Source organism: Lepidochelys kempii, chromosome 2 (genome assembly GCF_965140285.1).
Source record: "Lepidochelys kempii isolate rLepKem1 chromosome 2, rLepKem1.hap1, whole genome shotgun sequence".
Taxonomy (NCBI): Eukaryota; Metazoa; Chordata; order Testudines; family Cheloniidae; genus Lepidochelys; species Lepidochelys kempii.
Genome location: NC_136381.1, coordinates 149,533,687 through 149,605,775, shown reverse-complemented (window position 1 = coordinate 149,605,775; position 72,089 = coordinate 149,533,687). Strand labels below are relative to the sequence as shown.

The 72,089-nt window shown below is 44.1% G+C and overlaps 2 protein-coding genes across 2 annotated transcripts; one reads left to right on the top strand and one right to left on the bottom strand.

The window, feature by feature from the left end:
• Positions 1–21,673: 21,673 nt before the first annotated feature.
• Positions 21,674–49,311, bottom strand: NDUFS6 (NADH:ubiquinone oxidoreductase subunit S6). The gene is made up of 4 exons (XM_073332459.2): positions 48,578–49,311; positions 41,526–41,579; positions 24,391–24,513; positions 21,674–21,826 (listed from the first exon to the last, which is right to left on the bottom strand). The coding sequence occupies exons 1-4, from the start codon at positions 48,716–48,718 to the stop codon at positions 21,758–21,760; spliced, it is 387 nt and encodes a 128-aa protein (XP_073188560.1). The 5' UTR covers positions 48,719–49,311; the 3' UTR covers positions 21,674–21,757.
• A 13-nt stretch (positions 49,312–49,324) lies between these two features.
• MRPL36 (mitochondrial ribosomal protein L36) lies at positions 49,325–49,654 on the top strand. Its single transcript, XM_073329644.1, has one exon. It carries the CDS (start codon positions 49,325–49,327, stop codon positions 49,652–49,654), a length of 330 nt encoding a protein of 109 aa, XP_073185745.1.
• Positions 49,655–72,089: the final 22,435 nt, after the last annotated feature.

The window sequence follows — 72,089 nt, the reverse complement described above, 5'->3', positions numbered from 1 at the left end:
TTCTCATTGATACCTAGAACATTCCTTGAAATTGTGGAATTGGAAGGATGTAGTTTTCAAAAGTTATTTTGTTATATGCAGACAGACAAACAAACGGAGAAATGCCACTGAGTAGAGTGTAGGGCTTCACTTCACTCACCCAATTATTGCCTTTTGTTGTTAGTTTTTATAGTCTACAAATATTTGGGTTTTTTGGTCTGTTATAAAGTGTCACCCTCTTTTTGTCTTTTAATAAGCACTCTCCTTCCCTTTAGTAATTATTGTTACTCTTGCCTGAACAATTTGTCTGTCTGGTAGTGTATTGTGCAGAACTGAACACTTTATTCTAGATGTAGTCAAACCAGAGCTATATGGAATCACGAATAGCTCCTTGTCTATGATATGATTTCCCTGATTATGGAACCCAAAACAACATTGTCCTTGGACTCGTGACAGTTACAGATATTATACCTTACTGAAATCTAACCAAGAGAGATTTTCTTAAGGAAAATTTTATCTGTGTCAAATGTTCACTTTGACTGTTTTAAATCATATTCCCAAGAAAGATTTCACGCAAGTTACATGCTGTTTTCTGATGGATTGTTGACAGGTTATGGTACAGCTTCCTTCTACCTTTTTTCAGTAGGTAAGGACACACATCTATTCTGAAAAGTAGGAACTGGGTCTGAAGACTGCTTTAGATTGTTCCTCTTTATGATTTTCTATGAAAGATTGTAAATGTCTCTTCTATGGATATCACCCAGGTAGGATTGTTGTATATCAATTTGAAACACATTTCATTTTTTCCTATGAATATCTGGTATTTAGTGTTTTCTAAAACTTTGGCCATATGACAGATATTATATATTTTCTGTAATCTAGGAAAACCTGAGTAAAATCAATTAAAATAACCTAGTGTGAATACCATTAACCCCTCAATATATTTGATTTGGTGATATGTGTAATTTTTTATTTCCAATACCATCCATGGCTCTTGGCAGTCAAGAACTGCTAAAAATTGACTCCATGTTGCCAATTTGTAGAGTTTAATAGCTATTGAACAGAAAGTAACTCAGGAATTTTAGTGAGAATTTAGTACATACTTTTCTCAATGGAATTTGTATGGAGGGAAGAAGTGAGTGACTTTTGCCTGGAAGTGTGTATGTATATAAATCCAACATATATACTGTGGCATGTAAACAGAATGTATTTGGGGTTTTTTCACATTTTATATTAAAAAATAATAAACTGTGGACAGAAAATATTTCATAGGTGATCTGCTGCCAAGCAAGAAGAATTTGAATGATTTTTGGGCATTTTGATTTATGAGGTCTCAGAATAAAAGAATAGAACATTAAGAATAAACTATTAAGTCAGTTACCCTAATAGTCCTGGAGGAACACACTGCTAGAGTGAACCACATTTTCATGTTGTCCTACCTGCTATAATGAATGATACATGAAACACTTTAGATGGTATCATGGGGTGCATAGTGATGAACTGACAATGTGAGTTTCCTTGGCTTCACTGGCAAACCATCCAAATATTTTATTAAACAATTTTAATCTAATTTTGTATACATTCACAGATAAGGTCCATAACTGTTTTTAAATTATATCTTTTTAAAAGACAGAACATCTACTTCTCCACTCCACATGAACAAATATAACACATATAAAAATAATAACTGATGTTTTGTATGTAAGACAAAATTTACTAACATGGAAAAGTATACATATACCTTGCACATTACCACCTACGATAGTGCTCCTTTCATAAATATGATTGAGAGACGATCACATGAAAGTAAGAAGAAATGAAGATGAATAACCCCAAATATCTCTGAGAATACAATGATCTTAAATTCACATAGTATCTACTAGCTAATTTATTTGTAGTTTCATCCACTCTGGTTCCACACTTTCACTGATCTGAAATAACCAGAAGGGAAAAGTAAAAGGAAAGATGCTATATATTCACCTTGGCACAAGACTTTACTTAGGAAGTTAATGTCATGCACCATCACTGAATTGGCCTATGCTAGAATCCATCTTTCCACTACTTGTTATAGTACTTTTAAAAATATCATTTTATTGCTATTAACCAGTAAGGAAAGCAAAAAAATGTATTTCCCATTGCACACACTACCAAATATAACTTGTCAAACAGTGCACTTTTCTCTAAATACTGTATGATCTGTGACTATATGTTACAGCTTCTAACAGGAAGTCCTGCAGTCGTACTACACCCCACCCCAGGAAAGAAGTAGCAAATATGAGTCTTCCAGGCCCACAGAGAGAGGTTGCACAGAAGTAGCCAATCACAGCTGAGCAGGCCCAGATAAAAGCAGCTGCAGGAACCTTAGCAATGCAGTTCCTGCCTGGCACCAGAGAGGCATGGATACATGTTCCTCCTGCCTTCTCTGGCCAAAGACACTTGAGGAATAACTAGAGTTTGGTTCTGGCTGCATTTGCTGAAACTGGAAGAGAGAAGACCTGAGAACTTAAACCCAGAGGTAAGGGGAGAAGATAAAGAGGCCTGGTGAGAAGAGGTCCAGGGAAATAGCAGCAATGAACTGAAGTCTACAGTATGTGGCTAATGTTTATAGGGTCCCTGGGTTAGAACCTGGAATAATGGGCAGGCCTGGGTTCCACCACTGGCAAAGTGGAGAAAATCATGAGAAATGAGAGGGGGACAAGTCTTATTTGGAAGCCTGAGCAAAGGGCTTAATTTAAAAGGCCCAGAACCAGGGCAGAAGATGCTGGTGAGGGCAGATAGCAAAAGTCTAACAAAACTGCCTACCCTAGAAGGGATTCATTTTTGTTGTATGATCCAGCTGGAGGGCTGAGCCACTGAAGACCTGCCAAGTGAGGTTGATAACCTACTGGGGGTACATTAGTAGGGGGTGCATTAGTAGGAGCATTGCCAGCAGATCGAGGGAAGTGATTATTCCACTCTATTCGGCACTGGTGAGGCCATTCTGGAGTATTGCGTCCAGTTTTGGGCCTCCCAGTACAGAAATGATGTGGACAAATTGGAGAGTCCAGCAGAGGGCAATGAAAATGATCAGGGGGCTGGGGCACCTGACTTATGAGGAGAGGCTGAGGGAACTGGGCTTGTTTAGTCAGCAAAAGAGAAGAGTGAGGGGGGATTTGATAGCAGCCTTCAACTATCTTAAGGTGGCTTCCAAAGAGGATATGGAGCTAGGCTGTTCTCAGTGGTGGCAGATGACAGAACAAGGCGTAATGGTCTCAAATTGCAGTGGGAGAGGTCTAGGTTGGATATTTGGAAACACTATTTCACTAGGAGGTTGATGAATCACTGGAATGGGTTACCTAGGGAGGTGGTGGAATCTCCATCCTTAAAGGTTTTTAAGGCCCGACTTGCCAAAGCCCTGGCTGTCATGATTAGTTGGTGTTGGTCCTGCTTTGAGCAGGGGGTTGGACTAGATGACCTCATGAGGTCTCTTCCAACCCTAAGCTTCTATGATTCTATACATTAAGTGGGAAAAGGCCTGCAATACTACAGGCAGCAGCAGGAGGTGCTCAAGAGATGAGTGCCTGCTGTTATAAGATCAAAAGAATGAGTGTCTTTAAGTGTACTCATTGTCCCAAACTACTTCCCTTTCCTCAAAAAAATAATCAAACATTAATAATAATTTTCTTAAGATGCTCGCCAGAACCTTAGCTTATGTAAAACTGACTTCAGTGAAACTATGCTGATTTTCACCAGATAACTATCTGGCCCTCTCTGCCCATCCTGTCTTCTGAGAGGGTCCGAAATCTCCCTCTAAACTCCTATAATTTTGCTGTGGGCTATATCCCTGAAACTTCTGTCTCTTGAATTCACTCAGATGGAGAGTTCAGAATGGTTTCCAGTCCTTATATCAAGTGTCAATTTTATGTCATTTTGCTGTTTTTTTCTTCCCTGGAGATGATTTGCAGAAATGCTGATTTCCAAGGAGATAAAGTGGATTGGGTTACATTCTGTACTCCAAAAGTGACCTATCTGAGAAGCTCCTGACAAAAACATTCCCACACCCCTCTGACCTGAGGTCTAACAAAAGTTCCTATTCTAATTAATAATTTGTTTATGGGAGATATCCAATCTTTACAGGAATCTGGGTGTTCAGAATGGATTCCAGGAGTGAAAGACATAGACCAATACCTGTTTCACATTTTTGTGATTCTATGAAGCATCTGAACTGAAGTTAAGTAAGAAAATGGGATCTGGGTAGCACCTCTATTTTCTTTAATTCTGTAAAAGAGTACAGCCCTTTGAGACCATATGTATCAGCCAGATATATAATATCAGCTTTTCTCTAAGCCCTGAATATTGACTTCACCAAGCTAGATGGGAAAAGAAACAGGATTTAATGGAGATAGAAATGGAAATGTACCAATCCTGAAGCAGACTATATACATGCTGCCTACCAAGTAACTATCAGAGAATAGAGTATTCTGATTTGGGGATCTGAGAATCCAATAAGAAGGTTAGTTGCCATATTGAAAGAAGCAAGCACAAAACTTCTTTGGTCTTGACTGGATAAGTTCTTTGGCAATCAGCAAATTGAAAATGCTGCACTCCTAACAAGGTGAATTCAGTTTCAGGACAGAAGTTTGATACACCCCTCCCTTTCATTGACAAATGTGCAGGCCTATCATGGTGGGGTTTTGGTTCACATTTTTTTTTAAACAACTTGTGCTGTTCCAAAATGACAGACCTGAAAATCAGCTAAGATTGTTAATTATATAATGTACAAGACATAATTTTCACTATAAAAACTAATTCTCAAAAAATTAAATGGAAAGTGGCAGCCACCTTGACAAGTCAACCCTAATTCTGTTAATCCAGGCAGGGTTGTTACTAGAACTGGTAAAAACATTTTCTTTAAAAAAAAAACTTTCAGCAAAAAATGATTTTTTGACTAAATATTTTTTGCAAAAATTTCTTTTTTCATCTACATTTTTCAAGCTTCATCAAAAACATTCTCAGTTATATACAACACTTTTTATTGTTGCTTTCACATCTGTTCTTAACCAGGATTACCTCTTATTTAAACTGACAAAGCCACCTTTTGTGATCCTAGTAAAGGTGGTAGGCAGCATAAAACAACCATGAGCAAAATTGATTGAGATGAAATTTACATATGTACACATACACCTCCCAATTATTTATGTTCTGTTTAATTTTCTTCATCCCAATCAGTTTTGCTCATAATTATGTTCAGCTTCAGGAATTTGGCCACTTTCAAGCACTGAAAAAATATATTACTGTTTGGGATGATATTCTGTTTGCACATAAATATAACTAGATCATGATGACTTTCACCTAGGCAACACTCATTTTAGTGAAGTGATCATTTTGTCTTTAATTGAAAACAAAGATTACCTTTGGGAATTAGACCAACCTCAAAGTGGGAATTCAGGATCTCAGGATTTAAGAATAGATATGGGGCTTTCCCTTGTTCAATTCCTATCCTCAGTGCAGTGCTATATAGATATTTGTGTAACTTGTCTCTATAACCTCCTCTTCCAGGTACAAGGCAATCTGTAACATATGGACATGCTTCTGTACTAGTTAGTGATACAAAGTAACTTGCATGACATACTTTATACCATCCAAAAAAAGATGACCACCTCTCCATAATATTGGCCCAGAGAATAAAAATCAGTATTGTTTCCAAAATTTGAGAACTCCAGAAAATCAGGTGGAATTGCTCAGTGATAAGGTGGTGAATTGGCTATTGCTGTAAACCTTTGGTTTGTCATCCAGAAACATAATCAATCTAATGGCAACTGACTTTAAGTAAAGGCTGTCCCACTTCATTTTTAGCAAACTACATATGTCATATATTACATGTACAGATTTAAGAAAAACACTTGTGAAAGTAGCTTTTATTGTTACAAAGGACATATTCAGAATTTTCCAGAACACTCTAGCCACTTTGCACTTCTACAGCAACATAAAGCATCCATAAATGTGGCATACCTGTTCTAAACTGCTGGTGGTAAGGATATTCCAGCCACAGTCTCTCCTGTCCCAGCCTCCTCCAATATACCCATTACACAGAAAGGAACAAGCAGTGTAGAGCTGAAGATGCCAGCTTTATGCTGTATAGAGGTACAGTGGAGTCACATCTTACACGGGTGTTAGGTTCTAAAGTCAGCGCGTAAGGCAAAAATCGCATATAGTCAAAATTACCCTTGAAAGTCCTGTAAATTGCCCATAAAGTACAGTATACTGTACATGGTTTTGTGTATACTGTACAACCCTGTACAGTAATATGTTTAAATGTATACAGTAATGTACAGTATATAATAAAGAGAACATATCCAAAATATAATTTTATAGTATTTTTAATTACATAAAAGAGAGCAAGAGAACGAACAACGAAAGAATAAAAAAGGAAAATAGTAAACCTAACCACTCACCATTCATCCTGGATATTCTTGCTAGTCTACGACGACTATGACAATGGTGAAGTGGCTGGCTCTGGTTCAGCTCGAGAAGTTGATTACATAGGCTCATCTGCTGCTGGTTGTTTTTCCTTGAAAAACATGGTGATCAGCAAATGTTGCTGTTGTCTCTTGAGCTGCACAAACTTTTCTTGATACGGTCTCAAATAGTCCGTAATACTACATGTGATTTTGAGGCTCCGTTCCATAGAGGGATCGTATTCAGAAATTAAATCATTCAAGTGTTTCGCTGCTTGGAACACTTCAGCAAATTTCTGAAGATTCCAACTTGCTGGCTCTTCCTGTTCATTGTCAACATCTTCGTCTTCTGTAGATGATTTTATCAGTTCCTCTAACTCTTCATTAGTCAATGTTTCTCTATGGCCCTCAATTAATTCTTCATTTGCTTCCTTGAGGAAGCAATCACCACCCACTTGCCTGGCCACCTGAACAATGTGTTTCACTTCTTTGTCAATGGTCAGGAGACCCTTAAAATAGGTTTCGCCAACATGCATTGACTGTTTCAGGCTTGATTGAATGCATTGCCTGTTTATATAAGTGATGCAATCGGCAATGTTAAAGGACTTCCAGCACTCCATCACATTAAGATTGGGATCAGCATCCATAGCACTACGTATCCATGAGAATGTAAGCCTCATGTACGTGGCCTTGAAACAGCGAATCACGCCTTGGTCGAGAGGATGGAGGTGGTATTGAGGGGGAGAAAGACAATTTCAACGTCTTTATGTGCAAACCGGAGTGCCTCGGGTGGCCAGGAGCATTGTCTACAATCAGCAACACTTTAAAGTCAAGTCCTTTCTCTTCGAGGTACCGCTTGATCTCCAGAATTGGAACCAATCCAGAAATAATGCTGCCGTCACCCAAGCCTTTTTATTTGATTGCCAGAACACAGACAGGAGATTTTTGTTCTTGTCTTTTAGGGCACAGGGATTTGCAGTCCTGTAGAGCAAGCCTGGCTTTATTAAATGCCCAGCCACATTGCCACAAAACAACAGTCACATGGTCTTTAGCTGCTTTGAAGCCAGGGGCTGGTCTTTCTGATTTTGAAATGTAAGTGCGGTTGGGCATTTTTTTTCAGAAGAGCCCAGTCTCATCAGCATTTAAAAACTTGTTCCGGAAGATAGCCCTTTTCTTCTATGATTTTCTTCAATTGTTTGGGGTAGGCTTTTGCTGCCTCTTCTTTGGCAAATGCAGCTTCATCAGTAGTCTGCACGTTTTTGAGGTTGAAGCGGTTCCTAAAACTGTTAAGCCAACCTTGCCTGGCTTTGAATTCCTTTTCATCAGAAAGCTGTCCCTCTTTGGCAGGAGGTTTGAACAGCGCGTAGAGGCTAAGAGCCTTTTCTTGCAACATGTTGCCATCGATAGGCAGACGTTTACAGTTCATGTCTTCCCGCCATAAGTTTAATGCCTTTTCAGTCTTCACTGAAGTCTTACACACCTGGCTCATCACCTTAGCAGTTACTGGAGCACTTTATGCCATGGCTTGATGAATTTCTCTCTCTCTAATCTTGATGGCACAGATGCTAGATTTGTTGTGGCCATATTTATGCACCACGTTGGACACTGACATACCGTCTCTCAATAATCCAACACAGCCAGTTTTTCCTCCACCATTGGAACAAATCACTGTTTCTTCAGTTGAGCACCAGATGAAGTAGTTGGCTTGCATTTAGGGGCCATGTTAAATGAAAAATACAGTAAGTATCTTTAAACACTAGAATCACACTCAGCGTGGCAAGATGCTCACACTATGAGAGGCATGTGGGAACTAAGACCGACTGAGGAAACAGCAAATTCATGTCTCCCATCTCAAGCTCACTCTAGGGCATACACTCCATTGAGTGGAATAGTGGGCAGAATCGCCCGCGCTACAGTATTTAAATTGTTGTTTTTCTTTTTTTTTTTTTTTGCCGAGTGCATATAGTTTAGTTACTATAGTATAGTGCGAATTTGCGTAAGTTAAATGTGCGTATGATGTGACTCCACTGTATCACTTTACTGGGAAAATCCCCAGCTGCTTCATTAGGGTAGACTTCCAAATACTTTGCACTCCCTGAACTGCACAAAGCAGTTGGAATGGGGTCATGGAACAAAGCTAACTACCAGCCCTTGGAATTTATTTCTTTGCTCAATATAGATTTCTGAACTTAAAACTTCAAGAAGTTAGAGTTACAGTTTTAAAGATCAATGATTTCACTGAGGACTAGGTGCTCAGCAAATTTGGGCCTCAATCCTTAATTTGTTCATATAATGTAAAAAATCATCAATCATCATCTTGGGAAACTTTATTCATTATTAGGATCCCCTCAATAACTTTTGAGCTCTTTTGGTTTTGGTTATTTTCACTATCCAAAGTGACTATGAACACTTTGCTGTGGTAAGTCAGCACTTGATTTTAAATTTGAGTTCTGTTCATTGATTGTGATTGGTCAGATAAGGTTCTGTTCCCTGAGGGGGTGAGCACAACTTATTCATATGCAATAACTTCCTTAACTCTATATTAGTTACCTTTTTCCATAACTGGTGTTCTTCGAGATGTGTTGCTCATGTCTATTCCACAGTAGGTGTGCATGCTCGCCGTGTGCACCGGTGCCGGAAATTTTTCCCCTAGCAGTACCCGTAGGGAGAGCACAGCTGTGTCCCTTGAAGTGGTGCCTCCATGGCACAGTATAAGGGGAGCTGCATGCCCTCGATTCCTTCTTGCTGGACAACTCCAACAGAGGGGCAGGATGTGGAATAGACATGAGCACATCTCGAAGAACACCAGTTATGCAAAAAGGTAACTGTCTTTTCTTCTTCGCGTGATTGCTTATGCGTATTCCACAGTAGGTGATTCCAAGCTATATCTGTTGGAGGTGGGAAGGAGTTCACAGATTCCTGGGACGGAGTACAGCCCTACTAAACCCAGCGTCGTCTCTGGTTTGAGAGACAATCGCATAGTGCGACGTGAACGTGTGAACACAGGACCAGGCAGCGGCCCTACAGATGTCCTGAATTGGGATGTGGGCCACGAAGGCAGCTGACAAGGCCTGTACTCGCGTTGAGTGTGCCTTCACAATCGGTGGCGGAGGAACTCCTGCCAGATCGTAACAGGTGCGGATGCACGAGGTGATCCAGAGAGAGGTGCTGGGTGGAGATCAACCGCCCCTTCATGTACTCAGCCAAAGCAATAAACAGTTGCGAAGACTGAACAGCTTAGTCCATTGCAGATAGAAAGCTAGTGCCCTATGCACATATGGAGGACGAGTTCCTCATTGGATGCATGAGGCTTGGGGAAGAGGACAGGCAGGAAGATGTCCTGGCCCATGTGAAAGGCAGAGACCACATTAGGGAGGAACGTGGGGTGTGGGCAGAGCTGGACCTTATCCTTGTGAAAAACCATGTATGGGGGTCCAGAGGTCAGAGCCCTGAGCTCCGATACCTGTCTGGTTGATGTGATGGCCACCAGGAAGGCCACCTTCCATGAAAGATGAGACCAGGAGCATGTGGCCAGAGGTTCAAAGGGGGGTCCCGTGAGACGGGACAACACAAGTTCAGATCCCACTGTGGGATAGGGGACCTAGCATATGGGAAAAGATGGTCCAATCCCTTGAGGAACCGTCCGGTCAAAGTATGGGAGAACACCGTACAATCCTGCACCGGCAGATGGAAGGCCGATATGGCCGCCAGGTGCATCTTGACCGAGGAGGGGGCCAGGCCCTGGGTCCTTAGGTGGAGGAGGTAATCCAGGATAAGCTGAATCAGGGTGGCCACTGGGAAAACACCCTGCTCAACAGCCCACCTGGAGAACCTGGACCACTTTGCTAATTAGGCTCAGCGTGTAGATGGCCGCCGACTTTCCAGAAGGACATACTGGACCCCTCCTGAACATGCCCGCTCCTCCCCACCTAGCCATTGAGCAGCCACACCATGAGGCGGAGAGCCTCTAAGTTGGGGTGGAGGAGATGGCCTCGGTTCTGGGAGAGCAAGTCTGTGCGGAGAGGCAACGGCCGCGGCGGGGGCCACCACTAGGCTCATGAAGGTCCTGTACCAATGCTGCCAAGGCCAAGCCGGGGTGATTAAAATGACCTGTGCCTTGTCTAACTTCACCTTCTCTTGCTGATCAGGGGGAATGGGGAGAAAGCATAGAGAAGCTGGCCTGACCATGGCAGGAGGAAGGCATCTGAGATAGCATCCCGTCCCAAACCCACCCTGGAGCAGAACCCAGGGCAACGCCTATTCTGCCTCATCAAGAACAGGTCCACCTGGGGAATTCCCCACGCTCAGAAGGTCTGGTGAGCCACCTCCAAGTGGAGAGACCACTCATGCTGGGAGGAGAAATCCCTGCTCAAACAATCGGCCCACATGTTGCGGGCTCCCAGCAGGTGGAAGGCCCTCAGGGAGATGTCATGGGCTAGACAGAAGTCCCACAGCCTGAGGGCTTCTTGGCAGAGGGCCAAGGACTGGGTCCCGCCTTGCCTGTTGATCGAGGCTGTAAAACATTGATGTAAAGCAAGGAAGCAAGTAAAGATGAGGATGTAAAACATCGAGGCCGTGTTGTCCGTGAGGACCCTGATTATCTTGCCCTGTAAGCATGAGCGGAAAGCCACACATGCCAGGCGTACCAACTTGAGCTCCCTGACATTCACATGAAGGGACAACTCCATGGTTGACCACAGCCTTTGGGTCTGAATTGTCCCCATATGGGCCCCCCAACCCAGGTCCAAAGCATCTCGCACTAGCTATAGTGATGAGGCTAAGTCCCGGAAGGGGACCCCTTGGAGCATGTTGCCTGGGGAGGACCACCACCGTAGGGAGGCGATCACTGGGTCAGGGACAGAGAGGACTTTGTCCATACTGTCCCAGGCCAGGGAAAACTGTGAGGCCAATCAAAGTTGGAGGGGCCTCATCCGGAGTCTGGCGTAGCATACTATGTACGTGCACGCCAACATGTGACCAAGGAGCTGTAGACATGCCGTGGCCATTGTCACAGGAAATTTCAAGACCGAGCCGATTAGCCCTTTCAGGGTCTCAAACCTGCCCGGAGGGAGGCTGTAGCAGTTGAGGCATCCAGGAACTCTATGCGCTGGACTGGAATTAATGTTGACTTGGCCTTGTTTACCAACAGATCCAAGTTGGCGCAAGTGGACAGAAGGAGTACCACGTGGTCCTGCATCTTGACCAGCCAGTCATCCAGGTAGGGGAAGATCTGGGCCCCCTGGCGCCTGAGGTAGGTCGCCATCACTGACATACACTTCGTGAACACCCTGGGGGCAGTGGATAGGCCAAACGGGAAGAACTTGAACCGATAGTGGTTCTGCCCTACTAGGAACCAGAGGAAGCGCCTGTGCCCCTCGAATATATGAATATGGAAATATGCATCCTCCAGGGCCGCATACCAATCCCCGGGGTCTAAGGAGGGTACGACAGAGGCCAGGGAGACCATGCGGAACTTGAGCTTGACCATGAACTCGTTCGGGTCCCGCAGATCCAGGCTAGGCCTGAGACCCCCTTTCGCCTTGGGGATAAGGAAATAATGGGAGTAAAACCCCTTGCCCTTGAACTCCCCGGGCACCATTTCCACAGCTCCCAAACTGAGGAGCCAACCCACCTCATGCTCTAACAGGCCCACATGTGATGGGACCCCCAGACCAGCGAGGGATGGGGGGCAGTTGGGCGGGGGTGAGACAAACTGCAGCGTGTTGAGGACCCATTGGTCCGAGGTTAGTAGTGACCATTTCAAGAGGAAAGCACATAAGCGATTGTGGAAGGGAAGTCCACTCGGGAGTTGCCTGGGTACCTCCCGGTGCCCCATCAAAAACACCTTTTTCCCGCCTGCTTGCTCTTAGCAGGCCCAGGTTGAGGGGCAGGACGCGACGCCATTGAGGGCGCCCCTTCCGGTCCTTAAACCTGTTATAGGCAGGCTTATATCTAGGCTGAGAAGCTTAGGCAGGGCTGTGGCTTGAACTTGGCTTTGGCCAGCAGTACATAAAGGCCCAGGGTCTGCAAGGTCATGCGGGAATCCTTCATGCCCAGAATGATTGTGTCCCATTGATTGTCCTCACTCCATCAGGTTTCGGTGATGCCTATTATATCAATATCCTCCTTTAACATGAGGCACTCTAGTTCACCCATCTTATTATTTAGACTTCTAGCATTTATGTACAAGCCCTTTAAAAACTTGTCACTGTTTATTTGTCTGCCCCTTTCTGATGTGTCAGATTCTTTGTGAATGTTTCTCGTCTGATCTGTCCCATAACTCTTCCATCCTCTCCTCCTGACTAAAACCTAGAGAATCTCTATCAATAGACTTTCCTCTAAGACAAATCTCTGTCCGACCCACGTGCACCTCTGCAGCAATCGGCTTTCCCCCATCTTAGTTTAAAAACTGCTCTGTAAACTTTTTAATGTTAAGTGCCAGCAGTCTGGATCCACTTTGGTTTAGGTGGAGCCCATCCTTCCTGTATAGGCTCCTCTTATCCCAAAAGTTTCCCCAGTTCCTAATAAATCTAAATCCCTATGAGACTAGAATTAAAGTTGTATGGTTATATTCTATGGGGAAAGTAAAATTAATTCTGCATTTCCCAGGTTTCTCATGGTTTTTAAGCTTCCTTTGGGGACTGATCCTCTGATCTTCAAGAAGGGCACAAGCAGCATGAGGAGCACTGTTGTGTAGCTACAACCTTGATATCCATGTACATTTTTTTTATTTGAATCTTTTTCATGCTTACATCATCATTTTTTCTCAGAACAAGAGAGATTAATTCTGTGGCCTCTGCAACCTTAATTCTGTGTATCTGCATTGCAATGCCAGAGAGTTCTTTCAAAAGTGCGTGACTTAGGAGCCTAAATACCATTTTCCTTAGACTTGGCCACTGAGAATTGTAGAGTCTCCAAGAAAGTCAATGGGATTTAGGCTTTTATGTCACACAGACACTTTTGAAAATGGGTCTTGAGCATCTAAGTCACTTAAATTTTAAAGGTATTTAGGCACCTAAAGGTGCAGATAGGTTCTGAGAAGCAGCTTTCAAAAGCACCTAGACATTCTGATACTCTGAGATACTATGGTGAACTACTGATTTCAGTATCTGGTGTGCACTCACCTTAAGACACCAAGGGCCTAATATTTGAGGTGTTGAGCACCCACAGATGCCATTGACTTCACTGGATGTGGTGAGCGTTCACCACTTCTAAAAGTCAGGTTCTAGGTGTCACAAGACAAGCATCCATAAAATAAAGTCAGTGACCACCTCTGATTTCAATGCATTCCCAGCAGTACAAAGGAAGCCTGTCACAGAGCTTGGCACCAAACCCCAGTTCTCCTGAATTTTAGAAAACTGCCTTAAACACAGGACCATCCTTTCTCTTCCTGTAGACTCCTGCCTCATTTAATCCACAGAAATTGCACAATATGCAATTATTCATTAACCAGCAATAGAACACTGCATATAAAGATTTCTGGGTTCTCTTCTTGACTCTGGGAATAGCACGTGGTTTAGTAGAGAACTGACTGCCTGATGCTTGGGTGCTATTTTCTACTATGATTTACATAATATTCATCTGTAGGTCTCAAATGTTTTGTAAATGTGACTAGATAGCAGTAGCCTCAGTCTGCAAACATAGTCAGACTGCCTCTCAAAAAGGATATATTACATCTAGGTGCTTGGCTAAGTGGATGAAACTTGGGTCTCCTATGTTAGAATTCAAAATAGAAATCAAGTCTCCGTCAGAAGTGTTCTTATGCAAACTTTTTGGGCCTGAGTTACTGAATGTGAGATAGGAATCTCATAGCTGCCTCCATCTAGGGTAGGGATATGAAGTTTCATTCATTAATGGTTGTGAAATACAGAAGTATTAATGCCATTTAGTGAGAGGATGCATTGTCTCCTAGTTTCCAACCCACTGTTTCTTATCCTAGGCCAAATGGTGTATTGATGAAGAAAATCAGCAGTAGCTAGACAGTCATCTTACCTATGCCCTGAATTGCTGAAAGCCTGACACCTCCATCAGAACAAGGAGCATGGGCTCATCTATTAAATGACTTAGGAATTCAGTTTCCCCAGAAATGGACCTGCTATGAATGACAAGCAGGAAATGCTGGACTGGCAAGCCAGAGAAAACTAGTATGCAGGCAATCTGAAAGTGGCTTGCCAGAACTGCCATTCCAGAACAGAACCCTACAGCTATCGTAGCCTTGGGGGGGATCCTAAATCTAATGGAATACTACTAAGTGCCCAGTGACTTGCATATCTGTATCCCTGAAGCTTGTGGATAGCGAGACAACAAAAAGTCATTAGAATGTGTGAAGTAGAAGCATCCAACCAATTCTTAGAGATAAGTAGTACCAGAATTCTATCAGAGAAATTCAGTCTTGGGCCCAGCTCTGCCATAGCACTTTTCAGACCTATTGTTTTTATTTGTACATGTCAAAGGAAGGTGAAAATTAGAGCTTATAATAGGAAAAGGGTTGCAACTTTGAAGTTGAGGTTGGGTGCTACCACCTTCATAATAATCAAGAGGAGAAAATGAAGATGCCTGTGGAACCTTAAAGCTGAATGAGGTAGATTATAGAGAGATGTAGCAGTTAAATAGGGAGTAGAAATTGCAAACCTTTTACTTGCTGCAGCTAAGGTATTAGGCTAATGTAAGGTTTATTATCTGGGTATAGTGTTTAAATTATCTCTAATTACATTCACAAATTATTTCTGTATGTAGCTCAGTTGTGAAAAGTGATACCAGATTTCAGGCACTCTAATTGATTCTGTGTCAGGGTTGTAGTGGGAGGAGGGTGGTGTGATATCCTTTGTCAAACTGTATTCTACCCCAAATAAAATCACTGCAGGTGCATGCAAGTTTAAAATGCATTATCCATAAGTACTCTAAATCTGCAAGTTTGAAATGTGTTGTCAGCACTCGTTTATGCCCCTCAAGCACAGTCACTTAAATATTTGAGGAAAGCTAACACAAGGGACATACATGATTACAGCTGAAACAAGTTCATTTTTAAATTAGTGAATACTCAGAGATTTTGCAAAAAGAAAAGGCGTACCTGTGGCACCTTAGACTAACCAATTTATTTGAGCATAAGCTTTCGTGAGCTACAGCTCACTTCATCGGATGCATACTGTGGAAAGTGTAGAAGATCTTTTTATACACAAAGCATGAAAAAATACCTCGCTCCACCCAACTCTCCTGCTGGTAATAGCTTATCTAAAGTGATCACTCTCCTTACAATGTGTATGATAATCAAGTTGAGCCATTTCCAGCACAAATCCAGTTGGGGGAGGTATTTTTTCATGCTTTGTGTGTATAAAAAGATCTTCTACACTTTCCACAGTATGCATCCAATGAAGTGAGCTGTAGCTCACGAAAGCTTATGCTCAAATAAATTGGTTAGTCTCTAAGGTGCCACAAGTACTCCTTTTCTTTTTGCGAATACAGACTAACATCGCTGCTACTCTGAAACCAGAGATTTTGCAGTATTTGCCCAGCTCACTTCACCAAAACTTCATTTTAGAGCTCTATTGCCTAACATCTTTCCTCCACATTTGTAATTTCTCTATTGATAAAAGGCCTTTCCCCCCTCAATTATATGAGAAAATACAGGTTTGACTTCTTATTGCACACAAGTTTTAACCATTCTAGCCACATATCTGGCTGCTTCAAAATCACTTTAAGTAGCCCATAAGAGGTCACTTTAGATCACTTTAATCTACGATAATAAAGTGAATTTTTAAAAGATGTAACTTCAGTAAAACTGGAGAACCACGAATAAAGAGTTGGTTTTTTTAAACACAGACATGCTGAGACATCAGAAGCCTTAGTCTTGCTCTTAAATTGGAAGTGTACTAGAAACAAATAATAAAATAGCCATCTAGAGCAGTGGTTCTCAAACTAGGGTTGCCGCTTGTTCAGGGAAAGCCCCCGGCGGTCCGGTTTGTTTACCTGCCGTGTCCGCAGGTTCGGCCGATCGTGGTTCCCACTGGCTGCAGTTTGCCGTTCCAGGCCAATAGTGGATGCAGGAAGGGTGGATAGCATATCCCTCGGCCCATGCCGCTTCCCACAGCACCCGTTGGCCTGGAGCGGCGAACTGTGGCCAGTGGGAGCCACGGTCAGCTGAACCTGCGGACGCAGCAGATAAACAAACTGGCCCTCCAGGGGCTTTCCCTGAACAAGTGGTGGCCCTAGTTTGAGAACCACTGATCTAGAGGACATCAGTTTGAATACTGAGCAATATTTACTCAGGGTGATAAACTACACCCAATATATCACCATAACTACAAAGTGTTTGAAGGGGGAGGAAAAAAGGCATTCATAGAATTTTAGGGTTGGAAGAGACCTCAGGAGCTCATCTAGTCCAATCCCCTACTCCAAGCAGGACCAATCCCAGCTAAATCATCCCATACGGGACTTTGTCAAACCAGGCCTTAAAAGCCTCTAAGGATGGAGATTCCACCACCTCCCTAAGGTAAGCCATTCCAGTGCTTCACCACCCTCCTAGTGAAATAGTGTTTCCTGATATTCAACCCAGACCTCCCTCACTGCAACTTGAGACCATTGCTTCTTATTCTGTCAACAGCCACTTCCATCCTCTTTGGAACTCCCCTTCAGGTAGTTGAAGGCTGCTATCAAATCCCCCCTCACTCTTCTCTTCTGCAGACTAAATAACCCCCGTTCCCATAGCCTCTCCTTGTAAGTCATGTGCCCCAGCATCCTAACCATTTTCATTGCCCTCCGCTAGACTCCCTCCAATTTGTCCACATCCCTTCTGTAGTGGGGGAACCAAAACTGGACGCAATACTCCAGGTGTAGCCGCACCAATGCCAAATAGAGGGGAATAATCAATTCCCTCAATTGGCTGGCAATGCTCCTACTAATACAGCCCAATATGTCGTTAGCCTTCTTGGCAACAAGGGCACACTGCTGACTCATACCAGCCTCTCATCCACTGTAATCCCCAGGTGCTTTTCTGCAGAACTGCTGCTGAGCCAGTCGGTCCCCAGCCTGTAGCGGTGCATGGGATTCTTCCTTCCGAAGTGCAGGACCGTGCACTGTCCTTATTGAACCTCATCAGATTTCTTTTGGCCCAATCCTCCAATTTGTCTAGGTCACTCTGGAACCTATCCCTAACCTCCATCGTATCTACCTCTCCCCCCAGTTTAGTGTCACCTGCAAACTTGCTGAGGGTGCAATTCATCCCATCATCCAGATCATTAATAAAGAAGTTGAACAAAACATATTAAGTGAACCTATAGCTGAAAGGAAGAGAGAACAGCCGTGTATATGAGATAACACTACAGGACACTTTCCACAATGAAAACTGCTTCATAGAAGGTTATCCTGGCCCACATCCCCTTCCATTCTGGATTATATTGATCATTCATGAGATTAAACACCCTGTGGCAACAGCTCAATTGCTTACACAGAGAAGTGATATTGGGAAAGTACTTGACTTATTTTGCACCACCTTTGAATGCATTTTAGCAGTGCAGAGCAAGCACTACTCACCTAGCAATCTACAGGCCACTGTTAAGTGCTGCATAAACCCACAGTTTTAACACTGTGAGCCAGGGTGTCCATCCATACCAACAGGAAGAGGACACACCACAACACAACTCACTTCGCGCATGACATACTCACTGTCATAATCTGTATCTAAAAGGTGTCGTACGCAAACTGGTAAGAGGCTTGCCTTTAATATTATTGCATGATGTATGTAGGGATGATGAATAAAGAATTATACATATGTGCTGGAAATGTTCCTAAAATGTTTGGCAGGCCCCCCCTAAGTCTAGCCTGCTCTAGACAAAGGAATGTCATTTTCCAGGGTTGACTGTGTCTCCAAAGTAAATTAAGCAAGATGTGACCAAAGAGAATGAAAAGTACACTTACAAGTAAAGTAAACCAAAGCCAACAGGTGAGTAAGTGGGGGAAGATGACCAGTTAATCTTGGCAAGGATTGGAGACTGCACCCTTGAGGAAACCTTCCTACTGCTTGAAACAGTGTGAGTGAACTTTGAGAAGATATATGCAGAGGCAAAAAGCCATTTGGTCATCCATCACTGGATGGACACAAGGGGCCAGAGCTCTCACAAGCTGAGGTCACTGTATCCTTCAAGCAAAGGGAGCTGAAGTCTCTGGGAACTAATTATAGGGAAGAAATAGGTCTAGACAAAGTAGCTTGCTGAAGTTAAGTTTTAGTCAATAGAAATCATATTATGTCTTGTTTTACTTAAAACCATACATTTTCTATTCTCTCATCTGTTCTTGGTTGTTAAACTTACTTTTGTTTTATTATGAAACCATCTCAGTACTACGTAAAATCCTCATCCAAATCAACAGGCTGGTATGTGCTCTGTCTCTTTGGAGGAAGCAAACTTTACAATTTCTGTGAGGGTGCAATGAGGACTGGACACAGCAGGGAAGATTGTTTTGGGGAGACTCACGGCTGGAAAGACTATTGGTGTCCTGCTGCAAGGAGTAACCAAGCTGGGGGAAGCTAGGGAAAGCCATTGTGCTGTGAGTAGGTGACTGGTGTTTGGGCTCTGAGCCAAAGCAGCACAGTCCAGAAACCCCAGGATTATAGGGCAGGTGCTGAAAACCCCTTGCTGGTCTGGGTGAACCACTTCCCCACCTCAAGTGTTAAATATCCACTGCGCCAAGCTCTTCCATGGCGCCCAGAGCATAGTGAGAGATGTTCTGGTGCACGAGTAAGAATGGATATAAGGTGATTAAGTACTTCTGAAAACTCAAGTCTTGTTTTGAGGACCTCTTCTAATGTCCCTGAGTGACTGACATAAAACAGTGCCTTATTCTAGGTTGTTGTTGTTTTTTTTTAACCCCGCAGATTCTGGTCACCTGAAGAAATAAGACAATGAAGTGACAGGCTAGCTAACTGCACATGCCTGAAGGAACACTGCCAGCAGGCCTGTCCCCTACTGATACTTCCCTCTCTTCCATCACAAGGCATCTAAATGAGCCATGCAGGCTCTGCCAGAATCCACAAATAAAGGCACCGACAAACACATGTGAAGTCACTCATCCTACTGCTAAAAAGTGTCACAGGTCAAGCTCTCAGGAAGCTGAACCACAAATGATCCAGTTTCAACAAGTGGCCATGTTTCTCCTCACATTCCCTCTGCATTCAGTTAAGTCAGTACAAACTGCTGCAAGGAGGCATTTATATTCACTTAAACTTGGTTATATTGGTTTAGTTTCCTCCATAACACTGGACTTTTTTCCTAAAGAATATGCTCTAGAAATTAGGCCACAGAACTTCACAGGTTTTAGTTGGGGACTGAAGGTGATGGCTAGTGGCATTCTGTTATTTTCTTTGTTGGGCCTGTCCTGTAGTAGGTAACTTCTGGGTACTCTTCTGGCTCTGTCAATCTGTTTCTTCACTTCCGCACATGGGTATTGTAGTTGTAAGAACACTTGATAGAGATCTTGTAGGTGTTTGTCTTTGTCTGAGGGGTTGGAGCAAATGCGGTTGTATCATAGAGCTTGGCTGTAGACAATGGATCGCGTGGTGTGGTCTGGATGAAAGCTGGAGGCATGTAGGTAGGCATAGGGGTCAGTAGGTTTCTGGTATAGGGTGGTGTTTATGTGACCATCGCTTATTAGCACCGTAGTGTCCAGGAAGTGGATCTCTTGTGTGGATTGGTCCAGGCTGAGGTTGATGGTGGGATGGAAATTGTTGAAATCATGGTGGAATTCCTCAAAGGCTTCTTTTCCATGGGTCCAGATGATGAAGATGTCATCAATGTAGCGCAAACAGAGTAGGGGCATTAGGCGTCCAGAATTTCCAGGTTTATGGATACAGACTAACACGGCTGCTACTCTGAAACCTGTCATTATGCAAGGCACTGAACTTAGCCGTATGGAGTGGAAATCTATCAACTTCATGAAAAAACTCGTATAGATACAGACGGACATCATCTTCCTTTGCAAATGCAAACAGATGGACATCATACCAAAAGGACTGAAGGTAAAAAATCCATTACAATCGACATACCACACAGACTATGCTGAGAGCTCGTGCCACACTCTCAAAGAAATTGCGGAACCACCTGATCAACATCCTCTATAGCAAAGAGGAAAAGATTAAGAATGAGCTCTCAAAACTGGATACTCTCATAAAAAACCAACCTTCCACACAAACTTCCTCATGGCTGGACTTTACAAAAACTAGACAAGCCATTTACAACACACACTTTGCTTCTCTACAAAAGAAAAAGGACACTACACTATCTAAACTACTATATGCCACAAGGGGCCACAACAGTGGTTCCCTTAACCCACCCAACAAAACGTTCTTGTCTACTGCTGGAAATGGCCCACCTTGATTATCACTAAAAAAAGGTTCCCCCCGCCCCTACTCTCCTGCTGGTAATAGCTCACCTTACCTGATCACTCTTGTTACAGTGTGTATGGTAACACCCATTGTTTCATGTTCTCTGTGTATATAAATCTCCCCACTGTAGTTTCCTCTGCATGCATCCGATGAAGTGAGCTGTAGCTCATGAAAGCTTATACTCAAATAAATTGGTTAGTCTCTAAGGTGCCACAAGTACTCCTTTTCTTTCTACATTTGTAAGTTCAACTTTCATGATAAAGAGACTGAACTACAGTACTTGTATTAAGTGAATTGAAAAATACTATTATAAATTATATATAATTATAAAGTGAGCACTGTACACTTTTTATTCTGTGTTGTAATTGAAATCAATACATTAGAAAATGTAGAAAACATCCAAAAATAATTAAATGGTATTCTATTGTTGTTTAACAGTGCAATTAATCACGATTAACTTTTTAATCACTTGACAGCCCTAGAAGTTTGTCCAGGTTCCAGAGAAAATAAAGAAAAACACAACAATAATACTATTAATAGGTAAATAAAAAGATTTTGGGGTCTGTTAAAAAGCATCTGGTGATCTAGCTTTGGTCCACAATCTACCCATGGTTTAGACTCTGCTGGTGCACACTAAAAGTTCTCTAGTGTGCCTTTAACACAGTACTGTACACTACATTAAAGAACACTAGGGAAACTTTACTGTGCATCAGCAGAGTCTACATGGACCAATTAACGTGCAACATGTTAATGCTCTATAAAAATCACCCCCCAACCCTGCAAGGTACATTACCTCACCCTGTACAGAAGCCCTTAGTTTTTCAAATTTTAAGCTATGGAAACTCCATTCGTGCAAGATATTTTTTTAAAAAAATAAAAAGGCTTTGAGCTTTTAAATTTCATTTATTGTTAATATTTTAACATTGAAATACTGACAGAATTCTGCAGGGCATGAAGGGATGATCTTTCAGTGGTGATGTTTCTGTTTAAACTGAAGTCCACAGTAACCACATGTTCCAGTTTTTGTATCTTTGTCCTGCAAAAAGAAGAGATCTCAATAAAAAATATAAGACTTGCCAAATATAATTTTATTTTACTATTGTAGATTTTAAAAATTGCACTTCACTAAATTACCTGCATATTTACCTTTTTCCTAAAATGACTAACATTCTGATTAAAATGTAGTTAACTTTACATATTTCAATTGTGGTATCTACACTGAAAATTGACTAGAAGTGGCATTGAAAGGGTCATGTTTGACTTCCATATCATGCCCAGTTTCCAAGTTATTTCTCTCCTCCTTTTAAAAATGGCAGCTCTATAAGCGCAAAGTGGGATCTGAAAATTAGTATAAGAACAGTAAAAGCCAAACTGGACCCTCTGACACCTGTGCAACCCCACAAGTTGCAAAGTTACCTCAAAAAGTAACTTCACTGGGTTTGCACAGATGTCACTGATTGGAATTTACAAACATTATATGTTGATTATTCAAAATAGTAGAGAGTAATTGTCTTAAGACATGTCTACACTAGGAGTTCAGACAATTGAACAGTCCTATAGTGTAGCTGACAAAGAGAAGGAAAGTTCAGAGGCTGACTTCTGAGGGCCATCCTAAAGGGGAACTCTGGAGGAAGAATAAGATTACTGTGAAAAGTCCAGGCAAATATAGCCAAGAGTTGTTAAGTAACAATTTAAAAAGCATTTGTAGAATCACAGAACTGGAAAGGACCTTGAGAGCTCATCTCAAAGTGCAGAAAATTTGTTTGTTTTTTTAGATCCAAAAGTACCATAGAATTAGTTTGTTTACTGAACTCAGACCATAGAACACAGAGTTTGACTGATTCTGCCAGCAAGGCATTTTTATGCATTTCTCATCCTCAAACATAAGCTACCATAAGAGCTAAGCACTTGTCACTGGCATTCCAGCTGTTCTTCAACATCAAGTTCATTCAGGAGCAGTCTCCACTCATCTTTAACAGCCCCCACAAATGGCATAAATCCATTAGTGATTGTGCCACAAAAATAACTGACAAGCAAAGACTTCAGTTTGAGAAAAACATTCCAATCTTCTTTTATCCTAACTAGCAATTAAATAAAAGGGACTGAAGCACTTTGCCTTGGACATTTCCTCCAGATGGATTTAACTCTCGGATCCACTGTCAGATATTTCAAGTGAAGAAAAAGGGGAAAAATACAGAAACTAAAAGAATCTTCCACCATTAGAACCAAAGATCCAGATTACTACCCAAATACATATTTATAAAGGTGATATGTTGCACTGAACTGAAACAAACAGTGAGAAATTGTGAAAGTTAAGTCACAGAAGAAGAGACAACTTAATTCAGAACTGTGAATTAAAATATCTACACTTCTGTCCATTCAGCTCCACATCCATTTAACAAGTTTTCAGCATACTCACATTAGTTTATTCAAAGCTACACAATGCGCTAGGAACTAAAATAGCAATTTAGCTGGTAAAAACATCTCAATCTTTCACACCAGATCTAAGAGATATGCCTTATAGACTGTGGATTCCATTATTTTGTTTCATTTATAGAATCACAGACTTTTAAATTTTAGATATAATTGAGCCTTTCCATGTCTGAGTAATAAATATGCTTATAAAATGAATCACAGCATGTGTTTTCTTCATAAAATGTATGGGGTTTTTCCATATTGGGAAAAATCACAATGATGTTGACACCAAATAAAACCACCAATTAAAAAGAAAAAGAAGGCATTCTTGATGGTTCTCTCAGCCAGAGGCCAAGAGGACATAGAGAATGACTATTTAAACTCAGATTGTGAACTCTTAATCAGGGACCATGTCTTGTGTGTGTGGCGAGCACCCAGCATGCTACCAGGTCATCAATAATCACATCCTACTTACACTTAGAGATGGTTCCTCTAAAATGATATGCTTTGGTAGGGCAGCATCCCGGAAACTGTCAGTACTTCTGAACAGCAAGATAGTGAGGGGAAGTTCATACTGCACACGCTCTCTTAGGATATATAACGGACTTTCATCCTCAAAACTGTCAAGCCAGCATTTTATACAAGCAGGAAACTAACAGAATTTTTTTAAAAAAATTAAAGCATATCTAAGAAAAAACTCTTACTTGGAAAAATAGATCATCATGAATCTGCATAGATATTCAGGACAGAAATGTCTCAAAGGAAGTTCCTACTTTTTGTTTATAAGGCATTATTTGTTCCTAGCTGATCTTTCCCTAGCTCACTTTCCACTATGCCTTTGTTTGGTCATGCCATTTCTTCCACTTCCTCGGATCTAATCTAAAACCTATTGATGTTAACAAAAAGAATCCTGTTGATTTCAATGGACTTGAGATGAGGGTCATGTTCAGTCATTTAAGACTGTAAAGTCTTCTGAGCAGAAAACCTTACCCTTATATGTTTAGAGTGCCATGCTCACCTATGTTATTATAGAAATAATAAGTGACAGTCACTCCCTCCTTTCCAACTCACTAAGCCAAAACATCAAAAATGAGAGCGATTTTACCTACCATAAATAAATTAGTAAATAAAATATACTACATGTGATACAGGGAATAGCAAAAGAGGAGATTAAAGTTCTGTTACCAAATTTATGTACACTTTAGGATGTCCCAGAGCTCCACCACCACCATCACATGATATCACTCGGCTTTCAACTTTATTCACAGGCTGCTCTGCTATTAAATCAATAGCAAAGGTCTCATTCACCTGCAATAACAGAACAAGAGAAAAGATTTTTCCTGAGGTTCACTGCACAAAGATACAACTCAGAAGATCACCATCTGAGTCCCTCAGAAACCAAATTCTGCGTAGTAATTTTTAAAAGAAGCATTATTAAATATTGAACAGATAACAATAGGTATTGTTTAAGGGAACAAATCACATACTAAATATTAAGCAAAGCTTATCTAATTTCTACCAAACTATGGGTAAATTTCCTTCCTTTAGTAGAACAGCAGTTTAAACCTCTTCATGTTAGGCAAAACACTGGGATTTTTTAATATAGTGAACTCTGAAGTACACAGAAACTCCTTTAACAGAATATATCTGAAACAGAAATTTTGTATTTTATAAATAGCTCATAGACATTTAAAATAATAATTACCTCAACTTGAAGCAAACAGAGTTCAAAAATAACTGTAGATCTATTCAACTGCATTCAAATATGGTCTTGTCACAAACCTATCTGTCCAGGCTTTCCCAAATCCATTATGTACATAGTGGAGTCGCATCTTACGTGGGGGTTAGGTTCTAAAGTCAGCGCGTAAGGCGAAAATCGCATATAGTCAAAATTACCCTTGAAAATCCCTTAAATTGCCCATAAAGTACAGTATACTGTACATGGTTTTGTGTATGCAACCCTGTACAGTAATATATATAAATGTATAATGGATACAGTAATGTACAGTATATAATAAAGAGTACAGATGCAAAATATAATTTTACACTACTGTATTTTTAATTATAGGGGATAATTACAGGGGGTCATCAGGGCTTGATGTTGATCCAGAGGACGGAGGTGACAGAGAGCTAGGGTGATGGACAGCAAGTCCTAGATGAAGTGGCTGGCTCTGGTTCAGCTTGAGAAGTTATTGCGTAGGCTCATCTCCTGCTGGTTGTTTTTCCTTGAAAAACATGGTGATCTGCAAATGTAGCTGTTGTCTCTTGAACTGCTCAAACTTTTCTTGATACGGTCTCAAATCGTCTGTAATACTACATGTGATTTTGAGGCTCCGTTCCATAGAGGGATCGTATTCAGAAATTAAATCATTCAAGTGTTTTGCTGCTTGAAACACTTCAGCAAATTTTTGAAGATTCCAACTTGCTGGCTCTTCTTGTTCGTCGTCATCATCATCTTCGTCTTCTGTAGACAATTTTATCAGTTCCTCTAACTCTTCGTTAGTCCATGTTTCTCTGTGGCCCTCAATTAATTCTTCAATTTCTTCCTCAAGGATGTCGACGAAACAATCAACACCCACTTGCCTGGCCACCTGAACGATGTGTTTTACTTCTTTGTCAATGGTCGGGAAACCCTTAAAATCATTCACACATTCTTTCCATAGGTTTCGCCAACATGTATTGACTGTTTCAGGTTTGATTGACTCCATTGCCTGTTTATATAAGTGATGCAATCGGCAATGTTGAAGGACTTCCAACACTCCATCACATTAAGATTGGGATCAGCATCCATGAGAACGTAAGCCTCATGTACGTGGCCTTGAAACAGTGAATCACACCTTGGTCAAGAGGTTGGAGGCGGTATTGTGGGTGAGGAGAATGTGCAAACCGGAGTGCCGCAGGGTGCCTAGGAGCATTGTTTAACCCTTTAAAAAAAACTTTAAAGTCAAGTCCTTTCTCTTCGAGTTACCGCTTGACCTCCGGAATGAAACACTTGTGGAACCAATCCAAAAATAATGCTGCCGTCACCCAAGCTTTTTTATTTGATTGCCAGAACATAGGCAGGAGATTTTTGTTCTTGCCTTTTAGGGCACAGGGCAGCCCTGTAGAGCAAGTCCAGCTTTATTAAATGCCCAGCCGCATTGCCACAAAACAACACAGTCACATGGTCTTTAGCTGCTTTGAAGCCAGGGGCTGGTCTTTCTGATTTCGAAGTGTAAGTGCAGTTTGGCATTTTTTTTTTTTTTCAAAGAGCCCAGTCTCATCAGCATTAAAAACTTGTTCCGGAAGATAGCCCTTTTCTTCTATGATTTTCTTTAATTGTTCGGGGTAGGCTTTTCCTGCCTCTTCTTTGGCAGATGCAGCTTCACCCGTAGTTTGAACATTTTTGAGGTTAAAGCGGTTCCTAAAACTGTTAAGCCAACCTTGGCTGGCTTTAATTTCTTCTCATCAGAAGGCTGTCCCTCTTCGGCGGGAGGTTTGAACAGTACGTAGAGGTTAAGAGCCTTTTCTTGCAACATGTTGTCATTGATAGGCAGACGTTTACAGTTCATGTCTTCCCGCCATAAGTTTAATGCCTTTTCAGTCTTCACTAAAGTCTTAACATGCACTTGGCTCATCAACTTAGCAGTTATTGGAGCACCTGATGCCACGGCTTGATGAATTTCTCTCTCTCTCTCTCTCTCTAATCTTGATGGCATGGATACAAGATTTGTTGTGGCCATATTTACGCACCATGTTGGACACCGACATAACATCTCTCAATAATCCAACACAGCCAGTTTTTCCTCCAGTGTTGGAACAGATTGCTGTTTCTTCGGTTTAGCACCAGATGAAGTAGTTGGCTTGCATTTAGGGGCCATGTTTTATGAAAAATATGTACAGTATCTTTAAACACTAGACTCTCACTCAGCGTGGCGAGATGCTCACACTATGAGAGGCACGTGGGAACTAAGACCAACTGAGGGAACAGCAGATTTAAGTCTCCCATCTCATGCTCACTCCAGGGCATACGCTCATTGAGTGGAATGGTGGGCGGAATCACCCGCACTATTTACAGGTATCTTGTTATTTTTTTTATTTTATTTTTTTTGCCAAGTGCAGATAGTTGAATTCACATAAGTTAAATGCGTGTATGATGCACCTCACCTGTACTCTTCAAAGACTCAGCCCACTTACCTTTGATTACACACACTTCTAACTAGGAGCGTGAACTCTGCTTTTATGCTAAGGAACAAATTCTGCCCTCAAATGTGAACACAACATTCACTAACTTTAATAAGTTCAAATGAGCAAATGTAGAATTCAACACAATTAATTCATATTTTTATACACACAGTATCTCCTGAAGAGCAAATAGGCTTTAACTTTGATCTCACAGACCAAATGGGAGAAAGTCTAGAAAAAATATCTGGAGATTATCTGTAAGTATTGAACACTAACTTTAACAGCTATTAAAGTACGGCTTATTGTATTCAATTAAAATACAAACATGTGGAGAAACACTTAAAGTTATTCTAGCAGTTTTAATTGATCCGTATTGTCAATGAAGAATATACACATCATTTTCCCTTTAGGGCTTGGACACAGACTAAAATATCACTTTTCCCAAAAGAATAACTTTAGTTAATACATGCATGTGTGACGCTGGCATCTACTAGAAAAGCTGGGTATTTTTTTAAAAAATCAGTTTTTTATACACAAGAGTATAAAATATTCTGCAATGTCAATCAAAAGAGGCAGTTTCTGCTATGTGCGTATCTTCGTAAGTTTTATACAAAACGTGCAATTTGATTGGTTTTGAAAAATGCAGCTACTCATGGAGAATATAAGCATAAAGGTACGTATATTTATATTAGGTGAATCCTGAAGACCTACTTTACAGTTCTGGCATATGGCATCATATAACAGATTCCCTGCCCCCAAATTATGTCTTCCACCTAGGATTTAAATTCTTTAGCTACATTAATTTTCCAATCTTGCATTAATCAAATCAATTATCCAGACTGAATTTTTGGTAGCTAAAGATGTTAATAATTTCCATTTTGAACCAAGTTTTAGCTATTTATCTACAAATACACATGTGCAAAAATTAGAGATTGTATTTCAAAATACAAAACTTTAAAATGATCAAATCGCCATAAATACAGAATCTTTGCTGAGCCAGTGCCTCAGAATCTCATTGGCATTATGCATGTATTCACAAGTTGGGTGGAACTTCAGTTAATGTGGGAGGACTTAGGTAATTGTGAAAGTGTGCATGGAAGAAGTCCACCTCCTTCCATATAATACGTGACAGGGAGCACAGAAGGAGATATGGCTCTGAAGTATAGCTGATGCAAAGGCAGGAATAGAACCCATCTCTCTCCCAAGATTTAGTCAATGCCCAAAAATTTCCTTTGCCAAGGGAACCTCTGCCTCATGCACTACACAACTATGCCTCATGTACCGTTCAACCTGCATGGAGCATATGGAAAAATAAGCAGCAATCAAGTAATTAAGGACAGTAACATAATGCACATGCATGGGATGGGGAGAATTAAGGTTACAAGGCTACCTTGATTTCAGATTTACTACCAGTGGAGTTCCTCACTTTATAATTTTAATATTCTTTGGCTTGGACTATTGTGACGGGTTTTCCTGGGTGCCACCTGAAACTTGGAGCCCTCTGTCCCACCAACCTGGATTCCTTCTCACCCTGTGTAGCTGTGACAAGCTTGCAAACCTCTGATAGGTACTGCATTTAACAAAGACATTCACAGGCAGGGACACACCCAGCTGAGTTACATGAATCCTTCTCCCAGCCACTCATGAATTAACAATTCCCCCCAACTTTATTCCCCTGAGCTGTACCAGCCTGACCAGAATACATTTATCACCCGTCCGTCCCTTCTCAATGTGGAGATGACATGCAGCACCAGTTTTTTTGTTCCTGAGCTGAGGTTTCCCAAGCACTTCAAACAAAATACAAAAAACATAAAACAGGTTTACTAACTACAGATAGATTTTAAGTGATTATAGGTGGTAAGCATAAAGGACAGTGATGGTTACCAAAAATAAATAAATAAATAAATAAAAATAAGCACACAGTTAAGTTTTATAAACTAAACAGGATTTGAATCAAGCAGTATCTCATCGTGATAGATAGTGCAAGCCAGTTAAAAGAGCTACAATACACAGGCTGGAATTCCCCTCCAGCTCGGGACCACCTTCCCCCTTTCAGTCTTTGTCCTCTAGATGTGTTTCTAGTTGTTCAGTTGTGGGGGGAGTGAGGCCAAGTGATGAGGTCACTTCCCCTCTTTTACAGATTCTTCCAGCTTGCTGGAAAGATCTTTGCTCCTGATATGGGGGGTCCACCCTCATTGGTCAAGCATTCTCCATTTTCTACGTGCTCTCTCTGAGGGCATGGCTACACTTGCAGATGTAGAGTGCCAAGAGTTAAATCGGCCCTCAGAGACCGCAGAAGGAAAAGCACTGCCGTGTGCTCACACTGTCAGCTACAAACACAGTGGCGTGGCCACATTTGTGGCAGTTGCAGCAGCACTGGGAGCGGGGCATTATGGGCAGCTATCCCACAGAGCACATCTTCCCATTCTGGCACTGTGGCTTGTGGGAAGGGGGAGAGGGGTGCAGGGCATCCTGGGTCCTGTCCCAATGCCCCAAGATGCATCACTTTGCATCCCAGCGCTTCCATCCACATTTGGCGCCATCTTTCAAGGGTTTTTGTACAGCGCGCTCTGGCTTCCCTTCCAGTCTGCGGGAAAAATCCTGAACTTGTGAGGAATATGCTGATGGGTCTCGTCAGCACGTCACGAATTGCAGTAGAATTACTCCTTAAGCTAAAAAACTGACAGTGAGGGCTCTGACTATGATGTTTACTCACATAACACATACAACAAAAGATTGCTTGTAGCATTCACGAACATGCTCGCCACAGTGGAATACCACTTTTGGGCTCAGGAAACAAGCACTGAGTGGTGAGAGCACATCGTCATGCAAGTCTGGGATGATGAGCAGTGGCTGCAGAACTTTTGGATGAGGAAAGCCACTTTCAGGGGACTGTGTGCTGAGCTCGCCTCCACCCCGTCGTGCAAGGACACAAGATTGAGAGCTGCCCTGCCAGTGGAGAAGCGGGTGGCTATTGCAATCTGGAAGCTGGCAACTCGAGACAGCTACTGATCCGTTGGTAACCAGTTTGGAGTGGGAAAGTAGACCGCTGGAATCATGTTGATGCAAGTTTGCAGGGCCATTAATCGCATCGTGCTCAAAAGAACCATGACTCTGGACAACATGCATGACATTGTGGCTGGCTTTGAACAAATGGGTTTCCTTAACTGCAGAGGAGCAACAGATGGGACACACATTCCAATTCTGGCACCAGACCACCTGTACATAAATTGTACATAAATTGGAAGGGGTATTTCTCAATGGTTCTCCAGGTGCTTGTGGATCACTGTGGCCATTTCATGGACATTAATGCAGGCTGGTCTGGAAAGGTGCATGACACACACATCTTTTAGAACACAGGCCTGTTCAGGAAGCTGCAAGCCGGGACTTTCTTCCCAGATCAGAAGATCACCATAGGGGAAGTCAAAATGCCCACTGTGATCCTTGGAGACCCCGCTTACCCTTTAATGCCATGGCTCATGAAACCCTACAGAGGGAGCCTTGACAGCAAGGAGCGGTTCAACAACAGGCTGAGTCAGTGCAGAATGACTGCTGAGCGTGCTTTTTGCCGTTTAAAGGGCCGCTGGCACTGTCTGTATGGGAAGCTAGACCTGGCCGACGATAACATCCGCATGGTTATAGCCACGTGCTGTACCCTCCATAACATTTGCGAAGGGAAGGGTGAAAGCTTCACTCAGGCATGGACCATGGAGGTTCAACATCTGAAGGCTGAATTTGAACAGCCAGAGACCAGGGCTATTAGAGGGACCCTGCACAGGGCTGTAAGGATTAGGGATGCCTTGAGAGAGCAATTCGATGCTGAAAGCCACCACTAATGTTTGGTGCCCTGCACAGTAGCGAAGTGCAGTGGTTCCAGTGTTAGTAGGCATCTGTGTTTGCTACATATGATGCACTGACTTGCAGTGCTGTTGCTTTCCTGGACTATGGTATCCTTTACTTAATGCAATAAAGAATGTTTTCAAAGTCAAAAAAATTCAATTATTAAAAAGACAACTGCTGGGGAAACAGAAAGGGTATGATATATCTGTGCTATGTGGAAGTAGGGAAGGGGGCCGTGTGGAGAACGGGACAATCACAGATTTGCATATGTCCAGTTATCATACTCAGCCTTCCTGTCTGGAGTGCTGTGCATTGAGTGCTGCACTTCAGGCTGGCTAAAATGCATGGTGATTGGGGTTGAGTGCAGTGGGTAAGCGTCATAGTTTGCAGGACTGGGTGGTGAAGCTACAGGTGTTGGAGACAGCTGGTGGGGATAAGAAACCGGATGTTGGGGGAAGTGGGTTAGCAGTGACATGGGGGTACAAGGGAAAGAGTTTTGAGACAAAGGCTGCGGGGGCGGGCGCGGATCTGCTCTATCTGCAGTGCTATGAGCACCTGCATCGAGTCCGCTTGGCGCTCCATAATGCTTAGGAGCTGCTCTGTGCTTTGGTGCCGGCGATCTGCATTCTGCTGGTGGAGCCTCCTTTCAGTCTCCCACCACTCCTATACTTTTTGATTTTCAGTAAGGGACTACTGCATGACTTCATGCAGCAGGTCCTCTTTGGTTCTCTGCGGACACTTCCTGATTCTCTGCAGTCTTTCGGCCATTGATATCAAGGAGGCTGGAATCGGAAGGTTGCATCTGTAAAGCCAAAATGCAACACTTAACAGACGCAGCATTGTTCACACTAGACAGAGCAATGGTTCGGCCATACTTAAAGACAAGTACAGTGTACACAATAGTAGAAAGTGCCCATCCCAAAGTGAGTACACATAACCCACAGGAGCCCCAAAGGTGAGTAACCACAGGAGCAAGGGGGGCTGATTGTTACAGGGCCATACTGTCCTCTGGGGTTCTGTGCCTTGGGGAGAGCCAACAGCTGCAGGGGGGGCCCTATACTGAACACTGTCCCCACATTTTCCACAGGATGAGTTAGTCCTGGAAGATATCTTGCTGCTGAGGGTGACCTGGGAAGTAAGGGAGGGTCTTCTACTACAATGCGGCTTCCGCCCTGGCCTTTATGCCGCTTGCCTGTGTGCAGCAAGGGTCCCCCCGCCCCTCATGGCACAGTGGCGTGGACATGTTAGCCTTACTGGGATAAGGAGCACAGTAGCTCTGTCAAGGAACCTGCGCAAGTGGATTGCCCAGCTTCTGCATGAGATCTTTGAAGAGATCACGGAGGCCGATTACCGCAATGTGAGAGAGCACATCAACGCCCTATTCCACATCTAGGCAGCCCTAACCCTTTTTTCTGCAACCCTCCTCGCCCCAAGAGACCGCACCGAACAATTACCTTCACAAAATGAAAGCCGCTTACCGAGCACTTCCTCTGATGTTTGTTCTTCCCCAAGCACTGTCCACTGCGACTGGCTACCTTCCTCCTGGCTTGAAAACAGCTCCTGGCTGCATGCATCTAGGGATGCCGGGCCGTCCTTTGGCTCTGGGCCCCCCTCCTTCTCAGCACCCTTGCTCCCACTTTCCTCCTCCTGCCTTGTTGAACTCTGGGCTGCTACGGCCTCTGAAGCGTCCATGGTGTTCTTCAGAGTGAAGGTGGGGTTGCCCCCAAGTATCATGTCCAGCTCTTTGTAGAAATGGCAGTTTGTGGGGGCAGTGCCAGAGCGGCCATTTGCCTCCCACACTTTGTGGAAGGCAGTCCACAGCTCCTTCCCTTTAACCCTGCACTGCACTGCGTCCTGGTCATGACCCTTTTTTTCATGGCCCTTGATATCTGCCCGTAGGTATCATAATTCCTATGGCTGGAGTGCAGCTGGGACTGGACAGCTTCCTTCCCCCAAACACTGATGAGGTCCAGCACCTCGCCATTGCTCCATACTGGGGATCGCCTGGCACATGGAGGCATGGTCACCTGGAAATATGTGCTGAGAGCACTACACGCCTTGCTGAGCAAACAGGAAGGGAATTTCAAAATTCCCAGAGAATTTAAAGGGTGGGTCTGACGGTTGGTCACCTGAGGACAGGGCAGTAGATATGATGACCAGAGCGGCTAGAACAGGCATTGTGGGACACTTCTGGAAGCCAATCCGAGCACATTAATAGACCAGGGTGTCCACACTGGTAACGCAGTGCTCCAGCTGAGGCACAGCAAGTTTTATGCTTCTCGTGGAGGTGGATTACCGGGGCGCTTCAGCCACAGAGTCTGGGCGCTCTATGTACCTTGCCAGTGTGGACACCTCAGGAGTTAGGGCACTCGGGGCTGATTTAATGCGCTCTAACTTGCAAGTGTAGCCAAGGCCTGAGAAGTCTCCATTGTATACAAGTCCTATGATAGTCATTGTGAGTGTGGATTCCCTTTAAAGGGCCATTAGCACATCTGGCTGCTCCACTGTTGTACCTGAAAGGCTGGTTGTGGGTGTTCCCAATCTCACAACATATAGCAAAACTTCATAACTTCACATACCATGACAGCATATTATTGTCCTGTTGGACTGTATGTTCAACAGATCAAAACTTTTAAAATGATACCTCTCAAGGCATACTTTATCCAAAAATATACAATTCTATGACAGTGCTGAATATGGGGGTTTCAGGGTGCTGTTCTGATGCACACAGTGCTACAACTATGAGTTAGGTTAGTATGTTGCTATGAATGACTTTTATTATAATTCCCTGGACTGATATTTTAAACCTGACAGACATGGAGAAATAAAGCAACAGATCTCAGTTATACTTGCCCTTGCTGTATATTTCAATTTTTTCCACTTTCCTAGTTTAATTGCATTAATTAATTGCTTCTTATGCTTACTAAATGAATTATATGTATCTCTTAATTTACAACATTCATACTGAAAAGCCAACCAGACACTCAGAAGGTGGGAAATGTAGAGTTCGGATTGAAACTCTGACCTCAATCTCTTTTCCTCCCTTAAGGCAGCAGCAGAATAAGGATAATGCCCGCCCCCGCCCCCCCCCCCCCGCGTACACACACATTCTGTCCCTTGTGTGTTCAAGAGGCAGAATCTAATATAGTACAGCTCATGTTCTCTCACATATGCTTCCTACGTTACACTAGCACTACTCTTGGGCGACTTGAAGCTAGGATACATAGTTTGTTGTTTAAACAGTAAGACAGATATGACAATGTCCTGTAAAATACTGGACAAACCTTACTGAATTAAAGTGCAAGTATTTTAGCAGTCCATTGTATTGAAAATGCAAAGGTTTGTGTACTATTGTGGGAATTGCATGGAAATTCTTTAGCAGAAAAATAGGACTAATGCAATTTGTGGGAGATCTTAGGCACTTCAAAGGACTTTTGGGACAATACTTGCAAAATGCATTTCCTAAAAAATACTTAGGTGGTGGGGGGAGGGGAGAAAATGCAAATGACCCACCTCAAATCCATCCTACTGAAACTGTACTTTCAGCAGGAACCCATTGCCTGGCTAATGACCTCTTCAGTGAATGAGGGAGGCAACATAGTGACAGAGGATGTGGAAAAAGCTAATGTATTCAATGCTTTTTTTGCCTCTGTCTTCACGAACAAGGTCAGCTCCCAGATTACTGCACTGGGCAGCACAGCATGGGGAGGAGGTGACCAACCCTCTGTGCAGAAAGAAGTGGTTCGGGACTATTTAGAAAAGCTGGACGAGCACAAGTTCATGGGGCCGGATGCGCTGCATCCAAGAGTGCTAAAGGAGTTGGCAGATGTGATTGCAGAGCCATTGGCCATTATCTTTGAAAACTCATGGCGATCAGGAGAGGTCCCAGACGACTGGAAAAAGGCTAATGTAGTGCCCATCTTTAAAAAAGGGAAGAAGGAGGATCCAGGGAACCACAGGCCAGTCAGCCTCACCTCAGACCCTGGAAAAATCATGGAGCAGGTCCTCAAGGGATCAATTCTGAAGCACTTAGAGGAAAGGAAAGTGATCAGGAACAGTCAGCATGGATTCACCAAGGGCAAGTCATGCCTGACTAATCTAATTGCCTTCTAGGATGAGATAATTGGCTCTGTGGATGAGGGGAAAGCAGTGGACATGTTATTCCTTGACTTTAGCAAAGCTTTTGACACGGTCTCCCACAGTATTCTTGCCAGCGAGTTAAAGAAGTATGGGCTGGATGAATGGACTATAAGGTGGAGAGAAAGCTGGCTAGATCGTTGGGCTGAATGGGTAGTGATCAATGGCTCCATGTCTAGTTGGCAGCCGATATCAAGCGGACTGCCCAAGGGGTGAGTCCTTGGGCTGGTTTTGTTCAATATCTTCATTAATGATCTAGAGGATGGCGTGGATTTCACCCTCAATATGGATTCAAATGACACTAAACTGGGAGGAGTGGTAGATACACTGGAGGGTAGGGATAGGATACAGAGGGACCTAGACAAATTGGAGGATTGGGCCAAAAGAAATCTGATGAGGTTCAACAAGGACAAGTGCAGAGTCCTGAAGTGAAGAATCCCATGCACCGCTACAGACTAGGGACCGAATGGCTAGGCAGCAGTTCTGCAGAAAAGGACCTAGGGGTTACAGTGGACGAGAATCATAGAATATCAGGGTTGGAAGGGACCTCAGGAGGTCATCTAGTCCAACCCCCTGCTCAAAGCAGGACCAATCCCCAATTAAATCATCCCAGCCAGGGCTTTGTCAAGCCTGACCTTAAAAACTTCTAAGGAAGGAGATTCCACCACCTCCCTAGGCAACGCATTCCAGTGTTCCACCACCCTCCTAGTGAAAAAGTTTTTCCTAATATCCAACCTAAACCTCCCCCACTGCAACTTGAGACCATTACTCCTTGTCCTGTCCTCTTCCACCACTGAGAATAGTCTAGAACCATCCTCTCTGGAACCACCTCTCAGGTAGTTGAAAGCAGCTATCAAATCCCCCCTCATTCTTCTCTTCTGCAGACTAAACAATCCCAGTTCCCTCAGCCTCTCCTCATAAGTCATGTGTTCCAGACCCCTAATCATTTTTGTTGCCCTTCACTGGACTCTCTCCAATTTTTCCACATCCTTCTTGTAGTGTGGGGCCCAAAACTGGACACAGTACTCCAGAAGAGGCCTCACCAATGTCGAATAGAGGGGAACGATCACGTCCCTCGATCTGCTCGCTATGCCCCTACTTATACATCCCAAAATGCCGTTGGCCTTCTTGGCAACAAGGGCACACTGCTGACTCATATCCAGCTTCTCGTCCACTGTCACCCCTAGGTCCTTTTCCGCAGAACTGCTGCCTAGCCATTCGGTCCCTAGTCTGTAGCTGTGCATTGGGTTCTTCCATCCTAAGTGCAGGACCCTGCACTTATCCTTATTGAACCTCATCAGATTTCTTTTGGCCCAATCCTCCAATTTGTCTAGATCCCTCTGTATCCTATCCCTCCAGCGTATCTACCACTCCTCCCAGTTTAGTATCATCCGCAAATTTGCTGACAGTGCAACCCACACCATCCTCCAGATCATTTATGAAGATATTGAACAAAACCGGCCCCAGGACCAACCCCTGGGGCACTCCACTTGACACCGGCTGCCAACTAGACATGGAGCCATTGATCACTACCCGTTGAGCCAGACAATCTAGCCAACTTTCTACCCACCCTATAGTGCATTCATCCAGCCCATACTTCTTTAACTTGCTGACAAGAATACTGTGGGAGACCGTGTCAAAAGCTTTGCTAAAGTCAAGAAACAATACATCCACTGCTTTCCCTTCATCCAAAAGCTGGATGAAGCTGGATATGAGTCAACCGTGTGCCCTTGTTGCCAAGAAGGCCAATGGAATATACGAGCCCAAGCAGTTAAAGGTGTCAATATGACCCAATTACTGTCCGACATTAAGCAGTTTTAAACAAGCTTTGGTATACAGAGACATAAGCCTGCTTAGAATCATGGCAAACAGACCATTAAAAATCCTAACTTTTTATTAAAGATACAGAAAAGAAGGTTGATAACAGTCAAAGTATCTGAAATATAAAGCAGACTTTATATATATAAAATATATATATATTGAAATATAAAGAAGACTTTCATTTCAACATGCCCCCCTTGTTCCCTTTAACCGGAGACTTTTTAAGAAGGAAAAAAATCCTTGTTTGACAATCTTTTAAGTGATATTAAAGATAGTAATAACTGTCCTTTTGGGGAAATAAGAATTTAGTAGAGATGAGCTAGAGCTCTTGTTATTGCTGTTGTTGTTAAAGTCCAATCCTGTTTCCTAAGATGACAAAACAAGAAACACACACACAAAGGGAGAGAAAAAGAACAGCAAAGACAGAAGCTGCAGTTGTGTCTCTGGTGTTGACTTTCACTTGCAACCTTACTGCTGGAGAAACACAGGCACAGTACAGTCTTATCATGCACTCTCAGGCCTGGCAAACTCATACAAGCGTCAGGTTATTTAAGGCATCGGTTTTAGCTGCCTCTTGCTAGTCACAGGCTTATAGCAGTGTTGCAAAATATAAAGTCTTAGCAGACTAAGACTCTTTTTAGAGAGATGGAAAAAGAATAGTAAAAGAGAAGAAATCAGGTAGGGAAGGAAAAAGAACACGCAAGTGGGGGAAGGGTAAGAAAAAGTCTCACATCTCAGGTGGTATTTGGGATTTAGCCAAAGCCAGTGGAGGTAGCAATGTTATTTGGCTCCTTCTTCCTTGCCTGGTCTGGTCTGCTCAGGACATCTCTCTGAACCTTCTTCATCCTCATCGTGAGTCCAAAGAGACCAGAGGGAGGGAGGATAGCAGCCATGATAACGAAGCTCATTCCAGTAACCAATTTTTCTCCCAAATGCTTTCTTTAAGGACCCCAAAAGGGAATGATGGGTGGAATAGCCCATCCCCTCATTATTTTGTCCACCAATTACACCTAGTTTCATACACACCAATTTTGATTCACTGATTTCTGGTTCTACACTTCTCTTGTTACCAAGCATGATCTTAACACAGTCCTTGAGTCTTATCTTTTTTGTTTGGACTAATTCAGTCTGTCTCACTTTTGCACCTTTTCCCGTCAATATTTGTTACAGGTTATTGTGACATCTCATGAACTTACACTGCTTATTAGTGTAAGTTGAGCTAACAAGTAAAGTAAATTTGTAGGTCCAATTATCATAACAGTTCTTTGAGTAATAAGGTACGTTTTCCAATTCTTTCATCAACCTTGTCATGCTCAAAAGAACAGATGAAACATTCTTGCTCAACTTTACAAAACAACTCAGCCTCTAGACTAAGACAAAACATAGAAAGTTTTCAACCAACTGTAACAACTGAAAAGTCAGTTATAATGGAAAATGTTATGTGATTTTAACTAAGCGAATCGTGATCAGTACTCTGCTATAATTGAGCACTATTGTTGCTCTATTTGAAACTGCAGCTGGAAAGATCAAGACAAAGTAAGCTTCCACAGAAAGATCATTCATTATTATAAAGGACAGTCAAACAGTAATATAGTACTAAAATTCTGTATGAAATGTGGTTCCTCTCTCACTATGTGTTATTACAGCACCTAGAACAATAGGGGCTTCATGTCATTAGGGACTCTAAGTGCTACCACAATTCAAATAATAAATATGTATCAAATATCTAATCGCTATCATTTTCCTTGAATACTTTTACATTAATCTATGGATTTAATCCAGTTTGGGAGAATTTGATTTTCATTGAGTAGATGGAATAAAATATATTGTTATTACCTAAAATTTAGTGACCAATATATAAAAGTTTTAAAAAGTGTAAGAGGAAATTCTCCAGAGTAACAATATTTGAGGGAGTAGGAGTTAGTAAATACACATTTAAGGCTTGTCTACTCATGGTGCTATTCCGGATAACTACATATGTAGACACACTTATTCCAGAATAAGGGCATGGCTACACTGGAAACTCTGAAGCACTGTCGCGGGAGCACTCCTGCAGCATGGTTTTGAAGTGTGAGTGTGGGTGCACGTGAGCACTGGGAGAGAGCTTTCTCAGTGCTCCTGGTAATCCACCTTCACAAGGGGATTAGCTCCGAGCGCTGGGAGCAAGGCTTCCAGCGCTTGGAGCCTGTCCACATTAGCGTTTTAAAGTGCTCAGACTTGCTGCGCTCAGAGGGGTGATTTTTCGCACCCCTGAGCCAGCAAGTTAGAGCGCTATAAAATGTAAGTGTAGACAAGCCCTTAGAGTGCCTTGTTCCTGTTTATCTTAACCCACTGGGTTAATAGCTGTTCCTGAATAACACCATCCTGGCCCCTATGGATGTAGAAGCCCTCTACACCAACATTCCACAGAAAGATGTACTACAAGCCGTCAAGAACACTATCCCCGATAATGTCACGGCTAACCTGATGGCTGAGCTTTGTGACTTTGTCCTTACCCATAACTATTTCACATTTGGTGACAATGTATATCTTCAAATCTGCGGCACTGCTATGGGTACCCGCATGGCCCCACAGTATGCCAAAATTTTTATGGCTGACTTAGAACAACGCTTCCTTAGCTCTTGTCCCCTAACGCCCCTACTCTACTTGCTCTATATTGATGACATCTTCATCATCTGGACCCATGGAAAAGAAGCACTTGAGGAATTCCACCATGATTTCAACAATTTCCATCCCACCATCAACCTCAGCCTGGTCCAGTCCACACAAGAGATCCACTTCCTGGACACTACAGTGCTAATAAATGATGGTCACATAAACACCACCCTATACCAGAAAACCACTGACCGCTATTCCTACCTACATGCCTCCAGCTTTCACCCTGACCACACCACACGATCCATTGTCTACAGCCAAGCTCTGCAATACAACCGCATTTGCTCCAACCCCTCACACAGAGACAAACACCTACAAGATCTCTATCAGGCTTTCTTACAACTACAATACCCACCTGCGGAAGTGAAGAAACAGATTGATAGAGCCAGAAGAGTTCCCAGAAGTCACCTACTACAGGACAGGCCTAACAAAGAAAATAACAGAACGCCACTAGCCGTCACCTTCAGCCCCCAACTAAAACCCCTCCAACGCATTATTAAGGATCTACAACCTATCCTAAAGGATGACCCAACACTCTCACAAATCTTGGGAGACAGGCCAGTCCTTGCCTACAGAGAGCCCCCCAACCTGAAGCAAATACTCACCACATACCATACAACAGAACCACTAACCCAGGAACCTATCCCTGCAACAAAGCCCGTTGCCAACTGTGCCCACATATCTATTCAGGGGACACCATCAAAGGGCCTAATTACATCAGCCACACTATCAGAGGCTCGTTCTCCTGCACATCCACCAATGTGATATATGCCATCATGTGCCAGCAATACCCCTCTGCCATGTACATTGGTCAAACTGGACAGTCTCTACGTAAAAGAATAAATGGACACAAATCAGATGTCAAGAATTATAACATTCATAAACCAGTCGGAGAACACTTCAATCTCTCTGGTCATGCGATTACAGACATGAAAGTTGTGATATTACAACAGAAAAACTTCAAAACCAGACTCCAGCGAGAGACTGTTGAATTGGAATTCATTTGCAAATTGGATACAATTAACTTAGGCTTGAATAGAGACTGGGAGTGGCTAAGTCATTATGCAAGATATTTCCCCTTGTTTTTTCCTACCCCACCCCCCAGACGTTCTTGTTAAACCCTGGATTTGTGCTGGAAATGGCCCACCTTGATTATCATACACATTGTAAGGAGAGTGATCACTTTAGATAAGCTATTACCGGCAGGAGAGTGGGATGGGGGGAGAGAAAACCTTTTGTAGTGGTAAACACCCATTTTTTCATGGTTTGTGTATATAAAAAGATCTTCTCTGCTTTCCACAGTATGCATCCGATGAAGTGAGCTGTAGCTCACGAAAGCTTATGCTCAAATAAATTGGTTAGTCTCTAAGGTGCCACAAGTACTCCTTTTCTTTTTGCGAATACAGACTAACATGGCTGTTACTCTGAATCCACATGTAGACAATTCCCTAGATCAAAGCTGTGGAACAGAGGAGTATATAAGCAGTCTGACATCAAAGCAAAGCAGTACACATCAGCGAGAGTCTGGAGGAGTAACTGGTTCGAAGACAGAGTAAAACAGATCCGTCATTTCTACTTTGTAACAAATTTTTAAAATTGTGGACATTAAAAATATTTATTTTAATAAACCTGAATATTTAAGGCATCATTACCCAAGAAAATTAAAATCTTATCCTGAGGAGTCTAGATACAATGTGTTTTACCTCCTTCTGTCGTGCAACAAATCGAACCTTCCTGTAGTCATTTTCTTCATAAACCTGAAATACAAAATAAGTTGCATCTTAATTAGAAAGCAGTTACCATGACTAAGGGATACGAATATTTAAAATACAATAAAAATCTGCTGGCAGTTCAAAACAAAAGTGAAATTGGCTTTCTGGGCTTCAAGTTCATTGACATCTCGAGGATGGGGATTGAGGATGGAGTTATCACTTCCCACAAAATATTTCAAATGGGCAAATGATACCATTTAGAACATAAGAACGGCCATACTGAGTCAGACTAATGGTCCATCTAGCCTTTCTATCGTCTGAAAGTGGCCAATGGCAGGTGCTTCAGTGGGAATGAATGGAATAGGCAATCATCGTCATCCACTCTGGCGATCAGAGGCTAGGGTCAACCAGAGTATGCGGTTGCATCCCTTACCACCTTAGCTAAAAAGACATTGATGGAACTATCATCCATCAATCTATCTAGTTCTTTTTTTAACCCCATTATAGTTTGGCCTTTACAACATACCCCTGGCAATGAGTTCCACAGGTCCTCCTTTACTTTCTCCACAACAGTCATGATTATAGACCACTATCAGATCCCCTCTTATAATCATCTCTTTTCCAAACTGAAAACTCCAAGTCTTTTTAATCTCTCCTCATATGGATGCTGTTCCATACCGTTAATCATTTTTGTTGCCTTTTTCTGTACTTTTTCTAATATATCTTTTTTGAGAAGGTGGCAAAACTGCATGCAGTATTCAAGTTGTGGTCATATCATGGATTTATATAGTGACATTATGATATCTTCTGTCTTAATAGATCCCTGCTCTGATACAAAATTTATATCTGCATCCAATCCATAAACATGGTCCGTTCCAAGATCTCTTTAGGGAGTGGTAACTGGTAATTCAGACCCCATAATTTTGTATATATAGTTGGGGTTATGTTTTCCAATATGCATTTCTTTGCATTTATCAACATTGAATATCATCTGCCATTTTGTTTCCCAGTCACCCAATTTTGTGAAATCCCTTTGCAACTCTTTGTAGTCTGCTTTGGACTTAACTATCTTGAGTCTCATCTACAAATTTTGCCTCCTCACTGTCTGCCCCTTTTCCAGATCATTTATTAATATATTGAACAGTACTGGTCCTAGTACAGATCCCTGGGAGACACCACTACTTACCTCTCTCCACTGTTAAAACTGACCATTTATTCCTACCCTTTGTTTTCTATCTTTCAACCAGTTACTGATTCATGAGAGGACCTTCCCTCTTATCCCATGACTGCCTACTTTGCTTAAGAGTCTTTGGTGAGGGACTTTATCAACGACTTTCTAAATGTCCTAGTACACGATATCTACTGGATCACCCTTGTCCGCATGTTTGTTGACCCCCTCAAAGAATTTTAATAGATTGGTGAGGCATGATTTCCTCTTACAAAAACCCTGTTGACTCTTCCCCAACACAAGTTGATCTATGTGTCTGATAATTCTGTTCTTTATTATAGCGTCAACCAATTTGCCTGGTACTGAAGTTAGGCTTACTGGCCTGTAATTGCCAAGATCACCTCTGGAGCCTCTCTTAAACATTGGTGTCAAATTAGCTATCCTTCAGTCATTTGGTACAGAAGCTGATTTAAATGACAAGTTACATAACACAGTTAGTAGTTCTGCAGTTTCATATTTCCTTCAGAACTCTTGGGTGAACATCACCTGGTCCTGGTAACTTACTGTTGTTTCAGGGTTTCAGCTAGCTAACGGCAGGTGTTCAGAGCAGGATCCACTGCCCACCCCCTTCACTGTACTCTTTTTAAAAAAAAAAATCTCAGTCTTCAGAAACATCAGGGATGGCCACAGCTGGAGATGAGACACTGGTGGGCTAGGCCAGGGCTCTGAGGTGGCACAGAGCATTTTCTCTCTCAGGTGCTTACATGTTCAGGATCTAACCATATGTGAGGTCAGGAAGGAATTTTACCCCCAAGTCACACTCGCAATGACTCTAGGGGTTTCTGCCTCCTCTGCAGCACATGGGTGTGGGTCACTTGTCAGGATTATCAGATCATCACTTTCCTACTATTCTGTAGGCCTTGGGTCCTGGTATGCCTTGGTACCTCCTATTCTCTGTCTCTGGCACATAATAGCCTAGTCTCCTGTGAGCTGTAATACTTTAAACCCAACAACCAAAATTAGACCAGTGTGCTGGATGGTGTTGGTAGCCTGCAATTTACAGGTCAGATTAGGATGATCTAATGGTCCCTTCTGGCCTTAAACTCTATAACTATGACATTCCCCAAATAATCAACTCCTATTTTAAAATTAACTAGTTTGTTTCTATAATTAATACTACTCTCCAACTCTTTACTCTGCCCTACAAAAGTACCTGTGAAGTACTGTATGTATCTCACTTTATCATCACCTGGAGATACTAGATAAATTCTGCTTTGCAAGTACATTTTGAGGGACAACCAAAGCACTCAATTCTGCCTTTCTCTGACACTGCCGCAGTGAGTGGAAGGAAATGGAAACACTAAGCACAAGCCTTAGTTCTGACCAATCATTCTGGCAGAAGGGGCTCTGGGGATAACAAGCAGCTGTGACACTGCTGTCTGCTCTCAGAACGCTCATTGTCAAATTGACTACAGTCTGAGCAGGGTTAAAAACTAAATCTCCCATTAAGCAGGCTCCTCCTACACAGAGGACAGAGAGAAAAAGTGGCACAAATGTTACGCCTGTAGGATGCTTGTGATCATCATGACAATTTTAGCTTTCCTCTTCCCCTTCAAATTTAGTTTTCATTTAAATCTACACTATAATGAAAATTAATCTTAAAAAGTCTTCAAACCAGGGACTGGTCTCTTAGATTTGCTGTCAGAGTAGACAACTCCTTCAGTCAGTGAACCTCCTGTGTTTGCCACTAGAGAATCTCCTCTCTGCCCCACAGCCACACCCAGTACAGGGTTTACAATGGTGCCATCGTGCCGGGCCCAAACTTGGAAGGGGCCCATAACGACTACATGGGTACCCACAAAAGGTTAATCCAGCCCTAACCACAGCCTGGCAATGTGAAGAGTCAGCAACTTCCCAGCACCTGCTGAAAATGCTCAGCAGTCCAGGAAGCAGAGCATGCAGGCGCAACAGGGACTTGGTGTTACGGAGTATGCTGGGAGTTGTAGTTCGCACACTGCTGCGTTCCACCAGGGCCTTTGGACCTGCGCCGCCAGCTGCACGACTACTCCCAAAATGCCCCATGCCACACTGCCCCAGTTTAACTGCAGGTGGCAGTGGAGCAGACCAAAAAAAAAAAAAAAAATCCAAACCAAGGAAATGGCGCAGGGAGAAGGTTCCTGGTGCTGGGGGTGCTGATCCCCCCCATGCTTCCCACCCACATGGGGCACAGGGTGGAGGCTCCTGGCTCGGCCCTTCCCACTCCTGCATCTCCCCTGCTTTGATGGGGCAGTGGGTAGCAGCAATGCTGTGACTCCCAGTGTGTGCCCCCCAGCACCCTCGCCCAGGTGACCCTGATGCCTGGCTAAGGGCTTCTGGGCACTGTCTCAACCCTGCAGCTTTGCGATGGGGGGGAAGAGAAGGGGGAGCCCTTGAGCACCATTGGGGGTGCTGGCTGCCACGCCCCCTGCCAGTGGGAATGCCCAGAAACATTTCTCTGCACTCCAGGGAGGGGAGGTGGTAGAGCACGGTTTGGGGGAAAGAAACGAGTCCGGGTGCAATGGAGGACCTGGCGGTGACTGGCGGGAGGGAGAGGGGGCAGAGAAAAGAGTCTGGGTTGAAGGTGGGGGTTGGCTCGGGAACGACAGTAGGAGGGAGGCGACAGCCCTGTGGGTGAAAGTGGGGGATGAGCCTAGGGGAATTCTGCCACCCAAAATTAAACATTCTGTGTACAATATTTTAAAATTCCGCAAAATTCTGCATATTTTATTTGTCAAAACAACACTACGTAATCACACCAGTTTCAATTATTTGGTAATTCATTTTGAAATACCTGTCAGCAACTATGTCTAACAATACAGACAAAAAAATTCCCGCAGGAGCAGAGAAAGAAACCCCTGTTTCTTTGCCCCCTCACTCAGCCCAGCTGGGGGGGGGGGAGGGGGAGGGTCAGACATCCACACCCCCTACCACCCACAGAGCCCAGCCGCGGTACCCCCCCAGCCCAGACACTCATACCCCCCTCCTCCTCCACAGCCCAGCTATGGGGTGCCCCCCCAAACAGCCACACCCCCTGTTCCCCCAGAGCCCAGCTGCAGAGCTCCCCATGCCCAGACACTCACACTCTATTCCTCAGAACCTAGCATGGGGCCCCCCCAGTCCAGATACCCGCACCCCCTACCCCTCAGAGCCCAGTCACAGGGGTCCCCCCAGTCCAGACACACACACACTCCCTCCTCACCCAGAGCCCAGATGTGGAGCCTTCCTAGCCCAGGGACCCCCTACTGCCCAGAGCCCAACTGCAAGCACCCCTCCCCCTGCACCCTCCCCACCACCACCCTCCAGAGCCTAGGGATCCAGAGGAAGAAATAGCCTGATACTGGGTCCCAGGCTTCTGTGGAATTTCCTGCATGCTGCCTCCTTCCTCCAGGAACCCCCCTGCTGCTCCTCTCTCCCTCCTCCCCCCACAGTGTATAGTCCAGAAGCCCCTCGTGGCCACCAACAGCTCTGCAGCCCATTTCTGTGGGAGAAAAAGGAAATTCTGTGCACACAACATTAATTTCTGTGCAAATTCTGCATGTGCAGTGGTGCAGAATTACCACAGGAGTATACTGGCAGTATAAAGGAGATTGAGGAGAGCCCTTGTGTGAAGTGGGATTTAGTTGGGGGCAGGGAGGGGAGAACAGTATGATGGACAAGGGGGAGAGCCCAGGTGTGAAGGATGGGGGACTGGCTTGAGGCTGGATTGTGGTAGCCTTGGTGGTAAAGCATGTCTCTCCCAGTGGCCCTTTCTCCCTGCAAAAGATGGGCACCAACAATTCCCCACACTCCACCCCAGTAACTTAACAGTTTCACTTGAAGTCATAAGAGATGGTGAGGCAAAGGGAGAAACAGGCTAAAGAAACTAACATTTAAAAAGGTTTTGTAAATATTATTGTACCAAAGTAGAAAATACAGCTTTCAAAAAATGTATTCATAAAACATAATTTTGGGTGGAGGCGGTGGGGAGGTGCAGGTGCAATTCCACTGACTGGGCTTAATATGGCTCAAAAATGTGCTAATTAAACTTGTGTGCTCAGGCCCCAAGCAGGCCCTGAGTGTTTTAACAAAAAAAGAAAAAACAAACGAACAACCACTCCCACATAAATAAACCAAATTCAAGAGTACCCTGAGTATATTGATGTTAGCCCAATTTGTTCTCAACAGGCTGAGTGGAGGTATCAATACAGTGTGGCTTCAAATATCTTATTTTCTTTTTGAATAAATGTTTTCATCCGCATCCCAGCAGTACAGGGTTTACTATAGGGCCAATGATGCCGGGGTCACATTCAGAAGGGGCCCATAACGACTACATGGGGGCCCACAAATATGTTTGGTGCCAGACCCACAAAAGGTTAATAGAGCCCTGGCCATTCCCCATTCTACTCACCCCCACACAGTATTCTACTCTCCCCAAAAGTGTCCCCTTCCATCCATTTCCCAGTTACCTCCCCAAAATCTGCCCCGAGGTCCTTAGCAAACAATCCAGCTGGGGATCATCAGATGAGACTGCACTCTCATCACGTAATCCTCACATAATAATCCACTCAGCCACGCCTACCGTATATGTCCACGTACCAAACACTTGCAGTAGTTATCTTTAGTTCTGTGACACTCCTCAGTTGGTGAACCAGAGACAGGAGACAATTACTAGAGTTAAGGGGAAATCATACAGAGAGGGAGAGACATACTGTGAGGGCTGTAGTCTCAGTCACCAATCCACAACTGAATTATTATCCAGGGCCTGTAGAGAAAGTAAGGGAGGAATATAGAGAGGACCCATGGGGGCATTGCTGGGGAGGAGAAATACTGTGAGGGGCTGTAAAGAGCATGGCAGTGAAAGTGCAATCTCACGTCTGGCCTACACTACTATGGTAAATCTATCTAATTTGTGCAATTTCAGTTACGTGGCTACACTGCGCTGTGTCGACAGCAGAGCGTCTCCCATCCAGGCTATGTCTACGCTATGGGGAGAGATTGATCTAAGTTATGCAAATTCAGCAAAGTGAATAACATAGCTGAAGTTGACATACTTAGATCTACCTGCTGCGTTGTCCACACTACATTACGCTCTCCTGTTGACTCCCCTTGCGCTTCTTGTTCAGGTAGAGTACAGAAGTCGAGGGGATCTTCACTAGACCTACTAATTGATCGCTGATGCATCGATCACCCAGTAAGCATAGACAAGCCCTTGGGAAGGTGGAGTACACAAATCGATTGGAGAGTGCTCTCTCATTGATTTGGGGTGTCTTCACCAGACCCACTAAATCGACACTCACTGCAATGATTGCAGCACAGCTGATCCCCCAGTAAGTGTAGACATGCCCTCAGCTGGTGAATTACATACATCAGCTGAGGGGCCTGCTAAAGAGAACAACACACAGTTCCATTGATAAAAGCTAATTCTAGTGCAGGTGCAAGTATTATAGCAACAGGGAATCGCTAGCGTGGATGCCCTTAATCAAAAGCACAAACCGATTTGAACACTCCAACAAAGTAGACCTGATCACATATTTGTATTGTGCACAAACGCAGCAGCGCCCTGATCTGACTGGGGATTCTGGCTACCACAACACACCAGGTTAAAAGGGAGCGGAAGGGGCAGGGGAGTGACACCCTACCCCCAGGACATGCAAAGCACTAAAGACACAGGAAACCCAAATAGGAGAGCGGCGCAGGAGCCGCGCGCCCCGGAGCCGGCAAATAGCTCCCAACGCCGGGAAGCCCCCTGGCTTTTGTGCTGTGGCCGGGACCGCGTCCCTTGGGGCCACTCAGCGACCCCACCCGGGGCGGCACAGCTCGGGGAAGCCAGCAGCCCCAGCCCACACAGTAACGTTACCTGTCCCGTGTGCGTCACGCTCTCGCCACTCGCAGACACGCGCGCGCCTTGGCCTCTCTGCGGGGGAGCGGCCGCCACCCGAAGTGGAGCGAGGCGCCTTAGCAACAACACTCCGCGGAAGGTCGAGCACGACGCTGCCATTTTGACTCCACCACGTGATCGAGCAGCCTGGTGCTGCCACTGCACATGCGCAGCACGCTTTGCCCCGGAGGAAGCGCAGTTCGGCACGTGACACCGCAGTATGAGGCCCGCCGTCCCTCCCTGTGGGCCGCGCTGGGGTGGCGCAGGCGCGGACTCGCTTGGGTTGTGGCGCGAGGGCTCGGCTCGCGACAGCTGGCAGCGCCGCTTTCTTCACGTGACCCCGCCGATCCCGAGCCGCGCTCCTTGCTCCCCGCCGCCTCAGTCCCTGCCGCAACTGCTACGGTGCTGGCGAGCGAAGGTCGGTGGCTCGGACGGGGGGCGATGCCGTTGCGGGGGCCTGGCCCGGGTTCGCCAGTTCCCTATCGGCGAGCGGGGCCCGCCTCGCACGGGCCGGGCTGTGTCCCGCTCATGGCAGCGCCGGGGTCCAGGGGCTTCCCTGCCCCGCTGTGAGCCGGGACAGCCCGGGTGCCTGCTTGGGCCCGTTCCCCGCGGCCGGCGGGGCGCGGTCTGTTGGTGGCTGCGCTGGTGGCCAGTGGGGTGGGGTCGCTAGGGCCCTGCCTGGGCGCGCCTGGGCTCACTTGTTTCTTCTGCCGCAGGTGTGACAACATGGCGGCTCTGCTCGTGAAGACCCTACTGGCGGCTGCCGCCACCCCGCTGCGTTACCTGCGGCACGGCGCGCCCCCGCGCCTGCCCTTTTCTTCCCTGGGCTTCGGACACTTCCTAGCGGCCGCGCCAGCGTTGGTCGCCAAGAAGCGCAGCCTGGCAGGTCAGCCACTGCTTGCAAGCAGCCAGCTTCCAGTCGTACAGACGGTTATGGGGATGAAAACAAAAGGTGTAATCAAAAGGCGTTGTAAGGACTGTTTTATTGTTCGCAGACGTGGACGACTGTTTGTGTACTGTAAAACTCATCCCAGACACAAGCAACGACAGGCATAATTTCAGTTTTTTAATGCAAGCAAAACGCCTGTTCTTTGAAAATGTCCCTCAAAAGACTAGTAAGTTTCCGGAGGAAAATACTAAGTTAATTCTGCATATGAAATGGTGATCGCTGTAAAGATTGCATATAGTACCAGGATACACGTGAATGGCTACTGAGCTGTGGGTTTCTCACTAGCTGGTAGATTGATCTGTTTCTATAATAGCTATGGCCTGTAATCAGAAAAAGTGGTGTAAATGACTGTCATTATAGTAACTAGACTCTCAAAATAATATTTGTGTTTAGAACTTAAATTTACTTTGAGTTCCATGTATTTTTAATTCTTATTTTTGGTATGATGCTATTTCAAACTAACATTTCATATATGATGCTCAATAATAAAATAGAAAAACAAATCCTCCAATGATGATGTTTTCTTACTTTCTCTAGTAAGCGTGGAGGTAATCATTAAAATGTTTGTAAATGAATATAATTTTTCCACCACTTAAGGGAATAGGCAATAGTGGAGCTACGTTTTCATTGTCTGTAAAGTTGTAAGGTATTTAATGCTAGTTACAGTTCAGAATCAAGATAAAATAATTATAGTAATTTGAAGTGGAACAGCCTGTAGTAAGTAGTGCAATAACAGTGATAATTGTGCTACAACTACTTGTTGGTATATCATAAATGCTATCAATCAAAAGCCTAATTAAAAAAATTAAACAGGTATAAACACAGTGTTTTACTTGGTTGTGTGATTTTGTCAATCCCTGTAACTGATATACACACAGTATTGGCATAACTTTCAGAGGTTTGACTTATTTTTTTACTAATACATTTATGCTGGTGTAACCCCTAGTGTGAAGACATCTTTAGCAATATAAATGTGCTTTGCAGTGGGGCAGCATTTTACTACTATAACTACAAGTGGTATTGTTAGAGCAGTAAAACTTTTGTGCATGGACAAAGCCTTAGTTTACGTAAGCTAGTCAAGTTTACGTATGAGTATGCAGATCTTCATCCACCAAAGATGGCAGTTGCTCACCATTAATAGCTAATGGTAAGTTCGTTTTTCTAAAAATCAGTATTAATTATATACCGTGTATACTCGTTCATTGGCCTGTTTGTTTACAAGCCGACCCCCCCAGATAGATAGGTAAAAATACTAAAAACTGTATGACCCTTTCACAAGCCGACCCTATATTTCAGGGGTGGCAAACTTTGGATCCCAGCCCATCAAGGTAAGCCGCTGATGGGGCAGGATGTTTTGTTTACCTGGAGCGTTCACAGGCACAGAACCCCTCAGCTCCCAGTGGCCGTGGTTTGTTGTTCCCAGCCAATGGGAGCTGCGGGAAGTGGTGCTGCTTCCTGCAGCTCCCATTGGTTAGGAACGGCAGACCGCGGCCACTGGGAGCTGAGGGGCTCTGTGCCTGTGAACACTCCAGGTAAACAAAACGTCCCGACCCGCCAGTAGCTTACCCTGACTGAACAATAACTGAACAAATACGTATTCACTTTCAAAATTACCGTCACTGCGCGCCACTTCCTACAGTTCTCATTGGCCACAGGGAATTGAGGGGCTCCATGCCTGCAGATGCTCCAGGTAAACAAAACAACAATGTATTAGATATTCAATTCAATTATTTCATATTAGAGTTTAAAATCATCAAATTTTGGTGTAGACCTGTTTATAAGCCGACCCCCCGCTCTTTGATGCGTCGCTTTTTTATCAAAAATATTCGGCTTATGAAAGAGTATATACGGTATGCATCCATATAGTGAATATGAACTTTATGAATATAGGAATGGCCATACTGGTTCAGACCAATGGTCCATCTAGCCCAGTGTCCTGTCTTCCAACAGTGGCCAGTACCAGGTGCTTCAGAGGGAATGAGCAGAACAGGTAATTATCAAGCGATCCATCCCCTGTCACCAATTCCCAGCTTCTGGCAAACAGAGGCTATGGACACCATCCCTGCCCATCCTGGCTATTAGCCATTGATGGCCCTATTCTCTATGAACTTTTCTAGTTCTTTTTTGAACTCCGTTATAGACTTAGCCTTCACAACATCTTCTGGCAAGGAGTTCCACAGGTTGACTGTGCATTCTGTGGAAAAAATAATTCCTTTTATTTGTTTTAAACCTGCTCCCTATTAATTTCATTTGGTGACTCCTAGTTCTTGTGTTATGAGGAGTAAATAACACTTCCTTATTTACTTTCTCCACACCAGTCATGATTTTATTTATCATATCTCCCCATAGTCATCTCTTTCCAAGCTGAAAAGTTCCAGTCTTACTAATCTCTTCTCATACGGAAGCCGTTTCATACTCCTAATAATTTTTGTTGCCCTATTCTGAACCTTTTTCGCTTCCAATATATCTTTTTTGAGATGGGGTGATCACATGGGCATGCATTATTCAAGTTGTGGGCGTACCATGGGTTTATATAGAGGCAATACGATTATTTTCGGTCTTATTTTCTATCCCTTTCTTAATGGTTCCCAACATTCTGTTCACTTTTTTGACTGATGCTACACATTGAGAGGATGTTTCCAGAGAACGATCCACAGTCGCTCCAATATCTTTCTTTAGTGGTAACAACTAATTTCGACCGCATCATTTTATATGTATAGTTGGGATGTTTTCCAATGTGCATTACTTTGTTTTTATCAACATTGAATTTCATCTACCATTGTTGCCCAGGCAACCAGTTTTGAGAGAGCCTTTTGTAGCTCTTCACGGTCTGCCTGGGATTTAACTATCTTGAGTCGTTTTGTGTCATCTGTCTGCAAATTTTGCCACCTCACTGTTTACCCCTTTTTCCAGATCATTTATGAATATGTTGAATAGCACTGGTCCCAGTACAGACCCGTGGGGACACCATTATTTACATCTCTCCATTCTGAAAACTGACCATTTCTTCCTACTATTTGTTTCCTATCTCTTAACCAGTTACCAATCCATGAGAGGACCTTCCCTCTTACCCCATAATAGCTTACTTTGCTTAAGAGCCTTAGATGTCCAGACTTTGACAAGGTCCCTCACCAAAGTACACTATATCCACTGGATCCCCCTTGTCCACATGCTTGTTGACCCCATCAAAGAATTCTAATAGATTGGTGAGGCATGATTTCTCTTTACAAAAACCATCTTTCCCCAACAAATTGCGTTCATCTATGTGTCTGACAATTTTGTTTTTTTACTATAGTTTCAACCAGTTTGCCCGGTACTGAAGTCAGGCTTACCAGCCTGTAATTGCCGGGATCACCTCTGGATCCCTTTTTAAAAATTGGCATCAAGTTAGCTATCGTCCAGTCACTTGGTACAGAAGCTGATTTAAATGACAGTTAGTAGTCCTGCAATTTCACATTTGATTTCCTTCAGAACTCTTGGGTCAATACAATCTGGTCCTGGTGACTTATTACTGTTTAGTTTATCAGTTTGCTCCAAAACCTCCTCTAATGACATCTCCATCTGAGACAGTTCCTCAGATTTGTCACCTAAAAAGAATGGCTCAGGTTTGAGACTCTCCCTCAGCCGGGAAGACTGTTGCAAAGAATTAATTTAGTTTCTCCACAACGGCCTTATCATCCTTGAGTGCTCCTTTAGCATCTTGATCGTCCAGTGGCCCCACTAGTTGTTTAGCAAGCTTCCTGCTTGTGATGTACCTCAAAAAAAAAAAATTGCTATTTTTGAGTCTTTGGTTAGCAGTTCTTCAAATTTTTTTTGGCCTTTCTAACTATATTTTCACACTTCATTTGCCAAAGGTTATGCTCCTTTCTATTTTCCTCACTAGGATTTAACTTCCACTTATTAAAGGATGCCTTTTTGCCTCACTGCTTCTTTTACTTTGTTGTTTAGCTATGGTGGCACTTTTGGTTCGCTTACTATGTTTTTTTAATTTGAGATAAACATTTAAGTTGAGCGTCCATTATGGTGTCTTCAGAAAGTTTCCATGCCACTTTTAAGGGTTTCACTTTTGGCACTGGACCTTTTAATTTCTGTTTAACTAACTTCCTCATTTTTGTGTAGTCCTTCTTTCTGAAATTTAATGCTACAGTGTTGGACTGCTGTGGTGTTTTCCCTGATACAGGGATGTTAAATTTAATTATATTCTGGTCACTATTACCAAGCAGTCCAGCTATATTCACCTCTTGGACCAGATCCTGTGCTCCACTTAGGACTAAATCAAGAGTTGCCTTTCCTCTTGTGTGTTCAGGACTAGCTGCTGAGTGGAATAACAGAGACTTGGTGGGATAACACTCATTACTTGAGTACTGTCATGGATGGATATAAACTGTTCAGGCAGGGCAGAAAAGGAGGAGGAGTTGCATTGTATCAAAGAGAGCAGTATGACTGCTCAGAGCTCAGATATGAAACTGCAGAAAAACCTGAGTCTCTGGATGAAGTTTAGAAGTATGAGCAACAAGGCTGATGTCGTGGTAGGAGTCTGATATAGACCACCGGACCAGGGGGATGAGGTGGACGAGGCTTTCTTCTGGCAACTAACGGAAGTTACTAGATCACAGGCCCTGGTTCTCATGGGAGACTTCAATCACCCTGATATCTCCTGGGAGAGCAATACAGCTGTGCACAGACAATCCAGGAAGTTTTTGGAAAGTGTAGGGGACAATTTCCTGGTGCAAATGCTGGAGGAACCAACTAGGGGCAGAGCTCTTCTTGATCTGCTGCTCACAAACTGGGAAAAATTAGTAGGGGAAGCAAAAGGGGATGGGAACCTGGGAGGCAGTGACCATGAGATGGTCGAGTTCAGGATCCTGACACAAGGAAGAAAGGACAGCAGCAAAATATGGACCCTGGACTTCAGAAAAGCAGATTTTGACTCCCTCAGGGAACTGATGGTGCAGGATCTTCTGGGAGAATAACATGAGGGGGAAAGGAGTCCAGGAGAGCTGGCTGTATTTTAAAGAATCCTTATTGAGGTTGCAGGAACAAACCATCCCGATGTGGAGAAAGAATAGTAAATACGGCGGGTGACCACCTTGGCTTAACAGTGAAATCCTTGCTGATTGTAAACATAAAAAAGAAGCTCACAAGAAGTGGCAGATTGGACAAGTGACCAGGTAGGAGTATAAAAATATTGCTCAGGCATGCAGGAGTGAAATCAGGAAGGACAAATCGCACCTGGAGTTGCAGCTAGCAAGGGATGTTAAGAGTAACAAGAAGGGTTTCTTAAGGTATGTTAGTAACAAGAAGAAAGCCAAGGAAAGTGTGGGCCCCTTACTGAATGAGGGAGGCAACCTAGTGACGGAGGATGTGGAAAAAGCTAATGTACTCAATACTTTTTTTGCCTCTGTCTTTACAAACAAGGTCAGCTCCCAGACTACTGCACTGGGCAGCACAGCATGGGGAGGAGGTGACCAGCCCTCTGTGGAGAAAGAAGTGGTTCAGGACTATTTAGAAAAGCTGGACGAGCATAAGTCCATGGGGCCAGATGCACTGCATCCGAGGGTGCTAAAGGAGTTGGCGGATTTGATTGCAGAGCCATTGGCCATTATCTTTGAAAACTCCTGGCGATCAAGAGAGGTCCCGGACAACTGGAAAAAGGCTAATGTAGTGCCCATCTTCAAAAAAGGGGAAGTATCTCGGGGAACTACAGGCCAGTCAGCCTCACCTCAGTCCCTGGAAAAATCATGGAGCAGCTCCTCAAGGAATCAATTCTGAAGTACTAAGAGGAGAGGAAAGTGATCAGGAACAGTCAACATGGATTCACCAAGGGCAAGTCATGCCTGACTAATCTAATTGCCTTCTGTGACGAGATAACTGGCTGTGGATGAGCGGAAAGCAGTGGATGTGTTGTGCCTTGACTTTAGCAAAGCTTTTGACACAGTCTCCCACAGTATTCTTGCCAGCAAGTTAAAGAAGTATGAGCTGGATGAATGAACTATAAGGTGGAGAGAAAGCTGGCTAGATCATCGGGCTCAACGGGTAGTGGGTCAATGGCTCCATGTCTAGTTGGCAGCCGATATCAAGCAGAGTGCCCAAGGGGTCGGTCCTCGGGCCGGTGTTGTTCAGTATCTTCATTAATGATCTGGGGGATGGCGTGGATTGCACCCTCAGCAAGTTTGCAGATGACACTAAACTGGGAGGAGTGGTAGATATGCTGGAGGATAGGGATAGGATACAGAGGGACCTAGACAAATGATAGGATTGGGCCAAAAGAAATTTGATGAGGTTCAACAAGGACAAGTGCAGAGTCCTGCACTTAGGATGGAAAAATCCCATGCACCGTTACAGATTAGGAACCGAATGGCTAGGCAGCAGTTCTGCAGAAAAGGACCTAGGGGTTACAGTAGATGAGAAGCTGGATATGAGTCAACAGTGTGCCCTCTTGGGCTATATAAGTAGGGGCATTGGCAGCAGATCAAGGGATGTGATCATTCCCCTCTGTTCAACATTGGTGAGGCCTCATCTGGAGTACTGTGTCCAGTTTTGGGCCCCACACTACAAGAAGGATTGATCCTGCTTTGAGCAGAGAGTTGGACTAGATGACCTCCTGAGGTCCCTTCCAACTCTGATAGTCTATGATTCAATTTTAATCTCCCTGAGCATTTCACAATCACTATCACCATCCTGGTCAGGTGGTGGGTAATATAGCTCTACTGCTATATTCTGATTATTAAAGCATGGAATTACTATCTATTGAAATTCTGTGGTATAGTTTGGCTCATTTAAGATTTTTACTTCCTTTGATTTTACGCTTTCTTTCATATATAGTGCCACTCCCCCACCAGCGTGACCTGTTCTGTCCTTCAATATATTTTGTACCCTGGTAGTACTGTGTCCCATTGATTATTCTCATTCCATCAAGTTTCTGTTATCCGTATTCTATCAATATCCTTATTTAATATGAGGCACATCTTATTCGATCTTATTTTTTAGTATTTGTATTTAATCACTTGTCACTTTTTTGCTGTCTGCCATTACATGATGTAATTGAATGGGACTCTCTTTTTGTTTGACTGTTTCTCATCAGATCCTACCCGTATTTTATCATCTTCCATCCTCTCCTCCTTACTAGGACATAGAGAATCTCCATTAATAGATCCTCGCATAAAAACAATGTTCCCTCTTTTTCATCCATGTACGGAGAATTTTACATGCACCACTATGGAGCTGATGTGGGACGGGGATAGGGCCGAGGGGATTGGAGTGTGGGAGGGGGCTCAGGGCTGGGGGAGAGGGTTGGGGATGCGGGCTCTGGGGTGGGGTGGGAATGAGAGGGTTGGGGGCTGCAAAGAGGACTCCCCTCAACCCTCTTCCTACGTCAGCGCTGGGGCCGGAGAGAGGCACCTTTCCCCACCTGCACAGCCCTTGATAGCCTGCCACACAGCTTAGAGAGCACTTACCCCTCAGGGATGTCTCTGTCTGAACCACATGCTCCTCTGCACTCGTTGGCTTCCACCCAGCCCTTAGTTTAAAAACTACTGTACGACCTTTTTAATTTTAAGTGCCAGCAATTTGGTTCCATTTTGGTTTAGGTGGAGCCCATCCTCCCTGTATAGGTTCTCCCTTTCCCAAAAGTTTCCCCAGTTCCTAATAAATCTAAACTCCCTCCTCCCTACATCATCCTCTCATCTCACGCATTGAGAGCCTGCATTTCTGCTTGTCTCAGTGGCCATGTGCGTGGAACTGAAGCATTTCAGGAATGCTACTATGGAGTTCCTGGACTTCAGTCTCTTACCTGGCAGCCTAAATTTGGCCTCCAGGATGTCTCTCCTATCTTTCCCTATGTCATTAGTACCTACAAATACCACAACGATTGGATCCTTCCTGGCAGTTTTACACATACATTTATCTAGATATCTCAAGAGATCTGCAACCTTTGCACGAGGCAGGCAAGTCAGCATATGGTTCTTCCGATAATCGTAAAGCTAGCTATATATGTCTCTAATGATTGGACCCCCATAACTATTACCTGTCTCTTCCTAATAACTGGAGTTCCCTTCCCCAGAAAGGTATCCTCAGTGCAAGAGGATACCACAACATCATCTGGAAGAAAAATCCAAACTAGGGGATCATTTCCTTCAGCTCCAGTTGCGTGTTCTCCTTCTCTGAGACTTTCATTCTCCTCAACAACAGAGAGGCTGTCAGACCGGGGGTTGGACCGTTCTAGTGTATCCCAGAAGGTCTCATTTATGTACACCTCTCTCTTCCTTAGCTCCTCCAGTTCAGACACCCTGGTCTCCAAAGCCTGTACACAGTCTCTGAGAGCCAGGAGCTCCTTGTACCAAATGCACACACATGTCACCTGCTCATATTAGGATCCACATTATTTTCAGTGTGTTTCTATAATGATGTGATCCCTTATACATAGTGTATGGGGAAAGTGGCTATGAGCTCTCTTTTCTCTTTTTTTAACACTCTCCATTATAAAAGGTTATTGACTGTTTTTGTTGTTTTGTTTGTTTGGTTTTTTTGAATAGCTGAACACCAGTGTGTCCAGCAATCCTTTGAAATTTGGCAGTATTGATAACTTTGGAGCCCAGGGTATGCATTTTGCTGGTTGCCTGTAAATCTATTCAAATTTAGCCCAGTTATATGGTGAAAATTGCTATTACCTGACTGGTCTCACAAAACATACTTTTTTTGCATGCCCAAAACTGAAGTTCTTAAAGGATTTTTTTGCATGCAACTTTTTCCATTGCCTCATAAGTGCTCCACAGAGAGCTGAACCTCAGTCAGGACCGATAAAATTGAAACAGCAGTGGATGTGGGGGCCACACAACATGGAGTGGGGTGACTGTGAAATATCTCTGTTGAGTTATGAATTTCATTTTGTTTTCTGAACACTACTTGTACTTATTGTGAATTAGATCATTTTGTAGCAGGAACTTGACATGTAGAAAAGTTGTGACCAAGCAAGCAAGGGGCCTACCATATTAAATGATCCTGATCTGCTTGAACAATGAGGTTTCTTCCAGCATTGTCTTTGCATTTGAATAGCTTACCTCTAACAGTCTGTTTTTGGGAGTAGGAGGGAAGGCCTGGAATTCCTACACAGAAATCTTGGGTGGAAGAGCTTTCTCCATCTGAAAAAAGAGGGACAAGAGACTGTTTAAGAAGTGTGCTTCTCCAAGCCAATGAAACTTTCATTGCCAGAACCAGACAATCCAGAAGAAGCTGGACCAAACCAGAGACTCATAAAAAGGGCTGAGATCAGACTGAGGGAGATTGCTTTCAGGACCAAATTGTAACTCGTGCTTTTTAAGAGTAAAGGATGGGTTTAAGAAATTCCTTTAAGCCTGTAGCTGTTCTATGATATGATCCCTGAAGGGTATTACCAGGAAAAACAGCTCACACAGCCAGATGACCTCTGGGAGAAATGTGTTGAAGCAACTGGGGAGTTCAGGATGGCTGAGGCACTGGTCTTGGGCTCTAGGTGCCTGGCTTTGGGGTCCCACTGCCAAGAGGGGTGCCAGGCATGGGGTGTGCACCTGTGGAATACACCTGTGTCCCAGAGCTAGGAACAGTGATCAATTGCTACCCAGACCCATACGACTTAACAGCGTATGGAATTCAGTGGTTGGCTTGCCTCAGAACAGGCTGGGTACTGTTCAGACAGTGGGACTGGACCAGCTTGTGATGGGAAACAGAACCTTGGGATTAGGTATGATGTGTGGGACAGAGTTTGTAACCCACCACCATCACTGCGCTGGTCCACAGAGGATGACCACCTCCAGCTGCTAAAGTCAATCCTTTAGCTTAAGTGATACAAATCTACTGTGCGGAAGGTGAAAGATTTAAACCTTGCTGCTGCTGTGTGATTGGGGTTGTTGCAATTGTACATAGAACATTTTTGTCTTTTTTTCCCTTTAAAAAGAAGTGCTAGGAAATTACAGAAACAAAAGAAAATGTGGGTTGCAAAAGTTAGGAAATGCCAGCTTTGATGTTGCCCCTGCATCCTTAATTCTGCCACTTCTGCATATGCTTCATGATAGTTTTTAATTATGTGAACACATACTATTTTTTCCACAGAACTCCTGCCACTGAATGTAATGAGCAAAGTGGGTGGTGCTCTGGAAGTAGATTAAGGTTGCACAGTGACTTAAACTGTTGTCTGTAGGATCCCTGTCTCATTTGCTGTAAAAGTTGGAATATGTATACAGAATGAGAGAGGGGATGACAGAATTGCTTTGTGATTAAAGCAGTTGAATGCCACCCAGGAGGACTCAGTTTTATCTCTGTCTCTGCCACAATTTCTTGTGTGATGCTGAGCAGTTCACATAAAATAAAATGTTTGTAGGTGGCTACTATTTGTGTATTCCTTATTTTCTGGGTGACCAATGTGAGATATTAGGACCTGAAGTGCAGAACTCTAAAAAACATAATTGAAGTAAATAGCTATGGATGCTCAACTGTTTTGGTAGTAAAATAATGTATTCTGGAGGATTGAGTATAGGCTTGGAAAACAGGAGGTTCTGGGTTCTAATTCTAGTTCTGTCATTGTGTGACCTTGAAAATCACTTTGTCTTTCTGTCTCAATTTTTCCATCTGTGAAATGGGGGTACTAATACTGGTATCCCCAGGGGGGTGATATAATCCACCTCTGTACAGTGTTTGAATATAAATAGCTAAGTGCTCTGAAATCAGACTCTAGCCGTGTCTCATTTTAGTGCAATCATTAAGGTGCCCAAAATTAGTGGGGACTGTTGCATATATTGGCCTTAATCTCACGATGCTTCAGTTCTCATCCTTAAAATGGGGAGGTGGAAAGATAGAGTAGTCATTAGTGTACTAGCCTGGGTCCTGGGAGCTTTGGATTCAAGTCCCTGCTCTACCACAGATTGTGAGACCTTGGGCAAGTCACTTAGGCCCAGATCCTCAAAGGTAAATCAATGGAATTTAGGAACCTAAATATCTCAGGGCCTTAGTCTCTCTGTGTCTCAGGTCCCCATCTGTAGAATGGGGATAACAGTACTTCAGTACCACTCAGGGATGGTGACAGCCACTGAGAACTTGCATGTGCTTACTTTCTTTTCACTGTTGCCTTTAAGCAATATTTTTTTTTATGTTTAGTTATTTAATTTTTGGTCACAGGCTGTGTGTATTTGTCCATAGTGGTACCTTCCACTTGCAATGGAAATAGTATTTTATTTTCGAATGACTAATGTTAAAAACTAAAAGGATTAGCGTTGGCAGTGGCAAACTTTGTTCTGTACTCTTGTGAAATTTCAAAGGAGCGGATTACAGATCACTGAAGAAAATTATCAAAACACTTATTAATTATTATTCATTGCATGATAGTACCAACTCAGCTGAGATTGCAGCCTTTGGCACTGCACAAACAATAAAAGACAGTCCCAGCCCTAAAGAGCTGACAGTCTAAATAAACAATTCAGTCAAAGTGCTAACAGGGAAGAGGGAGACAAGCTGAGTGAAAAGAATGATGGTCAGTAAACATAGTTCCATGATTTTTGTTGGTTTTGTGTTGGTGGGCTTTTTTCTCATTTTGGGGGGGTGCGGCGGGAGGTGGGCTTTTGTTCGTAGAAGATTAGCTAAAAGACACAAAGGAAGGGATATAGGTTGAGAGAGTGGGAAAGGAAAAAGCATGGAGGGTAAACGGAGTGAGGCTGAAATGAAGAGACTACAGGAGAGAACTGGAGCATACGTCCAGTCAGCATAGGGAATAGACTGTCCAGAATAAAAACTGAAAAAAAGCAATCAGGCAATACAATACCTCCTCCCACACGCTCACTTCATCGGATGCATACCGTGGAAACTGCAGCAGATATTATATACACACAGAGACCTGGAGTGGGAGGAGGTATTGTTTCATGATCTCTGTGTGTATATAATATCTGCTGCAGTTTCCACGGTATGCATCCGATGAAGTGAGCTGTAGCTCACGAAAGCTCATGCTCAAATAAATTGGTTAGTCTCTAAGGTGCCACAAGTACTCCTTTTCTTTTTACTCATTCTTGTGTTATGAGAAGCAGGGAATAACACTTCCTTATTTACTTTCTCATCACCAGTCAAGTTCTGAAAATAATTTACATTTATCAATGAAGGAAGATTTATTTATGTTTACACTACAATTTTAGAGGAAGATTCTTTTTTTTTAAGGTTCTGATATACAACAGGTGGATATGTAACTAGGTCAACTAGAGGGAGAATCTTGGAGCTCATGTATACTAATGAATGTCCGGCTTAGACTGTGGTAGAGTGTATAGGAGTCATGGCACTGGTTGCTGAAATAAGGACAATGGTTCTTTAATGACAGCTGAGGGGAAAAATCTTTATAAACTTTACTAGTTGGGGAGCCATGTCTGACTGGATCAATGAGGTATATACTAAGGTTAGCTAAACAACAGATGGCTGTTTCAGATGCTGACCTAGCCAGAGTAAATTTCTCATGCGTTGCTAAAATAACAACTTTCTTTGTTCTTGTTTTTCCAGTGTTTTACCATATTACTAACATTGTCAAAAGGGAAAGCATAGACATCAGAGAAAATAAACATTAATATGAATTACATATGCATTATAAAATATGTAATTCCTGTATTTTCAGACAGATACACTGGATGATTTTAAAGGATTTTTCCATCTCTAATTTCTTTGATTCTGTCACTATTGCAAAGAAAATTAGAAATTGAAGCACTTGTTTTACAAATAAGAAAAGTTTAAAAAAAAAACCCTCAAACAAAATTCAAAAATAAAATCTGCACTCTTTGAAAGACAGAAAAAGAGTGCTTCAGTGTGCTAATACAATCATACTGACTCCAATCAATGGTTCATCTAGCCCACTACCCTGTCTTCTGACATTGGCCTATGTCAGGTGGTTCAAAGGGACTGAACAGAACAGGGCGATTATCAAGTGATCCATCCCCTGTCATAACTCTTCACAGTCTGCTTTGGACTGACCTATCTTGAGTAATTTTGTATCATCTGCAAACTTTGCCACCTCATTCTTCACCCCTTTCTCCAGATCATTTATGAATATGTAATCCCATGTACTGCTACAGACTAGGAACCAAGTGGCTAGGCAGCAGTTCTGCAGAAAAGGACCTAGGGGTTACAGTGAATGAGAAGCTGAATATGAGTCAACAGTGTGCCCTTGTTGCCCAGAAGGCTAATGGCATTTTGGGCTGTATAAGTAGGAGCATTGCCAGCAGATCGAGGGACGTGATCATTTCCCTCTATTCAGCATTGAGGTCTCATCTGGAGTACTGTGTCCAGTTTTGGGCCCCCCGTTACAGAAAGGATGTGGACAAATTGGAGAGAGTCCAGCGGAGGCAACAAAAATCATTAGGGGCTGGCGTACATGACTTATGAGGAGAGGTTGAGGGAACTGGGATTATTTAGTCTGCAGAAGACTACTTGAAAGGGGGTTCCAAAGAGGATGGATCTAGACTGTTCTCAGTGGTAGCAGATGACAGAACAAGAAGTAATGGTCTCAAGTTGCAATGGGGGAGATTTAGGTTGGATATTAGGAAAAACTTTTTCACTAGGAGGGTGGTGAAGCACTGGAATGGGTTACCTAGGGAGGTGGTGGAATCTCCTTCCTTAGAGGTTTTTAACTTCAGGCTTGACAAAGCCCTGGCTGCAATGATTTAGTTGGGGATTGGTCCTGCTTTAAACAGGGGGTTGAACTAGATGACCTCCTGCGGTCCCTTCCAATCCTGATATTCTATGATTCTATGGGTATGTCTACACTACGGAATAAGGTCGAATTTATAGAAGTCGTTTTTTTAGAAATCGGTTTTATATATTCGAGTGTGTGTGTCCCCACAGAAAATGCTCTAAGTGCATTAAGTGCATTAACTCGGCGGAGTGCTTCCACAGTACCGAGGCTAGAGTCGACTTCCGGAGCGTTGCACTGTGGATAGCTATCCCACAGTTCCCGCAGTCTTCGCTGCCCATTGGAATTCTGGGTTGAAATCCCAATGCCTGATGGGGCTAAAACATTGTCGCGGGTGGTTCTGGGTACATATCGTCAGGCCCCCCTTCCCTCCCTCCTTCCCTCCGTGAAAGCAAGGGCAGACAATCGTTTTGCGCCTTTTTTCCTGAGTTACCTGTGCAGACGCCATACCACGGCAAGCATGGAGCCCGCTCAGGTAACCGTCACCATATGTCTCCTGGGTGCTGGCAGACGCGGTACGGCATTGCTACACAGTAGCAGCAACCCATTGCCTTCTGGCAGCAGACGGTGCAATACGACTGGTAGCCGTCCTCGTCGTGTCCGAGGTGCTCCTGGCCACGTCGGCTGGGAGCACCTGGGCAGACATGGGCGCAGGGACTAAATTTGGAGTGACTTGACCAGGTCATTTTCTTTAGTCCTGCAGTCTGTCCTATTGAACCGTCTTATGGTGAGCAGGCAGGCGATACGGATTGCTAGCAGTCGTACTGTACCATCTTCTGCCGGGCAGGCAAGAGATGAGGATGGCTAGCAGTCCTACTGCACCATCTTCTGCTGAGCAGCCATGAGATGTGGATGGCATGCAGTCCTTCTGCACCGTCTGCTGCCAGCCAAAGATGTAAAAGATAGATGGAGTGGATCAAAACAAGAAATAGACCAGATTTGTTTTGTACTCATTTGCCTCCTCCCCCGTCTAGGGGACTCATTCCTCTAGGTCACACTGCAGTCACTCACAGAGAAGGTGCAGCGAGGTAAATCTAGCCATGTATCAATCAGAGGCCAGGCTAACCTCCTTGTTCCAATAAGAACAATAACTTAGGTGCACTATTTCTTAATGGAACCCTCTGTGAAGTCCTGCCTGAAATACTCCTTGATGTAAAGCCACCGCCTTTGTTGATTTTAGCTCCCTGAAGCCAACCCTGTAAGCCGTGTCGTCAGTCGCCCCTCCCTCCGTCAGAGCAACGGCAGACAATCGTTCCGCGCCTTTTTTCGGTGCGGATGCCATACCAAGGCAAGCATGGAGGCCGCTCAGCTCACTTTGGCAATTAGGAGCACATTAAACACCACACGCATTATCCAGCAGTATATGCAGCACCAGAACCTGGCAAAGCAATACCGGGCGAGGAGGCGATGTCAGCGCAGTCACGTGAGTGATCAGGACATGGACACAGATTTCTCTGAAAGCCTGGGCCCTGCCAGTGCATGCATCATGGTGCAAATGGGGCAGGTTCATGCTGTGGAACGCCGATTCTGGGCTCGGGAAACAAGCACAGACTGGTGGGACCGCATAGTGTTGCAAGTCTGGGATGATTCCCAGTGGCTGCGAAACTTTCGCATGCATAAGGGCACTTTCATGGAACTTTGTGACTTGCTTTCCCCTGCCCTGAGGCGCTTGAATACCAAGATGAGAGCAGCCCTCACAGTTGAGAAGTGAGTGGCGATAGCCCTGTGGAAGCTTGCAACGCCAGACAGCTACCGGTCAGTTGGGAATCAATTTGGAGTGGGCAAATCTACTGTGGGGGCTGCTGTGATGCAAGTAGCCCACGCAATCAAAGATCTGCTGATATCAAGGGTAGTGACCCTGGGAAATGTGCAGGTCATAGTGGATGGCTTTGCTGCAATGGGATTCCCTAACTGTAAGGGGGCCATAGACGGAACCCATATCCCTATCTTGGCACCGGAGCACCAAGCCGCCGAGTACATAAACCGCAAGGGGTAGTTTTCAGTAGTGCTGCAAGCTCTGGTGGATCACAAGGGACGTTTCACCAACATCAATGTGGGATGGCCGGGAAAGGTACATGACACTTGCATCTTCAGGAACTCTGGTCTGTTTCAAAAGCAGCAGGAAGGGACTTTATTCCCAGACCAGAAAATAACTGTTGGGGATGTTGAAATGCCTATATGTATCCTTGGGGACCCAGCCTACCTGTTAATGCCATGACTCATGAAGCCGTACACAGGCAGCCTGGACAGTAGTCAGGAGCTGTTCAACTACAGTCTGAGCAAGTGCAGAATGGTGGTAGAATGTGCATTTGGACGTTTAAAGGCGCGCTGGCGCAGTTTACTGACTCGCTTAGACCTCAGCGAAACCAATATTCCCACTGTTATTACTGCTTGCTGTGTGCTCCACAATATCTGTGAGAGTAAGGGGGAGACGTTTATGGCGGGGTGGGAGGTTGAGGCAAATTGCCTGGCTGCTGGTTACGCGCAGCCAGACACCAGGGCGGTTAGAAGAGCACAGGAGTGCACGGTACGCATCAGAGAAGCTTTGAAAACCAGTTTCATGACTGGCCAGGCTACGGTGTGAAAGTTCTGTTTGTTTCTCCTTGATGAAACCCCCCGCCCCTTGGTTCACTCTACTTCCCTGTAAGCTAACCACCCTCCCCTCCTCCTTTCGATCATCGCTTGCAGAGGCAATAAAGTCATTGTTGCTTCACACTTATGCATTCTTTATTCATTCATCACACAAATAGGGGGATGACTACCAACGTAGCCCAGGAGGGGTGGTGGAGGAGGGAAGGAAAATGCCACACAGCACTTTAAAAGTTTACAACTTTAAAATTTAGTGAATGCCAGCCTTCTTTTTTTTGGGCAATCCTCTGTGGCGGAGTGGCTGGTTGGCCGGTGCCCCCCCCCCCACCACCACGTTCTTGGGCGTCTGGGTGTGGAGGCTATGGAACTTGGGGAGGAGGGCGGTTGGTTACACAGGGGCTGTAGTGGCAGTCTGTGCTCCAGCTGCCTTTGCTGCAGCTCACCCATACACTGGAGCATACTGGTTTGGTCCTCCAGCAGCCTCAGCATTGAATCCTGCCTCCTCTCATCACGCTGCTGCCACATTTGAGCTTCAGCCCTGTCTTCAGCCCTCCACTTACTCTCTTCAGCCTGCCACTTACTCTCTTCAGCCCACCGCCTCTCCTCCCGGTCATTTTGTGCTTTCCTGCACTCTGACATTATTTGCCTCCACGCATTCGTCTGTGCTCTGTCAGTGTGGGAGGACAGCATGAGCTTGGAGAACATTTCATCTCAAGTGCGTTTTTTTTTCTTTCTAAGCTTCACTAGCCTCTGGGAAGGAGAAGATCCTGTGATCATTGAAACACATAGAGCTGGTGGAGAAAAAAAAAGGGACAGCGGTATTTAAAAAGACACATTTTATAAAACAGTGGCTACACTCTTTCAGGGTAAACTTTGCTGTTAACATTACATACATAGCACATGTGCTTTCGTTACAAGGTCGCATTTTGCCTCCCCCCACCACGTGGCTACCCCCTCAACCCTCCCCCCTCCCTGTGGCTAACAGCGGGGAACATTTCTGTTTAGCCACAGGCAAACAGCCCAGCAGGAATGGGCTCCTCTGAGTGTCCCCTGAAGAAAAGCACTCTATTTCAACCAGGTGACCATGAATTATATCTCACTCTCCTGAGGATAACACAGAGAGATAAAGAACGGATTTTGGTTGAATGCCAGCAAACATACACTGCAATGCTTTGTTGTACAATGATTCCCGAGTACGTGTTACTGGCCTGGAGTGGTAAAGTGTCCTACCATGAAGGACACAATAAGGCTGCCCTCCCCAGAAACCTTTTGCAAAGGCTTTGGGAGTACATCCAGGAGAGCCGCGAATGCCAGGGCAAAGTAATCCTTTCACATGCTTGCTTTTAAACCATGTATAGTATTTTAAAAGGTACACTCACCGGAGGTCCCTTCTCCGCCTGCTGGGTCCAGGAGGCAGCCTTGGGTGGGTTCGGGGGGTACTGGCTCCAGGTCTAGGGTGAGAAACAGTTCCTGGCTGTCGGGAAAACCGGTTTCTCCGCTTGCTTGCTGTGAGCTATCTACAACCTCATCATCATCATCTTCTTCTTCATCCCAAAACCTGCTTCTGTATTGCCTCCATCTCCATTGAAGGAGTCAAACAACACGGCTGGGGTAGTGGTGGCTGAACCCCCTAAAATGGCATGCAGCTCATCATAGAAGCGGCATGTTTGGGGCTCTGACCCGGAGCGGCCGTTCGCCTCTCTGGTTTTCTGGTAGGCTTGCCTCAGCTCCTTCAGTTTCATGCGGCACTGCTTTGGGTCCCTGTTATGGCCTCTGTCCTTCATGCCCTGGGAGATTTTGACAAAGGTTTTGGCATTTCGAAAACTGGAAGGGAGTTCTGATAGCACGGATTCCTCTCCCCATACAGCGATCAGATCCCATACCTCCCGATCGGTCCATGCTGGAGCTCTTTTGCGATTCTGGGACTCCATCATGGTCACCTCTGCTGATGAGCTCTGCATGGTCACCTGCAGCTTGCCACGCTGGCCAAACAGGAAATGAGATTCAAAAGTTCGCGGTTCTTTTCCTGTCTACCTGGCCAGTGCATCTGAGTTGAGAGTGCTGTTCAGAGCGGTCACAATGGAGCACTCTGAGATAGCTCCCGGAGGCCAATACCGTCGAATTGTGTCCACAGTACCCCAAATTCGAGCCGGCAAGGCCGATTTAAGCACTAATCCACTTGTCAGGAGTGGAGTAAGGAAATCGATTTTAAGAGCCCTTTAAGTCGAAATAAAGGGCTTCATCGTGTGGACGGGTGCAGGTTTATATCGATTTAATGCTGCTAAATTTGACCTAAAGTCCTAGTGTAGACCAGGGCTATGTTGAACAGCACTGGTCCCAATATAGATCCTTGGGTGACATCGCTATTTATTTTTCTCCATTCTGCAAACTAGCCATTTATTCCTACCCTTTGTTTGCTATCTTCTAACCAGTTACTGATCCGGGAGAGGACTCTTCCTTTGCATCAGAGCCTTTGTTGGGGGGCTTTCTGAATGTCCAAGTACACTATATCTGCTGAATCACCCTTGTCCACGTGTTTGTTGACCCACTCAAAGAATTCTAACAGATTGAGCCACGATTTCCCTTTACAAAAGCTGTGCTGACTCTTCCGCAACAACTCATGTTCATTTGTGTGTCTGATACTGTAATTCTGTTCTTTACTATAGTTTCAACCAATTTGCCTGGTATTGAAGGCTTACTGACCTGTTATTGCCAGGGTCATCTCTGGAATCTCTCTTTTTATTTTTTTTAATTGGCATCACATTAGCTATTCTCCCAATAAAAGGTGAGCATGGCATCTTGCCTGGCCAATGGGAGCTGGAATTTGCCAGCCTTTTCCAGGTTGAGATAAGAGGGCTGAAACTGAAGGGGAAAGAGATGAGTAAGTCTGGGGGTGGTCCTGACCCCCTGCCCCAGCTCCCAATGGGCCCCTTCCTGTACTCCCAGGTCCCCACCCCCTCCATGCCCACCCAGCTCCCAACCTCCCCAGTTCTGAATGTCCCCCAGGTCTTTGAGGTCCCCCATACCACACTCTGACCCCTCAGTTCCCTATGCTCCCCAGCTTTTTCTTGCTCATCCCAAAGGGAGGTGTCTGTGCAGTGGGTCGGGGATATTTCAGGAGCGAACCTTCCACCATAACCACGCACCCTAGCTACCTCCAGTACACTGGAGTGTTTTCATTTTAACCTCCTCCCACCCCACAATAACCTACCTTCCCTGGAACCGAGAAGGGGCACTTGAATATTGGGTGTGTGGAGAAATCTGCTCTTCTGGAGCCCCCAGTCTCTGCCCCGCATCCACACACAAGTGAGACTCTATCTGTACTCCTCTGGGTTCCCTCTCCCTTTTCTTGGGCTCTCAGGTCACCATGCTCCCCTGCCACCACACGACTCTGGTGCCCTGCTGTTGCTGTGCTTTCTCTTGGGCTGCTGACCAGTCATGGGGAGCCCAAGTAGGCAGCTGGGGCGATGAGGGGGTGGATGGGGAGCCAGGGAATCAGTGGGGGTCGGGGTGCCAAAATACAAGTTCGCCCAGAGCATTATTTTCCCTAAGGCAAGCCCTGACTGTCAGCATCAATACACTCAACTGAGGTGCCTTGTACTCCTCAGCCTTCCTGGCCGCAAGGGGCCCTCTTTGTTTTTCCCTACCTGACTTTCCTCTACTGCAGCCAGCTCCAGTATTTACTCAACTGATACAGATTCCTTTAAAGTATTAAACTATGGCTACACTAGCTGTTAAGGGGCATTTCAAACTACATTAGCTACCTCAATTTCAAAAAGTACTTTTTCTTGTCATCTGGATGGACTTTTTGTTTGTGTTTTAAGGTTTACTTCACAACTGTAACAGCTAGAGATTTTAGTGGTTTTTAAATGAAAGCTGAAATTCTGGAGAACAAGAAGGTTTGCAAGAGGTGCCATATACCATCCCAGTTCAAGTTCTGAGCATGTCGGTGTCCTTATCAATGACCAAGTCATTGTCCCATAGGGGTATGATGATATCTGCAAAGGTCAGGGAAGAGAATGCTGTCATTGGAACTCATAAATCAGAGACCAAATAACTACAGTCATATCCTACTCCAAGCAAAGCAATACCTGATAATGTATCACAACTCTCTTTTGAACCCAGTGCATGATGTTTTGGTGTATAATCCAGATTAAGAGCCGGAAGGTGGAATCCTGTCATGCTTATGTGAAAAACTATAACAACAAAAGAGTTGAACCTGGGTCTATAAATGAAAGGTCAATAGAAATAGTTATGGAGAGGACATTGGTGCGTTGAGGGTATGTCATGGGACAATACAATATACAGCTAATTATATCATTTAATTTTAATGTGACAAAATTGTGGCAAAGACTGCTATCAGAGAGAAAAAGTCACACTCTTCTTGCCAGGCACAAATCAAAAAACCCTCTTTACTAAAGCTCCTACCAGTGTATCCAGAAGTACCCTAGGCTCTAACAACACACCCAAATTTCACACCTGCATTACAAATGGCAGTCACATTCCTGCAGTCAGAGACGCTGATATAAATTCCACCAAATCTCCCAACTGCTTCCCAAACCCCGCCCCCATTCTCTGTTTTTTCTGGATTATTGCTGGGTGAAATGTTTTTGGAGAATAGTTTACTCATTTGGCATAATTTTTATTCACTGGAAAATGCAGTTTCAGTCAATCCAAAACTATTTGCAAATTTGTGTTGAGTACACTGAATAGTTTTGACCAAACCCAAAACACTGAAATGTTTTGGTAGTGTCAAAACTAAACGTTTCATTTTGATCGAAACCTCAACATTTTTCATTTCAATTTTGGGCCATTTGCCAAAAGCAAAGGAGGACTAGATTCACAAAATGATGGGGTGGGGTAGGGGCCTCCCTTATAACCTTTAGCCTAGCACTTAGGGCACTCACACTGTATGCGGGAAACCCAAGTTCAGTTTTTTCTCTGCCTGATGCACAGAAGGGATTTGAATTAGGGTCACTCATATTGTAAAAGAGTGCCCTAGCCCCTCAAGCTGTGGGTTATTTTGGTATTGGTCTTTCTCAATCATTCCTGTTGCAGCTGTTCCACCTTATTTATAAATAATTAAATAGCCATTGCAGCACAGAGAACTTGTCTGCTGTGATAATTAGGCCTACAAATTTACCCCAATTGTAAGCTCAACTGTAAAAAGTGAGTATAAATACATAGGTTTCAGAGTAACAGCCGTGTTAGTCTGTATTCGCAAAAAGAAAAGGAGTACTTGTGGCACCTTAGAGACTAACCAATTTATTTGAGCACGAGCTTTCGTGAGCTACAGCTCACTTCATCGGATGCATACCGTGGAAACTGCAGCAGACTTTATATATACACAGAGAATATGAAACAATACCTCCTCCCACCCCACTGTCCTGCTGGTAATAGCTTATCTAAAGTGATCATCAGGTTGGGCCATTTCCAGCATAAATCCAGGTTTTCTCACCCTCCACCCCCCCACACAAATTCACTCTCCTGCTGGTGATAGCCCATCCAAAGTGACAACTCTTTACACAATGTGCATGATAATCAACTTGGGCCATTTCCTGCACAAATCCAGGTTTTCTCACATTCCTCCCCCCCACCCCCATACACACACAAACTCACTCTCCTGCTGGCAATAGCTCATCCAAACTGACCACTCTCCAAGTTTAAATCCAAGTTTAACCAGAACGTCGGGGGAGGGGGGGGAGGAAAAAACAAGGGGAAATAGGCTACCTTGCATAATGACTTAGCCACTCCCAGTCTCTATTTAAGCCTAAATTAATAGTATCCAATTTGCAAATGAATTCCAATTCAGCAGTTTCTCGCTGGAGTCTGGATTTGAAGTTTTTTTGTTTTAAGATAGCGACCTTCATGTCTGTGATTGCGTGACCAGAGAGATTGAAGTGTTCTACGACTGGTTTATGAATGTTATAATTCTTGACATCTGATTTGTGTCCATTTATTCTTTTACGTAGAGACTGTCCAGTTTGACCAATGTACATGGCAGAGGGGCATTGCTGGCCCATGATGGCATATATCACATTGGTGGATGTGCAGGTGAACGAGCCTCTGATAGTGTGGCTGATGTTATTAGGCCCTGTGATGGTGTCCCCTGAATAGATATGAGGGCACAATTGGCAACGGGCTTTGTTGCAAGGATAAGTTCCTGGGTTAGTGGTTCTGTTGTGTGGTATGTGGTTGTTGGTGAGTATTTGCTTCAGGTTGGGGGGCTGTCTGTAGGCAAGGACTGGCCTGTCTCCCAAGAT

Coding starts and splice junctions, on each gene's coding strand:
- NDUFS6 (XM_073332459.2), bottom strand. CDS start 48,718: ATGGCAGCGTCGTGCTCGACCTTCCGCGGAGTGTTGTTGCTAAGGCGC. Junction 41,580..48,577: donor GCGTGACGCACACGGGACAG/GTAACGTTACTG, acceptor TTTGTATTTCAG/GTTTATGAAGAAAATGACTA. Junction 24,514..41,525: donor TTGTTGCACGACAGAAGGAG/GTAAAACACATT, acceptor CTGTTATTGCAG/GTGAATGAGACCTTTGCTAT.
- MRPL36 (XM_073329644.1), top strand. CDS start 49,325: ATGGCGGCTCTGCTCGTGAAGACCCTACTGGCGGCTGCCGCCACCCCG.